Source organism: Heloderma suspectum, chromosome 6, assembly GCF_057233095.1.
Source record: "Heloderma suspectum isolate Gila_16-S chromosome 6, 16-S_ref, whole genome shotgun sequence".
Lineage (NCBI taxonomy): Eukaryota > Metazoa > Chordata > Lepidosauria > Squamata > Helodermatidae > Heloderma > Heloderma suspectum.
The window spans coordinates 106,341,221-106,402,168 of record NC_139463.1 but is presented as its reverse complement, the minus strand read 5'-3'; the positions used below and the strand labels follow the sequence as shown (position 1 = coordinate 106,402,168).

The window sequence follows — 60,948 nt, the reverse complement described above, 5'->3', positions numbered from 1 at the left end:
CAAAAGCAGGCTTTCTTCTCCAAAGTATCCAGCATTCCCTCCCCCTCCTCTACCACTGTCACTAATTGTAGACTGCTGGGTTATGTTCAGCCCTAATTTGGCAACTTGAGTTGCCATTCACCAAGGCTCCCTCCTCCCTCCTCCTCCTCCTCCTCTCTCCCTCCCTGATCTTTCTCAAACTGATACATTTTAGAGACAGGCTCTTTGGGCTTCAAATGGCATCAGAATAGCTCCTAATCTCCAAGGCAGACTGAGGCGCTTCGTTGGTGACCCGCTTCGCTTCAGAGTGCCTTGGTGCTGGTCTGATTTGCTTTGCATCACACTGAGGCACCCCCGAAGTGCCTCTATTCACTTCAGGATTTGGATTCAGCATTGAAGCAATGCATAGCCCTGTCCTAAATGTTATCAACCACAGATGAGAGAAAAGCCCATTAGGAGACCCAACTTCCAGAGCACAACCAAAAATGAAGATCCCAGCCTCTTCCTTGAGCACTGACAGAGGGGGAATCAGAGGTGAGGTGTTACAAGTCCTTGATCATTTTAGTTGCCAGTGAAACAATATAGAATCCAAGAATAATGATGTCAACGAGCTAGGCAATGATTCCATTGAAACATGAACAATTTTCTGGCATGACAGCAAGATGGAATTGATGCTCATCTTATCAATATCTACATCTCAGTTGATAAGAAGAGTGCTGCTGGGGCAAAAGCAATATTCCCTAACACTGTAGCCTGTCACTCTAATCCCCAGTGAGATGACTGTGATGGGTCCTGGGTTGAGGGAGAAACCCTTTGCACATGTTCAGATGCAGAAGTCCTCATTCCTTTGTTATCACTTTCTATATTCTGAGGCTGAGTGCTGGCATGGAAAAATGGGTACTGGAGCTTTTCCTTGGTGACCCTGCTCCTGTCACTGGGAGGAGCTATAGCTCAGTAATATAGGGCACTGGTGAAGTCCTGGAAACACTTCACTGCAGTAATATGTATTTCAATTGTCATCTTCCATCTCATTTCCTATAGAGCAGTTTTGAACATATGGAAGATCCAGGCTCCTGGAAATTCATGTTTGGTTGTACTGATACTTTGGAAACAGATATTTGAAGTCTAAGGGTGCTTCCAGATGAAGGGCTCCTACCACTGCCAATTACAGATGCTATCAAACTATTCCATGTTTCCTTATTTAACAGAGGGTACAAAATAGGTTGGGAAAAGCTGTGGGAAGACACGGGAGGGTTCCAAATGGAAGGCAACTTCGTCTGCATCCCCTGTAAAATTCTGTGAATGAGGCAGTATGATTGAATGACAAAAACATCCTCAGTAAGACCCCAAATGTCACAACTTGGCAAATTCCAAGGAAATACCATTAACCATTTTCGAAGTGACTGACCACCCAGGTACCTGGAAGGAGGACGGGTGGTTTAGAAATTCTTTGAATGAATAAATGAACAATGCATTGTAAACTTTTTTCTCTTCCAATCCAGCTTCACTCTTTTCTGAGAAGAATCCACTTTAATAACAGTGCTGGGGAAGAAATATTTTTGGATGACAATGGGGACCTGGCAGGTGGATATGAGCTCATAAACCTGGTCACCTTCCCCAATGAATCCTTCCAGAGAATCCAAGTTGGGAGGATGGAGCCTGAGGCTAATACACAGAATGGGTTCACTATTAATGGAAGCGCCATTGTGTGGAATCCTAAGTTTAATCAGGTGGGAATGACTCCATCCTTTATTTTTATTTTCACCATCATCATCTGTATTGTCAGCATTTTTAAAAGCACATTAGAGATACTGCTATCCAGGGTGGTTGATAATTGATCAGAATATGGTAGACATGCCCAGTTTTTATTTATTATTGCTTTAATTGATTGAATACCTGATAACTAAAACTAAGGTATTGTATAGAATATAATAAGACCAAAAATAAAAAAATAATTTCCCAATATAAACTGTCAATAATATATAAAATGAATAAATAAACCAACACAACATAAAATATGATATGAAGACTGAAAGTGAAATGACTGTCAGGTATAAAAGATGAAGCACATCGTAGGGACTAAGTGAGTGAAACTCACAGAGCAATCCTATGCTTCTTTGGAGAGTGTACCAAGGACTATTGGATAGGTTGGATCCCCCCTCCCACGGCCAAAGGAACTCTGAGGTCCTCAGCTGGAGGGATCTGACTTCGGATCCTTCCCCGTTCCTCACTCCTGACTCACTGTAGTTGCCACAGAAGGCACCACAGCATCTGTTTCTCCATGGTCACAACTGCAGAACTGCCCCCCTCATTCCCCCTCTGTGCCAGGATCTTGATGGCAGGCCTTTGGATAGAGAGAGGGATCTTAAACACATACAAAAACACAAAAAATATTTAAAAAGTCTCAGAGAACAGAAATGTCTATGCCAGCTGCTGAAGAGATAGCAATGTGGGTGCCCGGTGGACTTCCATTGGGAGAGCATTTTGGAGCTGGGGAACCATCCCCCAAAAAACACTTTCTCTTGCTGCCCCTCTCCAAGTGTCAGAATAAGGGGGCACTTGGAGAATGGGTCACTGTGGATGGTCTGAAAGTACAGGTAGGCATATATGGGCGGAGGTGTCCTGCCAGTTACCAAGGTTCCAAGTCATGGAGAGCCCTACAGGGCAAGCCCTGCACTGTGAATTGGGCCCACATGCACATTCGGAGCCAGTGCAGGCGAGAGAGGAACAGTGCAATATGATCATAATGCCTGGCAAAGTTACAATTCTCACAGCCCTATTTTGCACCAGCTGAAGTTTCCAGTCAATCTTCAAAGGCAGCCCCAAGTACAGATTGTTACAGTAATCCACACAGGAGCACATCAGGGCATAGATGATTGCAGCTAAGGTATCCAGATAGGATGGAGATCAATATACTGCATCTAGGCTAAATGCACTCCAGACATCTTGAAGAAAGTTCCTAGTAGGCCTTTTGCAATGGAGAAAAAAATAGACAGGTACACTGAGGGAGATAATCACTCAGAGAATGTAGGTGTTTAAGGTGACAATTAGGAAGAAGTCACTATCCCTAATCTCTGGCGTAGGATTTTTGAAATGCAAAATAACCCCCTTTCCCTAGTATTTTCCTATTCAGCTTCACACTGGCTGCCCTCCAGCTCTTCTCATAAACCTCTCTTTGGTTGAGTGCACGTTACCTGGGAAAAAAGTCACACTGAACTCAGAGGAGCATATAGGATTGTTCTTTCTCTACTCCCTGTGATTGTATAAACCTCTCCCCTCTCCATCATTGCTCCTGCTGTGCTAGGCTCTTGCTGGCAGGGCTTTGGACAGACAGAGCATCTTAGGCACTCAAAATTCAAAAAACATTTGGATAATCCAGAAGAAGAGAAATGTCTTAGCCTGGAGTTGAAGAGGTAACAATGTGGGTGCTTGGTGGACTTCCCTAGGAATGGCATTTTGGAGCTGGGGGACCAGCACCAAAATGCTGCTACTCGCCACTGCAGCTAAGGTATCCAGATACGATGGGGAGAAATTTACTGCAGCTGGGCTAAATGCAGTCTGGATGCCTTGAAGAAATTTTCTAGCATGGAGAAAAAAACTAGACAAGAATAACTGCTTCTTTCGTGATGCATTCCAGAGTGGTAGCATTCAAGCCCTGATAGTTTTTCCATCGCCTCTGCCCCACATTGGCCCTTTGTTCTTCCTATCCTTTCAGCTTGACTGAATTTACAGCTTAAGACCTATCTCTGTACCATTAGAAATAATGCTGGCCATGATTTGCCCCATTATTTTTCTCTTCTGCTGTTTTTGATTTTAACATTAAGAAAAGGCAGAATGAAATTATCTACAAAATACAAAATTCTACAGAACATCATATTCACTTCTGAGATGATATGAAGATATATTTAAATTAAATTAAACTATGAATAATGGGATACTGAAGCGTGGATAAAGAATGTATTAATTTTGACATGATACTTTGTCCTTCAGGAATCAATAAAAGTAGTCCACTTTGTAATCTTCATGTTGTTGCATGTATGTATAACAAATTTAGGCTTGATCAGAACATCATCCCTTAATTTCACCCAGTTTAACAATTATGCCAATTGACACACCTAGTTTATCCATTCGCTGTGCATAGACAGTTCTGAATTTTCCAATTCTTAGCAATGATCAGCTATGCTGCTGTTAATAGAGAAAAAATGGTTCATCCATTTTTTGATACACAAGAATAGAAGAGCTCTGAGAAGATTGCTTTCAAGGTTCAGCATAACTCAAATCCATCTATTCTGTGTCTATCTTTTGAAACATACCTCTGGATACTGCTTGGTCATGCTGATGTACTAAGACCTTAGTATCAAAGATGATGACAGTTGGTGCTAGTCTCAGGACCTTTGTATTTGTGACAAATATATATTTGCCCCAGAAGTCTTTGCAAGACTCTTGCAGCAACCTTCATAACTGGCTACCTTGTATTTCTCCTAGAAGGTTTTGGTCTCTGCCTTTCTCATAAGCTTATCTCTCACACAAATGTTTAATTTATCTTAAGTAACAACTGATATTTTAAAATGGAGTATCATATGAAGTCTGAATGATTCTAGCAAGGGATTCTAACAGAAGCTTTTGTTATTTCTCACTGACCTCTGGACTTGCAGACCAGGAAAAAACAAGCTAAAACCATTTCCCAACTAAGCTCAGGAAAGACAAGGTTTCCCCTTAACTCCAGGAAAAACGCATCAGATAAAAACATTGTGGAAAAGGATACTTGTTTACTGATTATTGTTCACATGTTTGGCTTGTGATGCACAAAACTGAACATAAAAAATTGTGGAAAGGACATAGAACTGCAAAACTGTTCAAGATGAAAATAGTCCAGTGCAGTAAACCTGGGTAGATGGTATCCTATTTGGGGAACATACAGAAACGTGTTCTCAGCAGAGCTGGAAAAAAAGATAGAAATAAATATATTACTTCCCCAAATCCCAGTTGGGATTTGGGAGGAAAATTATCAGTAATTGTAAAATAAATTCTGTTCTGGATAAAGGTATTACATAAGCTGTTTCTAAGGAATCATAGGAATAGGAGAGAGAGAAAAAGGAACTTCATGACAACACATAAGCCTCATTGACATCTCTGTTCCTTTTTCCTACTAGCTCAGAAATGTCATTGGGTAAAACACTTAATCTTTAGAAAGGCAATGCTCCCGAAATGATTCTTGGAAAGCTTTTTGAAATGACTTTTGATTTCAGTACTCCTGAAAGTAGACTTGAAAAAGCATTTGCAAATATGTCTTCCTTGCACTAACTTTGTATTTTGTATTCTGTGCTCTTATTTCAATTTTGAATAATGAAAAGACAGCTTCAGATTTTGAAGGAAAAGATGAAAATACATACCTGATCTCAGAGAACTTTATCTAAACAGTTTGTGATTGCATTCATTTGTATTCTTGGTGGTAGTTTGTGCTGGGGAAATGGCATGGGACATATTACGTGCCGATCCATGATCAAGGTCAATATAAATATAACTTAACACAATATCCCCAGACAAGACCAAATCTGTCCAAGTGTATACCTGTGTTGAAACTGCACATTATAGCAGAGAGTTAAAAGATCACCTTAAAGCCAAGAGTGAATATTTTAGGGATGTACGAAAATCACTTACCTCTCGGGGATTATGCTGATGGTGGGGGGGAGGCATTCCGTCCCTCCTCCCAGAATCCTCGCTGGGGGGGAGGCGCTCCGTTCCTCCCCCCCCCCGGGAATCCTGGCTGGCCGGCTGTGCTCCGCAGCGATTCTGTGGAGCTGCCGGCCAGCTCCACCAGCAGCCGGACATCTGGCCGCTGGCTAGCAGGGATGCAAATGGCAGCGGCCGTAGCTGCCGCCGTTTGCGTCCCTGCAGTCAGCTGTGATAGGCTACGTAAATGTTTATGTAGCCTATCATGGCTGATTTAAAAACAAAAACAAAAATGCGCAGACGCAAATGGCAGCGGCCATGGCTGCCGCCATTTGCGTACACGCGTGTTTTTTGTTTTTTTTTAAGTCAGCCGTAATAGGCTATGTAAACATTTACATAGCCTATCACGGTGTTTTTTTAAAATCTAGCTGTGATAGGCTACGTAAATCTTTACGTAGCCTATCACTTTTTTTTTTTTTTAACCTGGAAATGGCGGTGGCGGTAGCTGGTTGGAAGACCGGCTGCTGCCGCCGCACCGCCGCCGCACCGCCGGCACAGCCGCTGGCAGAGCCGCCGCCGCCAGGAAGATCCGCCCAAGGTAAGTCCCATCCCAGGAGGTGGCGGGGGGGTGGAGGGCTGTTCTGCCACCAATTTCAGGGGGCCGAATGCGCTGGAATTCGGACTCCGCGAGATCCGTGGCGGAACTTTCGTATATTCCTCGAATATTTACAAGAGGGTAGAAAGAAGCTGAGGCCATCTGGTGGTTGTTGTTGCTGAGATGGCTCTTTGGGTGACTCTAGCCAGGGGCTCTGGGCCCCCAGTGTCTTCAACAAAAAGCAAAGAACTAAAACAATTGAGGTTTCCTCCTTCAGAACTGCCATCTCCCCTTTGCTGAATGCCAGAGAATACCTCAGAAGCTTTATTACAGCCACTTCCAACAGACCTGTGCTTCCTTGTGGTTACTATTAGATGCTGCCCAGTTCCACCTGCGTCGAGAGCTGCCAGCCTGGACAGAGCACCTTCGTCCAGCAGGGGAAGCAAGTGTGTTGCTATGACTGCACTGAGTGCCCCCAAGGGAGGATTTCCATCTAGATGGGTAACTGAAGTGATCCAGAGTGACCTGGAAAATAATCTAGTAGGTTTAAATTCAGGTTTAACGCAAGTCCTGGCAGTTTTGTCTATAAGGAAGTATACAAATTCATTCTCTTACACAGATAACAACATGAGAGAGCACGGATGCTGAAAAAAGAGGGAGCTATGTAATGTTTTTGTTTGCAAAGTATTACATTCGAAAAAGCAACCCCTTGAGTGTATTTTGGAAATACTGAGGCCTTGCTTCTTACTTTCAGATGCAGAGCAATGTGAGATGTACCCTGAAGATCAGTATCCAAAGAAGAACCAGGACCAATGTATTCCCAAGGAAATAAGCTACCTATCCTAGAGGAGCCCTTGGGAATTGCTCTGGCATCCTTAGCTCTTCTCCTCTCCGTGATCACCGTTGCTGTGATTGGGAGCTTCAGTCTGCATTGGAACACCCCCATCATCAAAGCCAACAACTGGAACATCACCTGTAGTCTGCTCTCCTCTCTGCTGCTCTGCTTTCTCTGTTCCTTCTTATTCATTGGGTGGCCTGGGAGGGTGACCTGCCTGCTGAGGCAAACAGTGTTTGGCATCGTCTTCTCCATCTCCATTGCTTGGGTGTTGGCAAAGACCATCACTGTGGTTTTGGCCTTCATGGCCACAAAGCCTGGGAACAGGATGAGGAAATGGGTTGGGAAGAGACTGGCAGTATCAGTCATCTTTCCCTCTTCTCTGACGCAAACTGGCATCTGTGCTGTGTGGCTGGCAACTTCTCCCCCCTTCCCAGAGTTTGACATGCACTCCCAGGTTGACACCATCACAGTTCAATGCAATGAAGGCTCAGCTTTCATGTTCTACATTGTCCTGGGCTACATGGGGCTTTTGGCCACCATCAGCTTCTCAGTGGCTTTCTTTGCCAGGAAGTTGCCTGATACCTTTAATGAAGCCAAGCTGATCACTTTCAGCATGTTGGTGTTTTGCAGTGTTTGGGTGTCTTTTGTTGTAGGGATGGGGGAGAATTTCTCCCTGAAACTTCAGGGGGCTGAGCGCCAATGCATTCGGTCCTCCAAAGGTTGTTCGGGGAGAACCTCTCCGCCCCCCCGCCCCCTGCCCCCCCCGGGATGGGACTTACCTTTCACGAATGTCCCTCCCGGCGGCAGGTCCCGGCGGCGGTTTGGCAGGTCTTCGTCAGGGGCAGGGGCGGCAGCCGGTCTTTCGACCGGCTGCCGCCACCGCCATTACAAGAAAAGTTAAAAAAAAAACACGCCCCTGTGATAGGCTACGTAACGATTAACGTAGCCTATCACGGCTAGATTTGCAAAGTCAGCCGTGATAGGCTACGTTCATCGTCACATAGCCTATCATGGGTGACTTAAAAAAAAAAAAAAAGCATGTACGGCTAATGGCGGCCCCCATAGGGAGCTGCCATTCGCGTTCCTTATTTGGTCCCTGTAGTCTACGTAAAGATTTACGTAGACTACAGCGAAAATAAGGACAACGCAAATAGCGTTGCCCTTATTTTCGCCGTAGTCTATGTAAATCTTTACGTAGACTACAGGGACCAAATAAGGAACGCGAATGGCGGCTCCCTATGGGGGCCGCCATTTGCGTACGCACTTTTTTTTTTTCAAAGTCACCCGTGATAGGCTACGTGATGATTAACGTAGCCTATCATGGCTGACTTTGCAGATCTAGCTATGATAGGCTACGTTAATCATTACGTAGCCTATCACAGGGGCGGGTTGTGTTTTTTTTTTGCGGCCGGGGAGATGGGGCGCTTCTCCCCGGCCTGAATTTTGGGGGGAGCAGCGAAGCGCCTCCCCTCCACCGCAAAGCAAGCTGCGAGACCAGGTAAGTGACTTTCGTGCACCCCTAGTTCCAACCTACCTGAGCACCAAGGGGAAATTCATGGTGGCCGTAGAGGTCTTCTCCATCTTGGCCTCTAGTTCTGGCTTACTGGGTTGTATCTTTCTTCCCAAATGCTACATTATTTTGCTGAGGCCTCAGCTGAACATCAGAGAGCAATTAGTAAGGAAAAAGAATGGTTAGACTTGAGAGAGGAAGTGATGTCATTCCTAGGAATCGTAGTACATTAAAACTTTTGCCACTCTCATCTGGGAGAATGTGGTCTTTCAAACACTCTTATTCCAAACCATGTTGGGCTTTCTATATAATAAACAGGTCTTCGAATTGTGGACAGAAACAGACTGGTAGCCCATTCATCTGGTGTTCCAGGGGTCACATGCTCCTGATAAATTCTCCATTTATTTGTCTTACTGAAGTGTTTTTGGCCAGCTGAAGTTTCTGAACACGTTTCAAAGGCAGTCCACAATCGGCTGCATTCCACTCATCGAAGTGCGATTTTTCTAAGGCTCATGTCACCATAGGGAGATTTGGCATCTCCAGGAATAGGCACACTTGGCATTCTAGCTTTAGTTCTGCAAATGCACTACTGTCCAATCCTGAAACCCTGTCATCATGATTTAGGACTGAATTAGTAGTAGTAGTAGTAGTAGCAGCAGCAGCAGCAGCAGCAGCAGCAGCAGCACAAATATTTCTTAGCCGCCTTTCAGGGCAGAAGCCCTCCCAAGGTGGCTTACAGCAATCAAAAATGTAAAACCATTAAGATATTAACAATGGTAAAAACATAAACATCATTAAAAACCAACAATAAAAATCCTAATACAAACAGCAATACCAACCAACAATAAAACATTCTTCTTTAAACCATACAATGAGAGCTAAGAAAAACAGGTCCTGCGAATATTTTCTTACACATTTATATCAAGACTGAATGAAATGTTTCATTAGAAACCCGGTGTACATTTTCCTCTCCTTGCAAAACTTGTTGCAAACATTTGATCCCATCAAGCAGTCTGTCCTTTTGCAGAAGGGTGGTAGGGAGAGGGGATTGTGTGAGTGGTGGGGTGTGGGGGGGCCTGAGCCTTGGCTGAAATGTCAACATGAGAACAAATAAAAATATGGAAAAAGTTGTTACGAGCTTTCATGTGCACTCTTGCACAAGACAATTATACCGAACCTACTATTTTAGCAAAAAACAAAACAAGCAATAGGTAAAAGGTGTGTGTATGTGGGGAGGGGTGTTGGAGATCCCAATTAGCAAGTTAAGTTTAACTAGGGATGGGTGGATTCCCTACCTGCTGCTCCGGGGGGAATCTGCCAGCTGCGGGGAGGCGATCTGTTCCTCCCCTCAGAATCCTGGCAGCTGTCTCCGCTCTGCAATGATTCCGCGGAGCTGCCAGCCGGCTCTGAAATGCCAGCGATACGGCCGCCATGCTGTATCGCTGGCTGAGGGGTATTGACTGCGTATGGAAATGGCATCCAGTACACCATATGCAGCCGTAAAGGTCTTAGTTTAAGTTAAATGCAACCGTAAATGGCTGCATTTAGCTTAAACTAAGACCTTTATGGCTGCAAATGGCATAGTGGATGCCATTTGTGGCCTTGTTTTTTTTCACGCGATAGGCTACGCAAATATTTGGCGAACTCCACGGGATTGCCCATCACCTTGGTGAGCTGCCTTTTTAAGTAACAATGGGGGCTTGTTGTTCTGTGTAAAAGGTATTTCACGTAAATGGCGGTGTTAAAGATGCCATTTGTACAAGATGACAGGTGTGAAGGGTATAATTTGTGGTTGATTTTGCTGCCACTGTCAATTTCTCCAGCCACCCCTGCCTAGCATGGAGGCTGTACTGGTGAGGATTCTCTCCAAGGATAGCAAGCCTCATCCGCTGCTGCCACTTGCCAGCGACACAGAGCATCGCTGCTTCCCCTTCTGGTAGGATTCTGTTGGAGCAGCTCTCAGAAAGCCCTGTGAATGCTAGAGGCCAGAGAGTCTTTTAGGAGGTGCTGTGGTAGGCACTGGTTAGCTCTCTTCCATTTTGCTTCGAGACAACAACGAGATGCGACGAGCTGGTGGAGAACGCTTTGCATCTGTTCCAGGCCACAGGAATCTTTAGGATGGTGGAGAAGACGACTACGTAGGACAAAAGGATGAGCAAAACGGGTACCAGGAGAAAGAATTACAGTGTTACAGTGTTACAGTGGCAACTGCCACTTCATTCTTGAAAGTGTCTGTAGTGGCCAGTCTCAAAACGGGTAGAACGTCGTAGAAGAAATGGCTGATTGTATTAGGCCCATGGAAGGAAAGGGTAAATATTGAAACAGAATGCCCCAAAGCCACCAAAATACCACTGGCCCATGAGATGGCAGCCAACTGGGCACATTCCCTGGTGCTCATGATGCATGACTATTGCAGGGGTTTACATATGGCGACGTAGCGGTCGTCTGCCATGACACAAAGAAGACAACACTCTGTGATACCAAAGAGGATGAAGAAATACATCTGCACCCCACAGCCCCCAAAGGATATCGCGAGATTCTCTGTCAGTAAAAGCTCTAGCATCTGAGGGATGATGGATGAGGTGTAGCCATTTCCAAGAAGGACAAGTTCCGGAGGAAGAAGTACATCGGCCTGTGAAAGGTAGGATCAGCAATGGTGAGGATTGATATCACGCTGTTTCCAGCCAATGTCACCAAGTAGAACAGTAGTACCAGCCAAAAGAGAAGGGCCCGCATATTCTGGCAATCAGAGAAGCCTAAAACTATGATCTCAGTCAAGCAGGACCGGTTGCCCCTTTTCATTGTATCATCTGGATGGGTTCCTGGAGACATAACAGGAGCTTCAAACAAAGAAAGCCATCATAAATTCAAGTTAATGCAAGAGTGCTGAGTAGGGATGGACAAATTTCTCTGTTTCTATAATGTTCTCATTGTATTTCAAGCACAAGCTTATTCTGCCCCATTTCTCCAGTTCCCCTTAGAATATATATATATTTTTTGCAACTGCTTTCCTCTAATCGATGTTATGTTGCACTCTATTGTGCCTAATGGATACATTTTTCTATGTAAATTCCCTTAATTCACACAGGTGCATTGTACAAATGCATTGCAAAATGTAAAACTGAAAGGAGAATTGCATTCCCAGGGTACTCCACTGACTCTGCTTAGACACCAATTACCACTGTTAGACAGAGTCATACTTAGAGAAGACCCATTGCAATCAGTGTGACTTAATGCAGTCATGACTAACTCCAGTCCCGTTGACTTAAATGGGTGCGTTGTAAGAATGCTTATGTCTGTATCCAACCCAATGGCGAAACTCCAACTGTTGCCCAGCAGCAAGGGGCCCTCAGGCTGAAGCAGAGCAGAGGCAAGGGGAGCAGGCAGATTCCCTTGGCCATGCTGACGGACCCACTCCCTTGGGCTCCCTTTGGCTCTGAACATTTCCAATCACAACTGATCATGATAGGAAAGCTGTAGCTGTCAAGAATGATCCATGGGTTTGTTGTTTTTCCTCCTTCCTCCCCATCCTTTCCCCTTTTGAGTCATTTTTTGGATGCTGAGCCTGAGAAAAGGAAGTGTCTTGTTTATTTGGAAGATTTGTGAGCTGTCCTGGGAGCCTTATTGGCTGGAGAGCAGAATGATAATGTTCTCAATTAATACATCAATTCATAAATAAAATGCATGGGATCTCAGATGGCATGGCAGGGAGAGATCTGGGAGCATCCTTGCTAGTCAAAGTAGAGAGTACAGGGATAGAGGGCTCAATGGCCTGAATTCACAGAAGGCATCTTTCAAGGTACTTAACCAGGATTGGGATGTTGACCTGGCATCCACCATCCACTGGTCCTATGCCAATCCTCATCTATTCAGAAAGTGAGACCTACTCTCCAAGAGGCTGCTTTACCCCAATGTAGGGGTGGACGAAAGTCACTTACCTGTCCTCGAAGGACGTTCGCGGTGGGGGGGAGGCGCTTCGCTGGTCCCCCCGCGAAGTTCAGGCCGGGGTGGAGGCTTCCCGCCTCGGCCCGGCCGAAATTCAGGCCGGGGAGGAGGCTTCCTGCCTCGCCCGGCCGAAATTCAGGCCGGGGAGGAGGCTTCCCGCCTCGCCCGGCCGCGAACGCGAAAGTTAAAAAAAAAACAAAAACACCCCCTGATAGGCTACGTGACAATTCACGTAGCCTATCACGGCTAGATCTGCAAAGTCAGCCATGATAGGCTACGTCAATCATCACGTAGCCTATCACGGGTTACTTAAAAAAAAAAAAAGCGCGTACGCTAATGGCGGCCCCCATAGGGAGCCGCCATTCGCGTTCCTTATTTAGTCGCTGTAGTCTACGTAAATGTTTACGTAGACTATGGCGAAAATAAGGGCAACGCAAATAGCGTTGCCCTTATTTTTGCCATAGTCTACGTAAATCTTTATGTAGACTACAGCGACCAAATAAGGAACGGGAATGGCGGCTCCCTATGGGGGCCGCCATTATCCGTACACACTTTTTTTTTTTTTTAAGTCACCCGTGATAGGCTACGTGACGATTGACGTAGCCTATCACGGCTGACTTTGCAGATCTAGCTGTGATAGGCTACGTTAATCATCACGTAGCCTATCAGGGGGCGGTTTTTTTTTTCTTTCATTGCAATGGCGGCGGCGGCAGCCGGTCAAAAGACCGGCTGCCGCTCCCGCCTCGCTCAAACACCCGCCGAACTGCCGGCCGGACCAGCCACTGCGAGGGACATTCGGTGAAGGTAAGTCCCGTCCCGGGGGGGATGCGGGGGGCAGGGGGGGTTCGGAGGATTTCTCCCCGAAACTTGTTCGGGGGGCCGAACACGTTGGCGCTCGGCCCCCTGAAGTTTCGGGGAGAAATTCTCCGCCAACCCTACCCCAATGTGCTTTTCTATGAAGCTGTACTTTTTCCAGATGCCATAGAGTGGGATCTCAGAAACATACTTTCTCTTCTCCTTCTGAGACCTGTGGACTTTGCGAAAACAGATGACCTGCCCTAGAATTATTGATATTGCTGTAATCAGGAGTGCTATTTTCAGAAGCCCCATGGGGTATTGCAGGCCCTGTGCAAAGAATATACAAAAACGCAAAACAAAACATTTGAAGCATGATATTCAATGCTGAGTCTATAGGCTCCTGTCCAAACCAATTGTCCACTGCAGTCTGGGAGGCTGTTCTGAGGCAGGCACAGCTGTGTCAATCCATGTTTTTCTGTACCTTCTGCCAGAACTGATAGTGCTGATGGTGGCCACTAGTGATCACGAGGGGTCCAGTTTGTTCTTGATTCTAGCTTTGTCATCATTCCATCTGATTTTGCTTCTGCTCTTGTTGAACTGTGCTTCCAGCAAGAGTTTGAACTCCCCCATATGCAGATGGGGGACAGCAGTTCAGACTCATGCATATACTCCTTCAGACGAGGTTGTCATTGGTGAATTTGTATCTTTTCGCATCTCCAATTTCACTGTGCCGGAGTTTATGGAACACCCAGTTTCCGCTGCGGTAGGAGCTGGGTAAGTAATTCCTCTGATGGTTGGTCCCCCATCTCCTACCCACTCCTCCTTTCACAAGATCACCAATCATTTGGTGGTTTCCAAGCATTTGTGCAATATTTTCCCAAGTCTAAAAGGTTGAGTTGCTTCTCCTAAGGCTTAGTAACTGACACGAAAAGCTTGAAGCTAAAATATGCTGGTATTTTGGGTATTTCAACCAAGCCCCTCTTTCCTCTGGCCTTGCCCACCCCTGGAATACAACTGAAGTTGTACATTTCCAAAGTCTTCTACTTGTGCAGCATGCCTGTCTGAGGAGGGAGAACCCCCTGTATCTATGAAGGTTCCCCACGCCTTTCAGAACACTGTTTTTCCAATCTTTTCAATTGCACAGAGAGATTCCATCATTACAGGAAGCTCTCCTCTTCAGACCATCGCCCTCCATGAGTACAGGGTGACAAACAAGACAATGAACTGGGATGGGTTAAGGAAGAGATCGTGCCTTATGTAAGAACATATACAAGGCACACTCTTCATACTTATTCAGGAGTACATTCCACTGTATTCAACAGGGTTTATGCAAAAGTCAATGGGAACAGAATTGCATCTTGAGTTACCTTCTGAGGTGAAAAGGGATTTGGGTTGGGGTTTTCCTCATCCTGATCCAACACTTGAGCCACTGCACAGCATTTTCTGTACTACTTAAATTCTTCTAATCATGTTGTCTTATGACACAATCCTCATATCGTAACGTTGAGCAATATGTATGTATAGTATGTGCAGCAACATCCAATTTACATAGGCAGGAAAACCACAATACAAGCTGTAATGCAGTTGGAACTCTGATGTCATGATTTAAGATGGTATGGCAATCTCATTGCAGCACAATGCCAAAAAACTACCAGCATGTCCTGGCCTTTGTGTTTGCCATTCATGAGATCAACAAGGATGCTGACTTACTACCCAACACCACACTGAGATCCAAGATTTATGAGAATTCATTTAATTCAAGACAAGCCTGTGCAAACACTCTGAATCTTCTCTTTATGGGACAAGGGGATCCCCTCAATTACAAGTGTGTCTGGGAAGAGAAAGTAATGGCTGTTATTGGAGGTCTCACCTCCCCAAACTCCATCCAGATGACCAATGTGTTTAATACCTACAGGATACCACAGGTATGTGTTTAAAAGTACATGGAAGCAACCACAATGAGTGGCTCAATCTACTTGTGTCCCATGTTGAAAGTGTGACAGGCAAAAGTCTCTCCTCAGCCCACTGAGCACTTCATAGGCTCCACTACCTTTTTGCTACCTATGGTGATTCCTGGAAGCAAGAATGCCAGCCCTTAGTGTTTCATCCTATATATGTAGGATGTAGGATATCAAGGGCTACTAGTCTGGGTTGCTACCTGCTACCTCCAGTCTCAGAGGCAGTATGCACACCAGTTGCTCGGGAACATCTCCAGCAGCATGCTGTTGCACTCATGTCCTGCTTGTGGGTTTCCTTAGCAGCTGGTTGGCCAGTGTGTGAGCAGAATGCTCAACTAGATGGACCTCGTTCTGATCCATCATGACACTTCTCATGTTCTTATGTATACTCATAAGTAAGGTTAGTCTCATGCAAATTGCTATAGGATGGTAGCTGAAGAATCAAAACTGTGACTGGTGTATATCAGAAATGTAAACATCGAGAAAGCCTGTTTTTTCCACAATCGGTTTAGTATTGTGCTGTAACATGAATATTGACATTACCTGATAAGTTTACCTGGAAGAGTAAGACTGGAAATTTAGAGACCATATTTGTTAGAACATCCTATTCAATAAGATCAAGATGTTAACATTGACAGACATTTGGATAGAGTTAGTTCATGTCTGAGAAGAACCGGAGGGGTTTCTCGGATTTTAAAGAGAAATGGTATCTTTCGCATTAGCTCAGCTATGGCTCATTTGATCCAGTACTGAGGGACAAAACCCAGTTCCCTTCTTTCTACCGGATGGTCCCAAAGGAGGATTCTCAATATGTTGGGATTGTTCAGCTACTCAAACATTTTGGATGGAACTGGATTGGCCTGATTGTTTCTGATGATGAGAGTGGAGAAACCTTCCTTCGAACCCTGAGACCAAGGCTCTTGCCAAAGAATATCTGCATTGCTTGGACACACATTCTCCCAGTAGTCTCAACACTTTTACCAGATAAAATACTTCAAGAAAAATTGATCCCAATTCATTCTATTCTCTCACTAAATGAAATCAATGTGACACTTGTCTATGGAGACAACCTGTCACTAGTCGGTTTACAATTAGTGTTGTACTGCAATGAATTTGGATTAATGAATGCCATACAAAGGGTGTGGATCACGACAGCTGAATGGGATTACATTGCTGCACTGGGTACAGCCAAATTCTCCACAAAAACCTTCAACGGCACCTTGTCATTCACTCTCCATACAAATGTGGTGCCAGGATTTCAGCACTTTCTCGAGAGCATACATCCACATTGGTCAAATATTGATTACATTCATCCATTCTGGTCCACTGCATTTAAGTGTTCACTCCCACAATATGGACTTCACAAAGAAGGCAAGGAAATCTGCACTGGGGAGGAGAAGCTGGGAAGCCTTGCTGGATTCACCTTTGAAATGGGGCTATCTGGGCAAAGCTATAGTGTCTACAATGCTGTCTATGCTGTTGCACATGCTCTCCATGCCATGTATTTTTCAAGAGCCAAAGATATATCCAGAGGAGATGGAGACCAATGGAACCTCCATAATGTTCAGCCATGGCAGGTAGTTGCAGCCGTTCCTAAATAATAGAATATCGTAAGATACAATGGAATCATTCAAAATGAAAGACAGAAGAAAAGCATCATTATCATAAATGTATCCACCACAGATGGGAATAAAACCTGTTTGGGGACCCAACATCCAAAGCACAACTGAAAAGGAAGATTTCAGCCTCTTCCTGGAGCAGTGACAGAATCTTTGATGGGAAGCTCATGCACCCTTTTTGTCTTACCCCCTTTCAAAGCCATGTAATCCAGAGGTTATCACTATTGAACGATGCCTCCTGTAAAACTGGACTTCCATTCACCCATCCCAAATCTCCCATCACAGTATTTCATTCGGTGACTCTGAGTTCGGACATTATTACAGGCGGAGTCCTCTACCCCCACCTTTTAGCATTCATAATTTGATAAACCTCCATCCTGACCCATCTTGTTCACCTTGTTCTCATACTAAAAAGTCCCAACATATTCATTCACTCCTGAGACGTGAGGTGTTCCAAATTCTTGAACATTTTGGTTGCCAGTGAAACAACAAATACAATGGAACAAGAAAAATGATGGAAACCAGCTAGGCTGTGATTTCATTGAAACATGAGATAGCCATGTAATTTTCAGGGCATACCAGGAAGAAGGAATGGATGCTCATCACATCTGGGCAGACAATATAGAAGACTTAATTTATGAGAAAGGTCCTGGGGCAAAACCCACATTCCCTGACACGGACACATGTCTCTCTAATCCCCATGGGAGTGGACTGACTGTGATGGCTCCTTGGTTGAGGGGAAAACACTGGGCACATGTTCAGATGCTGAAGCCCTCATTTCTTTGTTATTGCTTCATTTGTTCTGAGGCTGAGCCCTGGCATGGGAAACGTGTAATGTGGCATTTCCTTAGTGCCCCCGCCCCCGCCCCGAGAGGAGCAATAGCTCCCCTGTGTCATATGGTGAAGCTCCCCAGACCAATCCCTGGATCATCCATTTTCAAGAGGGATCTCAGGTAGGGATGAGCGGATTCCCTACCTGCTGTTCTGGGGGGGAATCTGCCCACAGAGGGAGGCAATCCTCTTTGCCTGGCTCTGCTCTGCAGCAATTCCGTGGATCCAGCCACCAGCTCCGTATCATTGGCGATACGGCTGCCATTGGCATGCTGTATCACTGGCTGAGGGATCTCTGGACGCAAATGGTGTAGCGGACACCATTTGTGGCTGTAAAGCTCTTAGATTAACATAATTGCAGCCATTTCTGTTTTAAGTCTAAGGTTGCTTCCAGATGGAGCGCTCCTATCACTGCCAGTTAAGGACAGTGGAGTAATTCCATGTTTCCTTCCTTAACAGAGGGAAAGATGGAAGAAACAAGATGGGACAAGCGGTGGGAAGCCGTGGGGTGGTGGTGGTGGTGTAGAAATAGAAAGCAACTGTGTCTGCACCCCCTGAAACCTTCTGTGAATGAGGCAGTATGATTGTACGAGAAAAGCTGCCTTGAGAAGTATCTCAAAATTGACAAGTTGGCAACTTCCAAGGAAATAGCCTTAACCATTTCCCAAGAGGCTGACCAGCCTGGTACCTGTAAGGAGGGAGGGTAGGTCAAAGTTTCGTAATGAAGAAACAAACAATGACGTGTAAACCCTTTTCTCTGCCAATCCAGCTTCACTCTTTCCTGAGAAGAATCCGCTTTAATAATAGTGCTGGGGAAGAAATAGGTTTTGATGCTAAGGGGGACCTTGTCAGCGGATATGATCTCATAAACTTGGTCACCTTCCCCAATGAATCCTTCCAGAGAATCCAAGTTGGGAGGATGGAGCCTGAGGCGAAGTCAGATAATGGGTTCACCATTAATGGAAGCTCCATTGTATGGAATCATAAGTTTAATCAGGTGAGAATAGCATTTCCACTTTCATCACCAACTTCATCTGTATCGTCGTCAGCATTTTTTTTAAAAGCACATTGCAGATACTGCAATCCGGGGTAGTTGATAAGTGATCAGAATATGGTAGACATACCCTATTTTTATTTATTGTTTATTTAATGGATTAAAAACAGATAACCAAATTTCTCTACGCATTGTACAAAACATAATCAGCACCAAAATTATTAATCGTTTCCCAATAGAAAAAGTCAATAACATAAAACTAATAAATGCACCAACACATCATAACATATACTAGGAACACAGAAACTGAAATGACTGTAAGGTGTAAAAGAGAAACCCCATCATAGGGACTAAAGTAACAGAATGTACAGAGCAATCCCACGCTCCTTTGGAAAGTGTACCAAAGGCTATTGGATGGGCTGGACTCCCCCTCCCGAGGCCAAGGAGATGCCTATGACCTCAGGGGAAGAATCTGACTTCGGATCCTGCCGTCTTCACCTGTGTCGCATTGCAGTTGCCCAGAACCCACTGCAGCAGCTGATCCTCCATGCTCCAGCAAGATCACCTCCCCCATTGCTCCTGCTGTGCTAGGCTGTTGCTGGCGGGGCTTTGGACAGACAGAGGCATCTTAAACACTCGAAAAGCAAAAAGCATTTTGAAAGTCCAGAAGAATAGAAATGTCTTGGCCTGGAGTTGAAGAGGCAGCAATGTGGGTGCCGGTGGACTTCCCTTGGAATGGCGTTTTGGAGCTGGGGGACCCCCACCAACATGTTGCCACCCGCCACAGCAGCTCAGGTATCCAGATACAATGGAGAGAAATTTACTGCAGCTGGGCTAAATGTGCTCTGGATGCCTTGAAGAACCTTCCTAGCACAGTTTTTTTCTGCTGGAGAAAAGAAAATAGACAGGAATAACTGCTTCTTTCTCGATGCTTTCCAGAGTGGCAGCATTCAAGCCCTGATAGGCTTTCCTTCCCCTCTGTCCCACATTGGCCATTTTTCTTCCTACCCCCTCAGCTTGATTGAATTTGCAGCTTAAGACCAATATCTGTACCATTATAGATGATGCTGGCCATGAGTTGCCCCTTATTTTTCTCTTTTGCTATTTTTTATGTTAACATTAGGAAAAGGCAGAATGAAATTCTCCACAAAATACGAAATTCTACAGAATGTCATACTCACTTCTGAAAGGAAATGAAAATATTCTGAAGTCTAATGAAACAATGAATAATGGGATACTGAAGCATGGCTACAGAACGTATTACTTTTGACATGATACCTTGTCCTTCAGGAATCAATAAAGTACCCCACTTTTTAATCCTCATGTTGTTGCATGTATTTATAACAAATTTAGGCTTGATCGGAACACCATCCCTTAATTCCAGCATTTTTAACAATTATGCTAATTGACACACCTAGTTTATCCATTCTCCGTGCATAGACAGTTCTGAATTTTCCTATTCTTACCAATGAACAACTTTGCTGATGTTAATAAAGTAGAAAAAAATGGTTCATCCATTTGATGGGGAAATGGCATGGGATATATTACCTACTGATCCAGGATCAAGGCAAATATAGAAATCCCATATCACAAAATCCCCAGACAAGGACCAGATCTGTCCAACTGTATACCTGTTTTGAAACTGCACATTCTAGCAGAGAGTTAAAAGATCACCTTAAAGCCAAGAGTGAATATTTGCACGAGGGTAGAAAGAAGCTGAGGCCATCTGGTGGTGGTTGTTGCTGAGATGGCTCTTGAGTGACTCTAGCCAGGGGCTCTGGGCCCCATTGTCTTCCATAAAGAACAAAGAACTAAAACAGTTGGGGTTTCCTCCTTTGGAACTGCTATCTCCCCTTCGTTGAATGCCAGATAATACCTCAGAAACTTTACTATGGCCAATTCCATCAGACCTGTGCTTCCTTGTTTTTACTGTTAGATGCTGCCCAGTTCCACCTGTGTCAAGAGCTGCCACCCTGGCCAGAGCATGTCCATCCAGCAGGGGAAGCAAGTGTGTTGCTACGACTGCACTGAGTGCCCCCAAGGGAGGATTTCCATCCAGATGGGTAAGTGAAGGGACCCAGAATGACCTGGAAAAGAATCTAGAAGTTTTAAATTCAGGTTTAATGTAAGGCCTGGCACTCTTGTCTTTAAGCAAGTATGTGAATTCATTCCTTCACACAGATGACCAGACGAGACAGCATGGATGCTGAAAAAAGAGGAAGCTATATAGTATTTTTGTTTGCTACAACAAGGTATTAGATGAAAGCGACCACTTCAGTGTATTTTAGAAATACTGAGGCTTTGCTTCTTACTTTCAGATGCAGAGCAATGTGAGATGTGTCCTGAAGATCAGTATCCAAACCAGAACCAATGTATTCCCAAGGAAATAAGCTACCTATCTTATGAGGAGCCCTTGGGCATTGCTCTGGCATCCTTAGCTCTTCTCCTCTCCGTGATCACAGTTGCTGTGATTGGGAGCTTCAGTCTGCATTGGAACACCCCCATCGTCAAAGCCAACAACTGGAACATCACCTGCAGCCTGCTCTCCTCTCTGCTGCTCTGCTTTCTCTGTTCCTTCTTATTCATTGGGTGGCCTGGGAAGGTGACCTGCCTTCTGAGGCAAACAGTGTTTGGCATCGTCTTCTCCATCTCTGTTGCTTGTGTGTTGGCAAAGACCATCACTGTGGTTTTGGCCTTCATGGCCACCAAGCCTGGGAACAGGATGAGGAAATGGGTGGGGAAGAGACTGGCAGTATCAGTCATCTTTCTCTCTTCTCTGACACAAACTGGCATCTGTGCTGTGTGGCTGGCAACTTCTCCGCCCTTCCCAGAGTTTGACATGCACTCCCAGCTTGACACCATCACACTTCAATGCAATGAAGGCTCAGCCCTCATGTTCTACATTGTCCTGGGCTACATGGGCCTTTTGGCCACCATCAGCTTCTCAGTGGCTTTCTTTGCCAGGAAGTTGCCAGATAATTTTAATGAAGCCAAGCTCATCACTTTCAGCATGTTGGTGTTCTGCAGTGTCTGGGTGTCTTTTGTTCCAACCTACCTGAGCACCAAGGGGAAATTCATGGTGGCCGTAGAGGTCTTCTCCATCTTGGCCTCTACTTCTGGCTTATTGGGTTGTATCTTTCTTCCCAAATGCTACATTATTTTGCTGAGGCCTGAGCTGAACACCAGAGAGCAATTAATAAGGAAAAAGAATGTTTAGACTTGAGAGGGGAAGTGATGTCATTCCCAGGAATGGTAGTGCATTAAAACTCTTGCCATGCTCATCTGGGAGAATGTGGTCTTTCAAACCCTCCTATCCCTAAGCATGTAGGGCTTTCTAGGTAATAAACAGCTCTTTGAATTGTGGACAGAAAGAAACAGACTAGTTGCCCATTGAACTGCTGTTCCAGGAGTCACATGCTCCTGATAAATGCTCCACTTATTTGTCTGACTGCTGTGTTTTTGGCCAGTTGAAGTTTCTGAACACTTTTCAAAGGCAGTCCACAATCAGGTGCATTCCACGCATCGAAGTGCAATTTTTCTAAGGCACATGTCACCAAGCAGAGATTTGGCATCTCCAGGAATAGGCACACTTGGCACTCTAGCTTTAGTTCTGCAAATGCACTCCTGTCCACACCTGAAACCCTGTCATTATTAGGACTGAATTATTATTATTATTATTATTATTATTATTATTATTATTATTATTACTGTTATTATTATTAGGAGTAGTAGTATAAATCTTTCTTAGCTGCCTGTCAGGACAGAAGCTTCCCCATCATGGGAAGGCTTCTGCCCTGAAGAAGGCTTCATTAACTTTCACACATCTATAAACTATCTGGGCCCCAAAGTGCTTGAGTTTCCTTCCCAAAGCTTCAAAGTCTGACATGATCTCTTCGTAGCTCCGCTTGGTGGTATCATTTGTTCCCACATGGATGAGAAGAAAGGGATACCTGTCAGTGGGCTTTATGAGTGCAGGCAGCCCTTCTGTGATGTCTCTAATCTGTCCTCCTGGGAGACAGCATACCTGGCAAGTCCACGGGTCTTTGCAGTGTAAGCTGTGCAACTGCACTACTGTCCACTCCTGAAACCCTCCCTGACATCATGATTTAGATCATCGTCATAATCGTCATCAATTTCTTAGTCGCCTTTCAGGACACAAGCCCTCCCAACGTGGTCTACAGCAATAAAACACATAAAATCATTAAGATATTAAAAATGATAAAAACATAAACATCATAAAAAGCATTACAAACAAATAATAAAAAGAGTAATACAAACAGAAATACCAACCATCAAGCAGCAACAACAGCGATAAACAGCAACAACAGCAATCATATCAGGCAAAGGCCATGGGAAAATAGTAGGTTACCCTCAAACTGTGAATTGCAGCTTCCCACTTGTTATGGTGACAGCGGATATCTTCTGCACCTTGGTGTTTCTTGCTTGGCTGTTGAGTTGTGTTTCTTTCCCAAAGGCTACTCTGTCATACTGAGAGAAACCTGGAGACTGCGGTTAGCAAGAAATGGAATTGTATCACTTGACTCTTGCGATGTCATTTTTCTCTTCTGCCTTTCCCCTCCCTGGTGTAACTGTAGTGGAAGGACTACTTGAATTGTGTCCTCATTTGATTTTCATTGGCAGAGCATTCTTGGGAAATGAGAGTCATAAGCCTTCCACAAAGTGGGCCATCATGGAATTGCAGGGAATTCAGGGTGTATATGGAGACTTCTCTAGAAATCTGCTACACTATCATTGTTACAATTTTCCTTCTTTTCACTGCTCCGTGACCATCTTCCTAGTTCTCCAGGCTCACTGTCAGGGCAGCATGAGGTGTAGGCTGTCTCTGGGCAGCTCAAAGTAGAGGTAGTCCAGACTTGTCATCAAGGTTGACCCAGAAGCTTTTTAAGGCCTTAACGTGCAGTTTTGCATTGATCAATGCATCTCCTTCAGTTGTGTCCATCTTTTCTGAATGGCAAGGAACAGTGGTGGTGGAGGTGGTGGTGGTGGTGGTGGTGGTACCAGTGTCGCTGCAGCGAAGTCATTCGGAGCAGCTGCCCCATAACCATGACAGAGTCTGTGTTCTGGAAGTGTGAGGCCAACGGGTTGACTTCCAAGCCATGTCTGTTTAAAGGATCTCTGGTAGTTGAATCACAAGAGTGCCCTGTCTGAGAATCTCCCAAGAGTGAGAATAGACAGCACTGAACTGGAAGGACTGTTGTGAGGGATGTCTGAAAATATGGCTCTTTGGGGCCTGAGGCATCCCCACTCGACTTATGTTTGTGACCTGAGCCATGGTTTTTCCCGTAATGCAGGAACTTTTTATGGTTTTCTTCCTCTTCTCACCAGTAGAAAGTTGCACAAAATGCAGTCACAATTTGCAGAATTTGTACACAATACAGCTGCAATTGTTTGGTTTGCATAAATTACATCCATAACTTGCTCAAATTAAGTGGATTGGGGATGGAATTTGCACAAATTATGCTAATTACATTCACAATATTCACAACTTTCTATTGACAAGAAAAAAACACCAGAAAAACCACAAACTGGCCTGACGCGATGCTGATCAAGGCAGACCAGCTCACAGGGAAGCCAGCTGAAATCCATGTGTTAGAGCTTCTGAAAGCTCAGCAAACTCCCCCACCCCCGGATTCCTCCGGGTTCCTCCGACATCCCTAACCATTGTTCACACTCATTATATCATCAAAGCAGCTTCTACAATCCTTCTACAATTGTGCTGTTGGTAGTGGATGATATCAGTACTACTCCCATTACCTTGTTAAGGGTGCAAATGCATCCATAGGTAATGTAGGGAATGTAGTAATAAATTTCAGCATCTATTTGGCCCCCTTATGAATATACAGTGGAAGTGATGAATAGATTTTTAGAATAGATTTAAGGGATTAGACCTGATAGACAGAGTGCCTGAGGAACTATGGACGGAGGTCCGTAACATTGTTCAGGAGGCAGCAACTCAATCCATCCCAAAGAAAAAGAAATGCAAGAAAGCAAAGTGGCTGTCTGAGGAGGCTTTACAAGTAGCTGAGGAAAGAAAGGAAGCGAAAAGGAAGGGAGAAAGGGGAAGATATATCCAACTGAATGCAGAGTTCCAGAGAATAGCAAGGAGAGACAAGAAGGCCTTCTTAAATGAACAATGCAAAGAAATCGAGGGAAACAATAGAATGGGAAAGACTAGAGATCTTTTCAAGAAAATCAGAGATATCAAGGGAATGTTTTGTGCAAAGATGGGCATGATAAAGGACAAAGAAGGCAGGGACCTAACAGAAGCAGATGAGATTAAGAAGAGGTGGAAAGAATACACAGAAGAACTATACAGGAAAGATCTGAATGTCCCTGATAGCCGTAATAGTGCGGTCACTGAACTTGAGCCGGACATCCTCGAGAGTGAAGTCAAGTGGGCCTTAGGAAGCATTAGTAACAACAAAGCTAGCGGAGATGACAATATTCCAGCTGAGCTATTTAAAATCCTAAAGGATGATGCTGTGAAAGTGCTGCACTCAATATGCCAACACATTTGGAACATTCAGCAGTGGCCACAAGACTGGAAAAGGCCAGTTTACATTCCAATTCCAAAGAAGAGCAATGCCAAAGATTGTTCAAACTACCGCACCATTGCGCTCATTTCACATGCCAGCAAGGTGATGCTCCAAATCCTGCAAGCTTGGCTTCAGCAGCATGTGAACTGAGAACTACCGGAAGTACAAGCTGGGTTTCGAAGAGGCAGAGGAACTAGAGATCAAATCACCAACATTCGCTGGATCATGGAGAAAGCAAGAGAATTCCAGAAAAACGTCTATTTCTGCTTCATTGACTATGCTAAAGCCTTTGATTGTGTGGATCACAACAAACTGTGGCAAATTCTGAAAGAGATGGGGGTACCAGACCACCTTACCTCTCTCCTGAGAAACCTGTATGAGGGTCAAGAAGCAACAGTAAGAACCAGAGATGGAACAACCGACTGGTTCAAAATTGGGAAAGGAATACGACAAGGCTGTATATTGTCACCCTGCTTATTTAATTTATATGCAGAGTACATCATGAGAAATGCCAGGTTGGATGAATCACAGGTCGGAATTAAGATTGCCGGGAGAATTATCAACAACCTCAGATATGCAGACGATACCACCCTAATGGCAGAAAGTGAAGAGGATCTCAAGAGCCTCTTGTTGAGGGTGAAAGAGGAGAGTGCAAAAGCTGGTTTGAAACTCAACATTAAAAAAACTAAGATCATGGCATCTGGCCCTATCACTTCCTGGCATATAGAAGGGGAAGATATGGAAGCAGTGACAGATTTTACTTTCTTGGGCTCCAAGATCACCGCGGATGGTGACTGTAGCCATGAAATTAAAAGATGCTTGCTCCTTGGGAGGAAAGCTATGGCAAACCTAGACAGCATAGTAAGAAGCAGAGACATCACCTTGCCGACAAAGGTCCGTCTAATCAAAGCTATGGTTTTCCCAGTAGTAATGTATGGCTGTGAGAGCTGGACTATAAGGAAGGCTGAGCGCCGAAGAATTGATGCTTTCGAACTGTGGTGCTGGAGAAGACTCTTACGAGTGCCCTGGACTGCAAGGAGGTCCAATCAGTCCATCCTAAAGGAAATCAACCCTGACTGCTCATTGGAAGGACAGATAATGAAGCTGAAGCTCAACTATTTTGGCCACCTAATGCGAAGAGAAAAGTCACTGGAAAAGACCCTGGGAAAGATTGAAGGCAAAAGGAGAAGGGGACGGCAAAAGATGAGATGGCTAGATAGCATCACTGATGCAATGAACATGAACTTGAGCACACTCCGGGAGAGAGTGGAGGACAGGAAGGCCTGGCGTGCTATGGTCCATGGGGTCACAAAGAGTCGGACACGACTTAAAGACTGAACAACAACAACTGCATTTCCTTCAAGAAACCGTTCCATGGGGACATGCCAGAGATAGTAGGGCCCTCTGCTTTAGGTGGGTGGGGAGAAAGCACATGTGGGTGGGGCCACCAACAGTCTCTCATACAGAGACGTACATTCATTAACATCCATGCATAAGACACACCACGTCATATGTGCCAACACCCTTTTTCTGCTTAAAGCCTCCATTCACACCCATAACACACTCAGTCACACACTTCCACGTGCTTGTGGAATGAGCTCCCTAGGGAGGTTCTCCTGGCACCTGCGTTGGACCCATTCCAGAACCAGGTGAAGACCTGTTTCGTTTCCCAAGAATGTTCGCCTTGTAGTATTCTAGTCTCTTAGCTCCGCTGTTTTAAATTTGTTTCTGTATTTTAAAGCTCTGCATTGCTGCGAGTTTTTGTTTTACCTTGTACTGTAGTTTTAAGCTTTTGTATTTTATATTGTTTTTATGCCGCACTTGTGGTTTTCATGTTTGTGAACCTCCCAGAAAGCTTCTGCTATTGGATGGTCTAGAAATGTAATCTATCAGTCAATACAGAAACAAATACACTAACGTTCTCAAAATTAATACACACAAAATAATACACTGTAAAGAAACTGTATTTATCTGAATAGAATTTAAATATATTAGGGTACATGGCAGGCTGGGGCATGGTGGAAGGTGGAGGACTTTTTTCTGTCAAAACATGCATAACATTTTGCTCTTAATGTGTCGTGGCATGAACAGGGACTGTTAGATGGATTCCATAATTAACTGTGGGATGAAGTGTGTGTAGGGGTGGGTGGGAGCCTGTGTCTTTCTTTGACTCCTGACTAAGGCCAGGGAAGGGACTCAATGTGTAAACGTTGGACTGGGAGTTGGCCAATTGACAGCTAAACTACCACTGTTGCTAATACCTACTGATGAGATGCCAGGGTCTCAAGAAGACGTTTGGAATTGTTTAAGAGATGCCTGAAGAGAACCTAGAGTGAAAGTCACTTGAGGCAAGAGCTGGAGAAGGTCTGACAGCAAGGAGTAGAAGATTCCAGAGTGACAGTCTTCAGGAAGATGCTGAGGCCAGAGTGACAGTAGGTTGCAGAGGATATGAGACAACTGTGGCTAGGGATGTACGAAAGTCACTTACCTTTCCGCGGATTATGTTGATGGTGGGGGGAGGCGTTCCGTCCCTCCCCCTGGAATCCTCGACGGGGGGGAGGCAATCCGTTCCTCCCCCCCGGAATCCTCCACGGCCGGCTGTGCTCCGCGGCAGCTCCGCGGAGCAGATGGCCAGGCCCAGCCAGGCCAGAGCCGTCCACAGCCGGATTTCTGGCCGTGGAGGGCTCTGGGGAAAAAAAAAATGCGTACGCAAATGGTGGCGGCTACAGCCGCCGCCATTTGCGTTCCTTATTTTTGGCTGTCTTGGTCTACATAAATATTTACATAGACTATGACAGTGAAAATAAAGGGGAACGCAAATAGCGTAGCGGGCGCAATTTGCGTCCCTTTTTGATTCACCGTTTTAGCCTACGTAAATATTTACGTAGGCTAAAATGGCGAATCAAAAAGGGACACAAATAGCGCCCGCTATGCTATTTGCGTTCCCCTTTGTTTTCGCCATCATAGTCTATGTAAATATTTACGCAGACTAAGATGGCCAAAAATAAGGAACGCAAATGGCAGCGGCCGTAGCCGCCGCCATTTCCGTATGCGTTTAAAAAAAACAAAAAACAAAACCCCAGCCATGATAGGCTACGTAAATCTTTACATAGCCTATCACGTCGTTTTTTTTTTTTACAAGGCTGCAAATGGCGGCGGTGGCCTCTGGTCGGAAGACCAGCCGCCACAGCTGCCACCGCCAAGCGCCGCCAGAGCCGCCACTGCCCGAAAGATCTGCCCCAGGTAAGTCTCATCCTGGGGGGGGGGATCCGCGAGGGGGGCAGGCCGTTCCGCCACAGAGTTCAGGGGGCCGAATGCACTGGCAGTCGGCCTCACCGAGATCCGTGGCAGAATTCTCTGCCATCCCTAACTGTGGCTGCTGGTCCCCCAAACTGGAACTTTGCAAAAGGCACTGAAACAGCTCAATAAACTGTGGAAGGGCTCTGACCATTCTACTTAGGGATGTCAGAGAATTCCACCTGAATTTTAAATGGGATCGAATTCTGACAAATCCGGTCCACGGAATCGTCCTTGGAATGGGGTGGCCCGGTCGACCTGGACCAGACCTCATGCGGACCCTTTTTTTTTTGTCTGCCGAATGGCGGATCTTATGAAAATAATTACGAAAAGAAATCCGTAAATCGGAAATGGAGGAAGAACGCGAACGGCTTTTCCCTTTTTATGAGGCATTTTCCCTGTGACCCGAGGCTTTCTTTTGCTGGGGCTGAGTCTTGAAGTCCACGGAAATTCCCCATCTTTTCTGTTTATTGTCTGTGGAGGTGAGGTGAGGTCAGGTCAGGTCTGGTGAGGTCAGGTCAGGACAGGTCCGGTTAGGTCAGGTGACCGGAAGTTACTTGGGGAATCCCCGCGAAGGGCTTTACCCTTTTTACAAAAATAAATAGGCTTATGGAGACTGACGGCGGGCACGTGAAAAGGATTTTTCAGTGGTACTTATGGAATTATTTACGTAAGTTCAGGGAACCAAAAAATAAATGGGGGAATCCGGGGCATGCGGACGGCGGAATGGGGCAGCCCTTGGCTCTGCGGAATCCTCACGGAGCAGAGCCGCTCCACCCCTGCATATGCACCAAGCGTCCAGCAAGACCCCATCCCCCACTCTCTCGCTGCCAGGGTCACTATCTCTTTCAGGAATGCAGGCGGGAGGAATCTCTCCCTGCCGCTGTGCCTGTGAGTGATGAGCGAGCTCCTCTCCCATGGATTGTTGCTCTTCCTCAGAATCAGAACTGCTCTGGGGTTCTATGGGCTCAGTTTCCATCCTGACAGTAGAGATGATGAGGATGTAGGACAAGAGGATGAGCAAAAAGGGTACCAGGAGAAAGAATACTGTTACAGTGGGAACTGCCACTTCATTCTTGGAGGTGTCTGTAGTGGCCAGTCTCAAAATGGGTTGAACATCGCAGAAGAAATGGCTGATGGTATTAGACCCACAGAAGGGAAGGGTAAATATTGAAAGAGACTGCCCCAAAGCCATCAAAATACCCATGGCTCATGAGATGGCAGCCAACTGGGCACATTCCCTGGGGCTCATGATGCATGACTATTGCAGGGGTTTACATATGGTGACGTAATGGTTGTCTGCCATGACACAAAGAAGGCGACACTCTGTGATGTCAAAGAGGATGAAGAAATACATCTGAACACCACAGCCCACAAAGAATATTGTGAGATTCTCGGACAGTAAATGCTCTAGTATCTGAAGGATGATGGATGAGGTGTAGCCAATTTCCAAGAAGGACAAATTCCAGAGGAAGAAGTACATCAGCGTGTGAGGGGTCGGCTCAGCAATGGTGAGGATCAATATCATGCTGTCCCCTTCCAATGTTACCAAATAGAATAGCGGTACCAGCCAAAACAGAAAGGTCCACACATTCTGGAAATCAGAGAAGTCCCCTCACCCCACGCCCGGCTTGCCTGGCCGTGGGGGGGGATGTTGCGGGTGGGGGGGGAAGGGCGGGACAAGATCGAGGGCCATTCGCCCTCCCTCCTGACGTCCAGGTGGGGTGGGGGCTGAGCTGGCCGATATTTAGGCCTCCCCGCCCCCTTTCCTCATTCATTCTGGCTCTTCTGGCTAAGGAGAGCGGAGCGAAGAGCGCATGCGCCTCAGGATGGGGGCGAGGAGAGTGAGGGCTGACTTCACGCGCGCGGGCCCTTGGCTCGCCTTCCGTGCTGCTCTGTCTAGACTCTTCTCTGTCCGTGTGCTGCCGCCACTTATTAGCGCGCGAGGGAGCGCGAGCACGAGGGCCGGCCGGCCAGGATTCATTCTCGCAGCAGCAGCAGCAGCAGCGTCGAGGAGGAGGCGGTGAGCGTTGTGGAGGAAGCGACGGCGCTCGGCAGCGAGGGCTCCAGCGAGCCATAGGAGGGTGCCAGCCACTCTTAGGGCGGGCTGTGTTTGTTTGTTTGTTTGTTTGTGTTTGTTTGTTTTTCCCTGGACCTCGTGGGGCCATCACTCTCGAGTGGGGGGAGGGAGTAGTTCCCTGAATCCCCCCTGCTTGCCCCTAGGGCCGCTGACTGCAGGCCCTCGCCATGCCTATTGAGGGGGGGGGAGTTTCCCATGCCCCGTAAGGCCCGGATTCTGCTGCGCTTTGCAGCGGGCGGCTGCAGCGCTGCCTTGCCGGCCCAGCAGTGGGATTTTCACAAGCTTGCTCCCTCCAGGCTTCCTGCGCCTTCTGTGGAGCCCCATTTTGCCCAACGAGGGAGTTTTCCCTCGCCCCGAGCAGCCTGGAATTGCCACCTTTCTCGGTGGCAGCGACGGCCTCCCGCTCCAACTGGAGGAGGGGGGAGTTTTCTCCCTCCTCGCCTGAATTGCCACCTTTTCGCGGGCTTTTTCCTGCGCCTCAGAGCAGCCCATTTGCCGCTGACTGAGGCCCCTGTATTGCTGCCTTTCTTGGGGGAATTTCCCCCCCCCGCACCCTGGAGTGGCTGCAGCCAACGGGGGTTCATTCCCTGAAGGTTCTTCCCATTTTGCGGGTAGTGTGGCCTGTTTGGGCAATATAGCAGGTCGGCCTACCAGCTAGCAATCACCCCTGAGGAGCATGGCCTTGCTGCGCTACGGGCGCTTCCTGCACCTCCAGTGAGGCCCTTAGGGCTGGGATTTCAGTGGGCAGCAGCTAAGTGGCCTTGCCGCCCCTGCCGAGGGAAGGGGAGTTTTCAGTGCTACGAAGCAGCCTGAATTGCCTTTGCTGTGGGTAGCAGCAGAGAGGCCTTGCCAGCCCAGAGAGGGGTGGGGGGGTTCGCCCATGCCTCCTGAACGGCCTGCAGTGCAATAATAATAATAATAATAATAATAATAATAATAATAATAATAATAAGCATGCAGCGGAGTTCTTTCCCCACACTTCCAAGCAATCAGTCAAAGGGCTGGATGTGCCCCATCTTTCCTGATCTCAGAAGCTAAGTGGGGTCAGCCCAGGTTTGTACTTGGCTGGGTGACCGCATGGGAATCAGGCTTCCCACATTTAGCAGGGGGCTGGTCCCAATGGTCTTGTAGGCCCCTTCCAACCCTATGATTCTATGATTTTTGGTGGCCTTATTTTCTGCATGGGAAGTCCACGTATTTTGTTTGTTATTAGTCTCTCCCTCTCTTCCAGAGAGATCTTTTAGACGATCTCTGGAAGAAGAGATAAGGGCTTTCTTTTATTTGGCCAAATGAATACATAGCATCAGGGCTATGCACTGTGAGCAGATTTCTTCCTTCTCACCCTCATAGGAAGGAATGGGGACATGTGCATGTGGCCCCATTGCTGCAGGGGAAGTTGTGTTTGGGTGGGGAGGTGAAGACATAGATCCCCCTCTACAATTCAAAGGGTTGTTTCCATCCATTCCCACCCCACATAGAAGGTCTCCTTTCCGCAGGGAGGCAGCTTCGAATTGTGGTCTTAATTTGCAAGTTGGAGTGCAAGGTCCATAGACAGGGAGGAAAAGGGACAAAAGGAAATGAGAAGAAAAGTGAGCAGGGGGGAAGGGGGAAGGCCCTCCGCCTTGTCTAAGTTTCAGACTCGGGCCTTTGAGCATATCACAGAGTCCCCTTATTTTTAACAAAGTCTGGGGCTTGATACCCAGCTTCCCTGGGTAGGGCGTGGTGAGAATCTTGACTCACGCCCCTGGTAGAGCCATTGCCAACCCCCGCGAGGGGAGACTGGTAGCTATGTGGGTTTGGGGTTCTCCTGTTTTCACTCCTCCCTGGCAGCTTAGAGTACCAGCTTGGTGCAGTGGTTAAAGTGCCATAATGGGACTTGGAGATATGGGTTCTAGTCCCCAATTGGCCGTAAAGCTCACTGTGTGACTTAGGCCAATCCCTGGCTCTCTGTGTAACCCGCCTCACTGGGGTGATGATTGTAAGGGTTGTTCTTTGTTCATCTTGCAAGGCAGCAGCTTTAGCATTCACTCCAAGGGCATGCTCGGGAGGAACAGGTAGCTTCTGCTTTGCTGAAGCTAAACAAGGTTGCCCCCCCACCTTTTTTGTTTACTCCACAGTCAGTGGCAGGAGTCTGTGCCAATTCAGCTAACTGGTTAAATTTATTAAGGTTACAACTGTGCAGTAACACGGGAGGTATGAAACACTACCCTGTTAGGGTCAATGTATAGGATCATCTGGTGCGTAGTGACACACCCAAGGGCTGCCCTATGATCTCTTGCAATCCCATTTTTCAAAATTCTCTTATACACAGCATTGCCCATGCAGGCTGATTCAAGGCTTTACATCCATTCTTAAATTCCTTGTGTGTGAGGGGCAGGCCTCCATTCAGGTTATTAAACCACAGTCCTCCCGCAATCCGATCCTTATGGATCGGGTAGTAGTATTGAATTTGCAACACACCTCCTGCGTAACGCCTGTTTTTCTCATGAGGCATACAAACGGCAGGCTGAGCACCAGTGCCAATGTTTCATCTAATACCCGGACGCTGGAAATTCCAGAAACCACGCTAAGAGGCTCTCGTTGAGTGTTGTGTATTTAAGTAGTGTAAGCCATGCTGCGCTTCATGTCTCACAGGACATGGGCCTTCTGTACCTGGGTTGACAGGGAGCCCTGGGGTGTTGCTCTCTCATTCAGCTGCAACAGTTGTAGCCCTCCCGGTAGTTTACAGTTATGGTCTTGTGTCCATTCCTAAAGTGTGGACTTTACTGCTCGGCATCTCTTTTCTTGTCCTTACAGGTATTTATTTATTTATTTATTTATTTATTTATTTTCTTTGATCAATGTATTGGACATCAACCCGTGCGCACACATTCTCATGTCCGGACACAGCTTGTTGTTTTGAGCTGGTCGTAGCGCATATATGTCAAGCTGCAGCTCCCGGAGCAGCCTGTTCCACGGTGCATGTGTTCGCGGATTGACCGGCGCAGCTTGTAGCGAGAGTGCTTTCTTCCCACTCCGTTCCATTATGGGTTGGTGCGTGTTCCCCTGCAGGTTCCAGTGCTGCATCTAGGAGGGAACAACCTGTGTGGGTGGGAAAGGCAAGGACCTTTCCCAGATCATGCGGCACAATTTGCCAGCTATAATGATCATCGGTCCAGCTTGCTTCCTCAACTTTACTGGAGGAATGCGCTTGGTTAGATGGTCGGAGTGTTTGTGAACCGGTGCGGGTGTTCGACTGTGAGCGCAGCATGGTTTTCTGTGCCCGTCGGAGGGCCTCCTCAAGCAGTGGATCCCAGCTTGGGCTTAGCTGGTATGCCACCATTCAGTGATTGGCAGATGCGGCATGCGTTTGGAGCACCTCCTAGAAGGTAATGGGCTGCTAACCCAACTTATATCATTGCCAGCTTCGGAGGGTGTGGTTAGCAGAATTTGCCTCACTGGTTGCTGACCAGGGGCAATGGGTTGGAACAATCACAGGCCCCTCAGTCCACCTTCAAGGTGGACAGGCCAGGAAAAGCTCAGAACACCAACTTGGTGTGCCAGTGTTGAAGCCAGGGTGGCATCACCTCGAGGGTGGCAAAAGCTGATGTCTTCCAGTTTTAGCTGTACCCAGCAGCTAATTCCTGTTGTTAATTTTTCCCCTGATCTTTGAATTGGATATTTATAAGCCCGTGTGTTAATCAGAAAATAAAAGTCAACCAGCTTCTTTTAAAAACTTAGAGGTTTGCTTAGGGATGGCGGAGAATTTCTCCCCGAAACTTCGGGGGGCCGAGCGCCAACGTGTTCGGCCCCCCGAACAAGTTTCGGGGAGAAATCCTCCACACACACCCCGCCCCCACACCCCCCCCCCGGGACGGGACTTACCTTCCCTGAATGTCCCTCCCGGCGGCGGGTCCGGCTGGCGGTTCGGCGGGTGTTCGAGCGGGGCGGGAGCGGCAGCCGGTCTTTCGACCGGCTGCCACCGCCACCATTGCAATAAAAGAAAAAGAAAAAAAAAGTCCCCTGATAGGCTACGTGACGATTCACGTAGCCTATCACGGCTAGATTTGCAAAGTAGACTACAAAGTAGACTAAAATTTACGTAGACTACAGCCACCAAATAAGGAACGGGAATGGCGGCTCCCTATGGGGGCCGCCATTCGCGTACGCGCTTTTTTTTTTTTTTTAAGTCACCCGTGATAGGCTACGTGACGATTCACGTAGCTTATCACGGCTGACTTTGCAGATCTAGCCGTGATAGGCTACGTGAATCGTCACGTAGCCTATCAGGGGAAGTTGTTTTTTTTTTTCTTTCATTACAATTGCGGCGGCGGCGGCCGGTCGAAAGACCGACTGCCGCTCCCGCCTCGCTCGAAAACCCGCCGAACCGCCGGCCGGACCAGCCACCGGGAGGGACATTCGCAAAAGGTAAGTCCCGTCCCGGGGGGGGGTGCGGGGGGCAGGGGGTGCGGAGGATTTCTCCCCGAAACTTGTTCGGGGGGCCGAACACGTTGGTGCTCGGCCCCCCGAAGTTTCGGGGAGAAATTCTCCGCCATCCCTACAATAGCCGAAGCTCTCTGGGCGGTTCACAAAAACTAAAACCAAACAACACACAATAAAACAATTTAAAATATATAGAACATTAAAACCACAATATAACAATACAATCACAATAAAACCTAGCAGCAGTGCAGGAGTTTAAAATACAGATTTAAAACAGCAAAGATAAAAATTTAGAAAGCTAAAATGCCTGGGAAAATAAAAAGGTCTTCACCTGGTGCCGAAAAGAGTACAATGTAGGCGCCAGGCGAACCTCACTAGGGAGCTCATTCCAGAGCCGGGGTGCCACAACAGAAAAAGCCCTCCTCCTAGTAGCCACCCGCCTCACTTCCTTTGGCAGGGGCTCACGGAGAAGGGCCGCTGATGATGATCTTAAGGTCCGGACAGGCACATATCTGAGGAGGCGATCCTTCAAGTAACCTGGCCCCAAGCCGTTAAGAGCTTTGAATGTTAACACCAGCACTTTGAATCGGGTCCGGAAATGGACTGGCAGCCAGTGCAGCTGGAAAAGTACTGGCGTAATATGAGCTCGCAGGCCAGTCCCTGTTAACAATCTTGCTGCCCTATTTTGGACCAGCTGAAGTTTCCGGACCATTTTCAAAGGCAGCCCCACGTATAACGCATTGCAGTAATCCAGACGAGATGTTATCAGAGCATGGATAACTGTAGCTAGGCTATCTCTGTCCAGATAAGGGTGTAGTTGGTATACCAGCCTAAGCTGATAAAAAGTGCTCCGTGCCACTGAGTTCACCTGTGCCTCAAGTGACAGTTCTGGATCCAAGAGCACCCCCAAACTACGAACCTGATCCTTTAGGGGGAGTGCAACCCCCTCCAGAACAGGTTGAATATCACCTAGCCGGGCAGACGAACCACCCACTAACAGTACCTCCGTCTTGTCTGGATTGAGTTTCAGTTTATTAGCCCTCATCCAGTCCATTACCGTGCCCAGGCACTGGTTCAGAACAGCCACTGCCTCACCTGGTTTTGATGAGAAAGAGAGGTAGAGCTGGGTGTCATCCGCATATTGATGGCACGTCAGCCCACACCTCCGGATAACCTCCCCCAGCGGTTTCATGTAGATGTTAAACAGCATGGGGGATAAAATAGAGCCCTGTGGAACCCCATGGCACAATTGCCATGGCACAGAGCAATAATCCCCCAGCACCACCTTCTGGAATTGGCCATCCAAGTAGGAGTGGAACCACTGTAGTGCAGTGCCTCCAACTCCCAACCCAGACAACCTATCCAGAAGGATACCATGGTCGATGGTATCGAAAGCCGCTGAGAGGTCCAGGAGAATCAACAGGGTTGCACTCCCCCTGTCCCTCTCCCGGCAGAGGTCATCCCACAGGGCGACCAAGGCAGTTTCCGTTCCAAAACCAGGCCTGAAGCCCGATTGAAATGGATCTAGATAATCCGTTTCATTCAAGAGTGCGTGGAGCTGTCCTACAACCACCCGCTCAAGCACCTTGCCCAGGAAGGGGATGTTGGCCACTGGCCTATAATTGTTAACATCCTCTGGGTCCAGGTTAGGCTTTTTCAGGAGTGGTCTAATTACTGCCTCTTTTAAAGCAGCAGGCACCACTCCCTCTCTCAAGGAGGAATTTACAAGCTCCTGGACCCAGCCGGACAACCCCTCCTTGTTTGATTTAATAAGCCATGAAGGGCAAGGGTCAAGCACACAAGTGGTCGATCAGACTTGGCCAAGCACCTTGTCTGCATCCTCAGGCCTCAGTAACTGAAACTCATCCAATAAAACTGGACCAGACGGTGCTCTGAATGCCTCTACCAATGGAACTGCATTAATGGTGGTGTCCAATTCATGACGAATCTGAGTGACTTTATCCTCAAAGTGCCGCGCAAACCCGTCACAGCGTGCTACCGAGGGTTCCACCGTCTCTCTCCCTGGCCCAGAATGTAACAGGCCGTGAACCACTCGGAAAAGCTCCGCCGGACGACACTGAGAAGATGCAGTGCTGGTGGAAAAGAACTGCCTCTTTGCCACCCTCACCGCCACAGAGTAGGCTCGATAGTGGGCTCTTACCTGTGTTCGGTCAGACTCAGCACAAGTTTTCCTCCACCTGCGTTCTAGCCATCTCCCCTCTTGCTTCATTGCCCTCAGCTCAGGTGTATACCAAGGAGCTGGCCGGGCTCTGCTCAGAGGGAGAGGGCGCTTGGGTGCGATCGTGTCAACCGCCCGAGTCATCTCTGCATTCCACAGAGCGACCTGGGCTTCGACAGGAGCACCAGCCATACCAGCAGGAAAATCTCCCAGAGCCCTCTGGAATCCATCGGAATCCATTAATCTCCGGGGGTGGACCATTTTAATAGGTCCCCCACCCTTGCAGAGGGGAAAGGCCGCCAGAAGTCTAAAGCTCAGCAGGAAGTGATCTGACCATGACAAAGGGACAGATGTTAATTCCTCCACTTTCAGATCACCATCCTCCTGCCCAGTCGAGAAAATCAGATCAAGCGTGTGTCCTTTTATATGTGTTGGGCCGATGACATGTTGGGACAGCCCCATGGTTGTCATGGCGGCCATGAAGTCCTGAGCCGCCACGGATACAGCGGCCTCGGCATGGAAGTTGAGAACCCCCAGGACTATCATCCTAGGGGTCCTCAACACCAAGTCCGAGACCACCTCCGTCAGCTCAGGCCGGGAGTCCGATGGGCAGCGGGGTGGGCGGTACACCAACAGAATCCCTAATCTGTCCCGGGTACCCAACACAAGGTACAGACACTCAAGATCTGCACTCGAATGAGCAGGAAGCCTGGAGAGGGAGATTGAATTCCTATAGACCACGGCAACCCCCCCTCCCCTCCCCTCAAGTCGGTGTTGGTGCTGCACCGAGTACCCAGGAGGGCACAGCTGGGAGAGAGTGACCCCTCCCAGTTCCCCCACCCAGGTCTCAGTAATACATGCCAGGTCAGCCCCCTCATCCACAATCAAATCATGGATGAGGGAGGTCTTATTTTGGGCCGACCTGGCATTCAGCAGCAGCACCACCAGACCCGAGGGCAGACTGGTAAGGCTGCCAGGAACCATCAGGTTGGGGGAAGAACCAGAAGAGGGGACAGCTGTAAGGTGTCTAGCCCCTCTTCTCCTCAGCTGCATACTAGTTTTGGGTCAGCATCTTTCTGCCCAAGCAGTGCCTATCCCGACCAGCAATCCTGTGAGGTGAAAGAAACCATAGGACCTGGTTTCCTACATACAGTAGTAGAGAAAGATGCAGGAGAGGAGAGGAGAGGAGAGGAGAGGAGAGGAGAGGAGAGGAGAGGAGAGGAGAGGAGAGGAGAGGAGAGGAGAGGAGAGGAGAAGCAGGGCCATTCCACTAGCCCAGCTGACAGTCTCTTTATTTTTTTCATCTTTCCTCCCCATCCATTTTTCCTTATGTGTTCTGTCTTTCTAGATTATAGCGGCTTTTCTACATGAGAATTTTAACGCCCAGCTTTGCCAAGGCTTCTGCTTCTGGATTCTTTGCAGGATGAAGATCGGCCCCTTTACACGTGCTGTTTTCCAGGGTTTCCTTCTCTGCCTTTCTATATGTTCCATTGCACAACCACTAGGTGGCACTGTGGTATAGCGGAATTGCACAAATATGCAAGGCTTCTATAATATCATTGAGAAAAATACCAGGGTTTGGGACTTCGGGTCAGAGCCATGTCATCCTGGCAGTGACGTGCGGAGCTCCGCAGGTTGCTTATCTCAAACAGCTATGAAAAGGTTGAGAAACCTTTTTAGCTTCCCCTGAAATTAAAAGGGGAAGCTTACAGTACCATCCGGATGAAATCTTGGAAGAACAGCTGCCTCTGCGGAGGACCAGGGGGGCTGGAATCTAAGGTTAGTCACTGGAGTATCATCTACCGAATGCTGTTTGAAACTCCTAAGCAATTAGGAGACACAAGGACAGACGAGCTCCAATTAGTATTGAATTAGTGAATTTAAACTACCAGCAATAGCTGAGGACTTGCAATTAAATTTGCTGAAGTGTTTGTTTTTCTGTTTCTACAATCATATTTGCTTGTTGTGCTTTTGAAAGTGGAGGATGGCAGTACTAAAGGGGAAAAAAGAAAGGCTTGGGAACGCCACCTACCACCCCCCCCAATTGCTTCCCCGGCAAAGATTTCTAGAAATACCAGAGATGAAGAGGAGTCGCTTGCTTTTATAGAAGCAATGTCTTCTCAGCTATCAGTGCAGTCAAAGAAGCTTGAAACAATTCAGGACTCAATCATTGCCCTTCAAGGGGCTGTGGACTTAATTAATATCTGTTTTCAAAAGATGGAATCGAAGGTTAATGCTCTTGAAGATGCTCATGAAACTGCCATGGAAGCTTCTCATAATATTTTGTCTGCTCAAATTTCTCAACTGGAGGCCCTCATTTGGAGGATTCTGGGGGGAGGGACAGAGCACCTCCCCCCCCCATGGATGCATTTGCATGGCTGCCTTTTGCCATGATAGGCTACATAAATACTTACGTAGCCTATTACGGCAAAGAGCAGGGGCACAAATGGCATAGCGGCCGCCAATTGCGCCCCTGCCTTTTGCCGTGATAGGCTTTGTAAATACTTACATAGCCTATCACAGCTTCCTGCAAGGATGCAAATGGCGGCCGCTACAATGGCTGCCATTTGCGGCCGCAGCAGCCCAGCAGCGGCCAGGAGACCAGCTGGAGGATCTGCCGTCGCTGCATCCACCGCCAGGTAAGCTCCATCCTGGGGGGATTCCGCAGGGTGGCGGGAGGGAGGCCGTTCCACCACAGATTCCAGGGGGCCAGATTCTAAAGAATCCAGCCTCACTGGAGTCTGTGGCAGAATTCTCTGACATCCCTACTGAAAGATAAGGTTCACTGTTTATGGTGCGGCGGATTGAAGATTTAATAATACCTGCAATGTTTGGAAGAGTGCTGTATAGGTATAATCTGCAATTGGATTTATATTTGGATATTTGGTTTGCCTTTATTGAAGTTTAGATATAATTCTTTTCTCTCTCTCTAGTTTTCTCTTTTTTCCTTCTTTTGCTATCCTCCCTTTTTCTTCCTCAGAGTGCTGTAATGTTGGAAACTGAAGATTTTGATTATGTTGTTGGTATTGTTTATTTCATTTATAAAAGTAAAATAAAAATAGATTCAAAAAAGAGAGAAAAATACCAGGCTTTCTTTGTTGGGGGGGGGGGATGCAATAATGGTTGGAAAGCACAGAAGAGGCTGTGGAGGATGACAACATTGTGTAAAGGACCAGCAAACTACCCTGAATGATGAATTACAAGAGCACAACAAAAGCTTCCTGTTGAAAGGTTCTCAGCCTGCAGGCAGGGACCATCATTCTTGCTGACTGACTGTAAGCCACTCAGGGAGCCTTTGGGGGCTGAAGGGTGGGATGAACTTACTTATTTGTTTAAATAAATAATATTGTAGGAATAGCCCTCTCAAAATGGAATGGAATTCAATAAACAAAAAAAAAAAAATCAATCAATTTAACATGTGTAAAGGGCTTTCCATGTTTACACAATCTCCAAAATGCTGGGAAATTATGTCTGTTAAGGGCCACAGCATTGACAGATGTGTTATTTAGGCAATATGCCTATGGTATGGTACCTATGCTGTGCTTTGTTCCAGGTTCACCACTGCCTTGGACTTGTATGGCCATCACTGGCAGAATGGTGGACCTAAGTCCCAGATTTCTCCAGTCACATGGAGTCTATGCAACTGAAGGTATCATGCAACTGCAGCTACTGTTCCGCATTAAAGGCATCCAACTGGCAACCAACAGCATCCACATAGAATGATAGAGATGGAAGGGACCTTGCAGGTCATCTAGTCTTAACCTGCTCAGTGTAGGGATGGCAGAGAATTCTGCCACGGATTCCAGTGAGGCCAGATTCTTTCGAATCAGGCCCCCGGAATCCATGGCGGGATGGCCTCCTGTCCCCCACCCCCGCAGAATCCCCCCGGGACGGAACTTACCTGGGGCAGATGCAGCAGATACGGCGGCGGTGGCAGCTCCGGCGGCTCCGGCAGCTAGTCTCCTGGCTGGCCACGGCCAGGCTGCTTGATATTTTGCATACATTGCAAATACATTGGCAGCTGTGATAGGCTATGTATGTATTTACGTAACCTACCACGGCTAACCCCTCAAAAAAAAAACCCAGCATATGCAAGTGGCAGCGGCTATAGTGGCCGCCATTTGCATTCCCTATTTTTCACCGTTCTAGCCTACATAAATATCCATGGCGGTTCCATGGAGCAGCTGGCCAGGGCCGTCCGCAGCCAGATTTCCGGCCGCGGAAGGGCTGCTGTGGATGCAAATGGCGGCCGCCGTAGCCACCGCCATTTGCGTACGCCTTTTTTGGGGGGGTTGCCATGATAGGCTATGTAAATGCTTACGTAGCCTATCACGGCAGCCTGGCTGGATGCAAATGGCAGCTGCTAAGGCGGCCACCATTTGCGTCCGCCGCAGCCTGTCCGCGGCCAGAAATCCCACTGCAGACGGCCCTGGGCAGCTGCTCTGTGGAACCGCCACGGAGCGAAGCCAGCCGGGCAGGATTCCAGGGGGGAGGACTGGATCACCTCCCCCCCATTGAGGATTCCGGGGGGAGGGATGGAGCACCTCCCCCACGCTGCGAAAAATTCCGTGAAAAGCTAAGTGACTTTCATGCATCCCTAGCTCAGTGCAGGTTAAGCCACAAGTAAAGCTTTCTTCCTTACTCCTCTGGTATACAACTTTGGTTCCTTGGGTAATCCTGAAATCAATACCCACCATAATAGGCCAATATTTCCTCATGGTGCAGAATGAGCAAAAGAACTGAGAGAGGGTGAAAGGGGGGAGAGAGAAAAGCTTACTCTTAAGGACTTTGCGGGGTTATGGCTGCCAAGTTTGTTTCTTTCACAGGTTACTGAAATGCATCATATAATTAACTGGTCAAATGTAGGATCCTGTGGGAAGATCCTGTATACATGTGTAGCTATTTTGAAGTTTACCCCCTGTGGGTTACTTATTATCCCACCCATTATATAGAGCATGTGTCTGTTCTTCTAACAGCTTCACTGGCTACCAGTCTGTTTCCAGCCACAATTCAAAGTGCTCTCAATGATATATCAAGCCCTGCATGATTTGTAACTAGACTATTTGAAAGACCACAAACGCCAGATGAACTTTGCCAAGTTATAATAGACTGAAATCCCTAAGGATGACATTACTTCCCTTCAGAATTCTAACCATTTGTTTTCCTTACTAACTGCTCTCTGGTATTCAGCTCGGGCCTCAGCATAATAATGTAGCATTTAGGAAGAAAGATACAACCCAATAAGCCAGAACTAGAGGCCAGGATGGAGAAGAGCTCCACAGCCACCATGTATTTCCCCTTGGTGCTCAGATAGGTTGGAACAAAAGACACCCAGACACTGCAGAAGACCAGCATGCTGAAAGTGATCAGCTTGGCTTCATTGAATGTATCCGGCAACTTCCTGGCAAAGAAAGCCACAGTGAAGCTGATGATGGCCAAAATCCCCATGTAGCCCAGGACAATGTAGAACATGAGGGCTGAGCCTTCATTGCATTGAACTGTGATGGTGTCAAGCTGGGAGTGCGTGTCAAACTCTGGGAAGGGGGGAGAAGTTGCCAGCCACACAGCACAGATGCCAGTTTGAGTCAGAGAACAGAGAAAGATGACTGATACTGCAAGTCTCTTCCCAACCCATTTCCTCATCCTGTTTCCAGGCTTGGTGGCCATGAAGGCCAAAACCACAGTGATGGTCTTTGCTAACACACAAGCAACAGAGATGGAGAAGATGATGCCAAACACTGTTTGTCTCAGGAAGCAGGTCACCTTCCCAGGCCACCCAATGAATAAGAAAGAGCAGAGAAAGCAGAGCAGGAGAGAGGAGAGCAGGCTACAGGTGATGTTCCAGTTGTTGGCTTTGACGATGGGAGTGTTCCAGTGCAGACCGAAGCTCCCAATCACAATAACAGTGAGAACAGAAAGAAAAAGAGCCAAGGATGCCAGAACAGCTCCCAGGGGCTCCTCATAAGAAAGGTAGATTATTTCTTTGGGAATACATTGAATCTGGTTCTTGTTTGGATATTGATGTTCTGGGCATACTTCACAGTGGTCTGCATCTGAAAGTAAGAAGCAAACTCTCAATATTTCCAGAATACAAAAATACTTTAACTTCCATCAAATCTAATCTTGCAGCAAACCAACTATATTATGCAACATCCTGTTGTTGTTGTTGTTGTTGTTGTTTTCAGCACTTGTGTAAGGAAATGCCTTCATACCCTGGGACCCATCAGGGGAAAAAGCTGATACGAATTACATTACACCTGAATTTAAAACTTCTGGATTATTTTCCAAGTCACTCTGGATTCTTGCACTTACCCATCTGGACTGAAATCCTCCCTTGGGGACACTCAGTGCAATCGTAGCAACACATTTGCTTCCCCTGCTGGACAGACATGCTCTGGCCAGGGTGGCAGCTCTCAACACAGGTGGAAGTGGGCATCATCTAATGGAAAGTGCAGAGAAGGACATGTCCGTTGGAAAGGGCCTAATAAAACTTCTGAGGTGTTCTCTGGATTTCAGCAAAGGACAGATAGCACTTCCCAGGAAGGAAACCCAAATAGTTGGAGGGAGCAATCCTATGGCTGCTTGTCAGCAGCTAGACGGCCATAGGATATCTGGTTTTCTGGGAAATGACCTTTCCCCACTTCCACGTGCCTGCGAGGCAGCACAGAAAAGCTCCATGCTCTGCACTCGGAAGAGGAGCATGGAGTGGCCAAAATGGGGCATTCCCAGGGGGCATTCCAGGCAGGGGAGGGCAGAAATGCCTGTACCACACATCTAATGTGTCGTACAGCAGCCTCCTGCCCTACTCAGCCCTTCCACAGCTAGACAGCCGCAATCAGCTGTCTAGCTGAAAATGGAGGGCAGGAGAAGTGCAGACCCCTTCATGGATCACTGCCTTGTTGTGGCGAAGGGGCTTGCGTAACTCAATGAAGCCATAAGCTATGCCGTGCAGGGCCACCCAAGACGGACAGGTCATGGCAGAGAGTTCTGACAAAATGTGGTCCACTGGAGAAGGAAATGGCAACCCACTCCAGTATTCTTGCCAAGAAAACCCCATGGAACGTATCACAAGGCTAAAAGAGATGACGCCAGAAGATGAGCCCCTCAGGTCGGAAGGTGTCCAATATGCTACTGGGGAAGAGCAGAGGGTATTTCCAAGTAGTGCCAGAAAGAGTGAAGCGGCTGGGCCAAAGCCGAAAGGACACTCAGCTGTGGATGTGTCTGGTGGTGAAAAGAAAATCCGATGCTGTAAAGAACAATATTGTTTAGGAACCTGGAATGTCAGATCAATGAATCAAGGTAAGCTGGAGGTGGTCAAACATGAGATGGCAAGACTGAACATCGACATCTTGGGAATCAGCGAACTCAAATGGACAGGCATGGGCGAATTTAATTCAGGTGACTATCATATCTACTATTGTGGGCAAGAATCCCTTAGAAGAAATGGAGTAGCACTCATAGTCAACAAAAGGGTGGGAAAAGCAGTACAGGGGTACAATCTTAAAAACGACAGAATGATCTCAGTACGACTCCAAGGCAAACCATTCAACATCACAGTAATTCAAGTCTATGCCCCAACCACTGAGGCCGAAGAAGCTGAGGTTGATCGGTTCTATGAAGACCTACAACACCTTCTAGAATTAACACCAAAAAAAGATGTCCTCTTCATCATAGGGGATTGGAATGCTAAAGTAGGAAGTCAAGAAATAAGTGGGATAACAGGCAGGCATGGCCTTGGTGTACAAAATGAAGCAGGACAAAAGCTAATAGAGTTTTGCCAAGAGAACATGCTGATCATAGCAAACACTCTTTTCCAACAGCACAAGAGGCGACTCTACACATGGACATCACCAGATGGTTAATATAGAAATCAGATTGATTATGTCCTTTGCAGCCAAAGATGGAGAAGCTCCATACAGTCAGTAAAAACAAGACCTGGAGCTGACTGTGGCTGCTTCAGATCATGAGCTGCTTCTTGCAAAATTTCGGCTTAAATTGAAGAACGTCGGGAAAACCACTAAACCGTTCAGATATGACCTAAATCATATCCCTGATGAATATACAGTGGAGGTGAGGAATAGATTTCAGGGATTAGACCTGATAGACAGAGTGCCTGAGGAACTATGGACGGAGGTCCGTAACATTGTTCAGGAGGCAGCAACTCAATCCATCCCAAAGAAAAAGAAATGCAAGAAAGCCAAGTGGCTGTCTGATGAGGCTTTACAAGTAGCTGAGGAAAGAAGGGAAGCGAAAAGCAAGGGAGAAAGGGGAAGATATACCCAACTGAATGCAGAGTTCCAGAGAATAGCAAGGAGAGACAAGAAGGCCTTCTTAAATGAACAATGCAAAGAAATCGAGGAAAACAACAGAATGGGAAAGACTAGAGATCTCTTCAAGAAAATTGGAGATCTCAAGGGAACGTTTTGTGCAAAGACGGGCATGATAAAGGACAAAGAAGGCAGGGACCTAACAGAAGCAGATGAGATTAAGAAGAGGTGGCAAGAATACACAGAAGAACTATACAGGAAAGATCTGAATGTCCCTGATAGCCATGATAGTGCGGTCACTGAACTTGAGCCGGACATCCTCGAGAGTGAAGTCAAGTGGGCCTTAGGAAGCATTAGTAACAACAAAGCTAGCGGAGATGACAGTATTCCAGCCGAGCTATTTAAAATCCTAAAAGATGATGCTGTTAAAGTGCTGCATTCAATATGCCAACAAATCTGGAACACTCAACAGTGGCCACAAGACTGGAAAAGGCCAGTTTACATTCCAATTCCAAAGAAGGGCAGCGCCAAAGAGTGTTCAAACTACCGCACAATTGCGCTCATTTCACATGCCAGCAAGGTGATGCTCCAAATCCTACAAGCTAGGCTTCAGCAGTATGCGAACCGAGAACTACCGGAAGTACAAGCTGGGTTTCGAAGAGGGAGAGGAACTAGAGATCAAATCGCCAACATTCGCTGGATCATGGAGAAAGCAAGAGAATTCCAGAAAAACGTCTATTTCTGCTTCATTGACTACGCTAAAGCCTTTGATTGTGTGGATCAAAACAAACTGTGGCAAATTCTTAAAGTGATGGGAGTACCAGACCACCTTACCTGTCTCCTGAGAAACCTGTACGAGGGTCAAGAAGCAACAGTAAGAACCAGACATGGAACAACCGATTGGTTCAAAATTGGGAAAGGAGTACGACAAGGCTGCATATTGTCACCCTGCTTATTTAACTTATATGCAGAGTACATCATGAGAAATGCCGGGTTGCATGAATCAGAGGTCGGAATTAAGATTGCTGGGAGAATTATCAACAACCTCCGATATGCAGACGATACCACCCTAATGGCAGAAAGCGAAGAGGATCTCAAGAGCCTCTTGTTGAGGGTGAAAGAGGAGAGTGCAAAAGCTGGTTTGAAACTCAACATTAAAAAAACTAAGATCATGGCATCTGGCCCCATCACTTCCTGGCATATAGAAGGGGAAGAAATGGAAGCAGTGACAGATTTTACTTGCTTGGGCTCCAAGATCACCGCAGACGGTGACTGTAGCCATGAAATTAAAAGACGCTTGCTCCTGGGGAGGAAAGCTATGGCCAACCTAGACAGCATAGTAAGAAGCAGAGACATTACCTTGCCGACAAAGGTCCGTCTAATCAAAGCTATGGTTTTCCCAGTAGTAATGTATGGCTGTGAGAGCTGGACTATAAGGAAGGCTGAGCGCCGAAGAATTGATGCTTTCGAACTGTGGTGCTGGAGAAGACTCTTACGAGTGCCCTGGACTGCAAGGAGGTCAAATCAGTCCATCCTAAAGGAAATCAACCCTGAGTGCTCATTGGAAGGACAGATAATGAAGCTGAAGCTCCAATATTTTGGCCACCTAATGCGAAGAGAAAACTCCCTGGAAAAGACCCTGATGCTGGGAAAGACTGAAGGCAAAAGGAGAAGGGGACGGCAAAAGATGAGATGGCTAGATAGCATCACGGATGCAAAGAATATGAACTTGAGCACGCTCCGGGAGAGAGCACAGGACAGGAAGGCCTGGCATGCTATGGTCCATGGGGTCACGAAGAGTCGGACACGACTGAACGACTGAACAACAACAACAGAAGTGCAGAGAGAAGGATCCCATCTGTGCTTCTCCTGCTCTGCATTGGATTGGCGGTCGCGTTTGAGTTCGGAGGCGGCAACCTATCTGCATAGGATTCTGCCCTCATATATTCTTTATTAATGACTATGGGGGCCAAGGGTCACTAACTACAATCACACAAGCAACCACATCAACCATATCAGCAGCAACAACCAGAAGGCCTCAGCTTCAGCCTCTCTTCCAAATACTCACTCTTGGCTCACCGTAGTACTGTAGGAATATGATCTTGACTATAGAAATAAGGTAGTTTCCTACACGCACACACACACACACTGCTGCATTTCTCAGCTTTTCCATAGGAATATAGGAAGGTCTTGTGACCACCATCAAAGGGCAATCTCATTAAGGTACTAGTCCCTTAATGCCTCAGCATGACCCAACACTAACTAGTGATATGTTAAAAGAGATATAAGCAAAATGAATGGATTTTACCTATCCTTTACTTTGAAAACAATGGTGGAGTTTTTTTACTGATGTGTTTTCCCAGTAGTAATGTATGGCTGTGAGAGCTGGACTATAAGGAAGGCTGAGCGCCGAAGAATTGATGCTTTCGAACTGTGGTGCTGGAGAAGACTCTTACGAGTCCCCTGGACTGCAAGGAGGTCAAATCAGTCCATCCTAAAGGAAATCAACCCTGAGTGCTCATTGGAAGGACAGATAATGAAGCTGAAGCTCCAATATTTTGGCCACCTAATGCGAAGAGAAAACTCCCTGGAAAAGACCCTGATGCTGGGAAAGACTGAAGGCAAAAGGAGAAGGGGACGGCAGAGGATGAGATGGCTAGATAGCATCACGGATGCAATGAATATGAACTTGAGCACGCTCCGGGAGAGAGTGCAGGACAGGAAGGCCTGGCGTGCTATGGTCCATGGGGTCACGAAGAGTCGGACACAACTGAACGACTGAACAACAACAACAACAATCAAAAATACATGAACTATTGTTTTCTAGTTTATTAACAGTCACGAAGTTGACTATCATCAAGAACTTGGAAAATGCAGACATAATTATGCATAAAGAATGGATAAGGCTTGAAACTTAGCACAATTCTTTAAAAAAAATATCAGTGTAATTAAGAGTTGATAGCCATTAGTTTCCAAAATTTATACCAACAACAACAACAGGTGGAGTAATTTTATGGATTAGTGAAGTACAAAGTATGATGTGGAAATTAAAATGCATTCATGTCTCACTATCTCATAATTAATGCTTAGGTTTAACAATACTTTTGAACAACTTCAGAAGTGAATAATATATTGTGCTGTTGTGTAGATTTGTGTATTTTCAAGATATATGTATTCTGCATTTTCTTAATGCTAATTTAGAAGGAAAAGAAAAGTAGAGAGAACATATCACCCAAATCCTGCACAGCAAATCTCTAGTGCTACAGATCCTGGTCTCAAGCTGTATGTTCAGTCAAGCCAAGGGCTGAGCAGGCCAGTGAGCCAATGTGGGGCAGAGGGGCTGGATTCTAATGTTCATCAGCCAAATGCTTTGGGTGTCCTGATGGATCCCAGAGGCCAAGTCTTAGCTTTTGTTCTGCCAATGGGGCCCAGAGGCTGCCACGCTGCAATTCGTAAAATAAAGAAGCAAACTTCTTTCTCCACAATGCAAAAAGCCATCCCCCTACTCCAGAGCTGGGACACCTCTGGCCCTCCAGATGTTTTGGCCTACAACTCCCATTGTCCCTCACCACTGGCTCTGCTGTTAAGGGCTGATACAGGGATGTCACAAGCACCCGGCTTGGTCAGGGAGGCCAGCAAACTCCCCCGTGCCCGGACTCTGCTCACTGAACCATGGGGCACTGACAGACCCAGTTGCCGAGAGCCCTGGGGCTCGGTGAGCAGTTGTCAGCCCTTGTGCACCCAACTGCTCTCATTTTCTCCCCCAAGGAGGAGATGGCAAGAGCAGTGGGCATGGTGCCAAGGACTCGTCCTGTGTCCTGCCTCCGGCAGCTGTCGAGCAAGCCCTGAACAGTGGGCGGGGCCAGGCAAGGCCACAATGCCCCAAGCGCTCTCTTAGTCTTCTCTGCCTTGCAAGGAGGAGATGGCTAGAGCGGTTGGGTTGTGCACAGCGCTGAAGCCCTTGAGCGCACAAGGGGACTGCCGGAGTCCTTCGCGCATGAGGAGGGGCGGCTCATGCAGCTCGGCGGCTGGGGCCAGGGCAAGCAGGGACGCTCGCCAAGTGGGTCCGGGCTTCCCAAAGTGAGTCCACCCATCCCTAGGCTGATACAAGTTGTAGGTCAAAACATCTAGAGGGCCAGAGGTGGGCCATCCTTGTCCTACACTCTACTAGCACATTTCTGGAAGACATCTGATGACTCCATTAAACAAAGAAGGAAAGATAAATGAGGAATAACAGTGCAATTTGAGCATGTTTTCTCTATGGGATCTGGATAGCCTCGCTTCAGTGATCTGGCCAAGCTTCAGCGAATGTATCCCCATCGTACCTGGGTAGCCTAGCTGCTGTAATCCAGCCCCTGGTAACTTCTGGATTTCCGTAGCGTGTGGTATGTAGGGCTGCCTTTGAAAATAGTCTGGAAACTTCAGCTTGTGCAAAATATGCTAGGCCTCTCTCACCTGAACTAGGTCCGGATTTGTTTCAAAGTGCTACTTCTAACTGATGAATCACTACATGGCTGGGGAGCTCAGTACCTGACGGAGCATCTCCTCCCATACACCTACCCAAACATTAAAATCATCCGCGGAAGCCCTTGTTGAAGTACCTCCTCATCCTGGTGCCTTGAGGGTGGCAACAAGACAGGGGGCCTTTGAGGTGGTACCCCTCCAGCTCTGGGATGCTCTCCCAAGGGAAGCTCACCAGGTGGCCACATTGCCATCATTTCAGCACCAGCCTAAGACTTACTTGTTCTCCGGGGCTTTTCAAGTATTGACAGGCACAGTCCTACGGACTCTGCTGTCACTACCCGGAAGCCCCAGAGCTCAGAAGCTTGTGGGATTCCTATGCCCTTGCTGACACCAGCAGGGCAGGAGGGGAGGCAGTGATTGTTGTCTTCCCACCCTCTGATCTCCTCTATTTTTGCTAGAAGGCCTTTTTGGAGGGGCAGGGAAGGTGGCTGGAGGAGGCTCAGGATAGCTCATCTCCTGACCTCTCTGGTCTCCTCTCCTCTCTGCCCACTGGAACGCCCCCTTTCCTCATCCTCCAAGGTCACTTTTCTGACCTTGAAGAAGCAGCCAGCATGGTTCTTTCTGCTCTGGCCGGAAGGGGAAGGGGTCTGGGGTCGGAACTCCAGATCCCCTTTCCAGGGCCAGAGCACTGTCTCCAACCTTGGAGGAGTTTCCTAAGCATCCTATGGTCCCTGGGATGCTTGTCGAGGGACCATACAATTGCTCACTTAGTATTTTTAGTGTAAAATTCCAATTATTTTCATCTCCACAATGTGGTTTTTCCTTTTATATCAGTATGTGATTTTAGTTTTTGTGGGGGGGGGGGGTTGTATTTCTATCCATTGGCATTTTTCTTGATTTTATGTTGTTGATTTTTTACTGGAATTTTATTTGTATATTTTGTGTTGTTATTATTTTTTACAAAGCCCTATTTATCATTCCCCTTCATGGATCACTGCCTTGTTGTGGCGAAGGGGCTTGCATAACTCAGCGAAGCCATAAGCTATGCCGTGCAGGGCCACCCAAGACGGACAGGTCATGGCAGAGAGTTCTGACAAAATGTGGTCCACTGGAGAAGGAAATGGCAACCCACTCCAGTATCCTTGCCAAGAAAACCCCATGGAACGTATCACAAGGCTAAAAGAGATGACGCCAGAAGATGAGCCTCTCAGGTCGGAAGGTGTCCAATATACTACTGGGGAAGAGCAGAGGGTATTTCCAAGTAGCGCCAGAAAGAGTGAAGCGGCTAGGCCAAAGCTGAAAGGATACTCAGCTGTGGATGTGTCTGGTGGTGAAAAGAAAGTCTGATGCTGTAAAGAACAATATTGTTTAGGAACCTGGAATGTAAGACCAATGAATCAAGGTAAGCTGGAGGTGGTCAAACATGAGATGGCAAGATTGAACATTGACACCTTGGGAATCAGCGAACTAAAATGGACAGGCATGGGCGAATTTAATTCAGGTGACCATCATATCTACTACTTTGGGCAAGAATCCCTTAGAAGAAATGGAGTAGTACTCATAGTCAACAAAAGGGTGGGAAAAGCAGTATTGGGGTACAATCTCAAAAACGATAGAATGATCTCAGTACGACTCCAAGGCAAACCATTCAACATCACAGTAATTCAAGTCTATGCCCCAACCACTGAGGCCGAAGAAGCTGAGGTTGATCGGTTCTATGAAGACCTACAACACCTTCTAGAACTAACACCAAAAAAAGATGTCCTCTTCATCATAGGGGATTGGAATGCTAAAGTAGGAAGTCAAGAAATAAGTGGGATAACAGGCAAGCATGGCCTTGGTGTACAAAATGAAGCAGGACAAAGGCTAATAGAGTTTTGCCAAGAGAACATGCTGATCACAGCAAACACCCTTTTCCAACAGCACAAGAGGCGACTCTACACATGGACATCACCAGATGGTCAATATCGAAATCAGATTGATTATGTCCTTTGCAGCCAAAGATGGAGAAGCTCTATACAGTCAGTAAAAACAAGACCTGGAGCTGACTGTGGCTCAGATCATGAGTTTCTTGTCGCACAATTTCGACTGAAATTGAAGAATGTAGGGAAAACCACTAAACAGTTCAGGTATGACCTAAATCCTATCCCTTATGAATATACAGTGGAGGTGACAAATAGATTGAAGGGATTAGACCTGATAGACAGAGTGCCTGAGGAACTCTGGATGGAGGTCTGTAACATTGTTCAGGAGGCAGCAACGAAATCCATCCCAAAGAAAAAGAAATGCAAGAAAGCCAAGTGGCTGTCTGATGAGGCTTTACAAGTAGCTGAGGAAAGAAGGGAAGCGAAAAGCAAGGGAGAAAGGGGAAGATATATCCAACTGAATGCAGAGTTCCAGAGAATAGCAAGGAGAGACAAGAAGGCCTTCTTAAATGAACAATGCAAAGAAATCGAGGAAAACAACAGAATGGGAAAGACTAGAGATCTTTTCAATAAAATCAGAGATCTCAAGGGTATGTTTTGTGCAAAGACGGGCATGATAAAGGACAAAGAAGGCAGGGACCTAACAGAAGCAGATGAGATTAAGACAAGGTGGCAAGAATACACAGAAGAACTATACAGGAAAGATCTTAATGTCCCTGATAGCCATGATAGTGCGGTCACTGAACTTGAGCCGGACATCCTAGAGAGTAAAGTCAAATTGGCCTTAGGAAGCATTAGTAACAACAAAGCTAGTGGAGATTACAGTATTACAGCTGAGCTATTTAAAATCCTAAAAGATGATGCTGTTAAAGTGCTGCACTCAATATGCCAACAAACTGAGGCAATTTCTGAAAGATATGGGAGTACCAGACCACCTTACCTGTCTCCTGAGAAACCTGTACGAGGGTCAAGAAGCAACAGTAAGAACCAGACATGGAACAACTGATTGGTTCAATATTGGGAAAGGAGTACGACAAGGCTGCATATTGTCACCCTGCTTATTTAACTTATATGCAGAGTACATCATGAGAAACGCCGGGTTGGATGAATCACAGGTCAGAATTAAGATTGCCGGGAGAATTATCAACAACCTCAGATACACAGATGATACCACCCTAATGGCAGAAAGCGAAGAGGATCTAAAGAGCCTCTTGTTGAGGGTGAAAGAGGAGAGTGCAAAAGCTGGTTTGAAACTCAACATTAAAAAAACGAAGATCATGGCATCTGGCCCCATCACTTCCTGGCATATAGAAGGGGAAGAAATGGAAGCAGTGACAAATTTTATTTTCTTGTGCTCCAAGATCACCGCAGACGGTGACTGTAGCCATGAAATTAAAAGACGCTTGCTCCTTAGGAGGAAAGCTATGGCAAACCTAGACAGCATAGTTAGAAGCAGAGACATCACCTTGCCGGCAAAGGTCCGTCTAATCAAAGCTATGGTTTTCCCAGTAGTAATGTATGGCTGTGAGAGCTGGACTATAAGGAAGGCTGAGCGCTGAAGCATTGATGCTTTCAAACTTTGGTGCTGGAGAAGACTCTTACTAGTCCCCTGCACTGCAAGGAGGTCCAATCAGTCCATCCTAAAGGAAATCAACCCTGAGTGCTCACTGGAAGGACAGATCCTGAAGCTGAAGCTCAACTATTTTGGCCACCTAATGCGAAGAGAAAACTCTCTGGAAAAGACCCTGATGCTGGGAAAGACTGAAGGCAAAAGGAGAAGGGGACAGCAGAGGATGAGATGGCTAGATAGCATCTCTGATGCAATGAATATGGACTTGAGCACGCTCCGGGAGAGAGCGCAGGACAGGAAGGCCTGGCGTGCTATGGTCCATGGGGTCACGAGGAGTCGGACACGACTGAACGACTGAACAACAACAACAACAAGTTGTCATTCTTTTAGTGATAAAACAATGATGATAAAAATTGGGCATGTCCTGCATATTCTGATAAAGTATCAGCCATCAACCATTCCAGCATCTGGAATGTGCTTATAAAACAATGAGAATGATAGATAAATAAACATGAACATTTTGACCTGATTAAATTTGTGATTCCACACAACGGCACTTCCATTAACGCTGAACCCCTTCTCTGGAGGAGCCTCAGGGTCCATCCTTCCAACTTGGACTCTCTGGAAGGATCCATTGGGGAAGGTGACCAAGTTGATGAGATCGTATCCACCTGCCAGGTCCCCGTTGTCATCAAAAAATATTTCTTCCCCAGCAGTATTATTAAAACGGGTGCTTCTCAGAAAGGAGTGAAGCTGGATTGGAGGAGAAAAACATTCAGAATGTATTGTTCATTTTTTACTAAATTCATTTAAAAACCACATTTCATCCTTACAGGTACCACGATGCCCAGGCATTCAGAAATGGGTAATGGTATTTCAAAGAGATTTTCCACATTGTGGCATTTGGGGTGCTTCCAGATGAAGCTATTCTCATGAAATCAGCCTGCGTCATTCACAGAATTTTACAGGAGGTCAAGATGATATTGCCTTTGATTTGGAACACTCCCTGTTTCCCCACTACTTTGTCTATTGTTTTTCTTACCATCTTTCCCTCTGTTAATGAGAGAAAGATGGAATGGCCACAGAGTGTCTTTGACTGGTCGTTCTTGGAGCCCTCCATCAGAAAGCACCCTTAGACTTCCAGTATCTATTTCTTGAAGTATCAATACCACTGAACATGAATTTGCAAGTACTTATACTTGCCAAAATGTTCAAAACTGCTTCATACAAGGTGAGACAGAAGACGACAAATTAAATAAATATTCCGGTGGCGAATATCATGAAGCTTCCATATGCTGAGTTAGACCACTGGCTCCATAATTCTTCTCCCCAAGGCCAGGACCAGCCCAACGTATCTTGCTTGCTCTCTTGCTTGGCCTGCCAGCCCAGCTGGTCACTCACTCCTGCCCACCTGTCCATTCCCTCTTCATGCACCAGCCATGGAGACCCTGTGAGATGTTGGTTGAACTATCGTCAGAGGTCTGCTGAAGTCCTGAGAGATGTAGGGATGCTGGAGAAATTTGAGATGGACTAAAATGGGCCCAGATTTCTAAGAATCCAACCTGTGAAATCCACTGTGGACCAACCTCCTCAGGCTGCAGGGAGTCATAGAATCATAGAATAGTAGGGTTGGAAAGGTTCTACAAGGCCATCTAGTCCAACCCACTGCTCACTGCAGGAATCCAAGTCAGAGCATCCAAGTCAGATAGCTATCCAGCCTCGTCTTGAATGCCTCCAGTGTGGGAGAGCCCACCACCTCCCTAGGGAATTGGTTCCATTGTCGTATTGCTCTAACAGTAGGGATGTACAAAACTCACCTTTTGCGGAATCTTTCACGGGGGGGGAGGCGCTCCGTCCCTCCCCCCAGAATCCTTGACAGTGGGGAGGCAATCCAGTCCTCCCCCCTGGAATCCTCGACAGCCGGCGGATTCGGCAGCAGCGGTTGTGGCGGCGGCTCCAGTGGCGGCAGCAGCGGCTCCAGCAGCTGGTCTTCTGGCCGGCCGCAGCCAGGCTGCTGCTGCCGCCACTGCCATCCTTGTAGCCAGCTGTGATAGGTTACGTAAGAATTTACGTAGCCTATCACGGCAGGGTAAAAAAAATCTTATTTACGTAAGATAAAACAGCAGAAAAAAAGGGAACGCAAATAGCATAGTGGGCACTATTTGTGTTCCGCTTTCTTTCACCATTTTATCTTACGTAAATATTTAAGTAAGATAAATCGGCGAAAAATACGGAACGCAAATGGTGACCGCCATAGCCACCACCATTTGCGTACATTGGATTTTTTTTTTTTTTTTACCCAGCCGTGATAAGCTAAGTAAATTCTTTCATAGCCTATCATGGCTGGCTGCAAGGACGGCAATGGCAGCGGCAGCAGCCTGGCCGCGGCCGGCCAGGAGACCAGCTGCCGCTGCCGCCTGAACTGCCGCTGCCGAATCCGTCACATCCGCCCCAGGTAAGTACCGTCCCGGAGGTATTCCGCAGGGGTGCGGGGGGGCAGGAGGCTGTTCTGCGACAGATTCCGGGGGGGCGGATTCTAAAGAATCCGGCCTCCCTGGCATCCGTGGCGGAATTCTCTGCCATCCCTATTTAACAGTCAGGAAGTTTTTCCTGATGTTCAGCCGGAATCTGGCTTCCTGTCACTTGAGCCCATTATTCCATGTCCTGCACTCTGGGATGATCGAGGAGAGATCCTGGCCTTCCTCTCTGTGACAACCTTTCAAGGATTTGAAGAGTGCTATCATATCTCCCCTCAGTCTTCTCTTCTCAAGGTTGAACATGCCCAGTTCTTTCAGTCTCTCTTCATAGGGCTTTGTTTCCAGTCCCCTGATCATCTTTGTTGCCCTCCTCTGAACCCTCTCCAGTTTGTCTGCATCTTTCTTCAAGTGTGGTGCCCAGAACTGGACACAGTACTCCAGATGAGGCCTAACTAGTGCTGAGGAGAGGGGAACTAGTACTTCCCGGGATTTGGAAGCTATGCTTCTATTAATGCAGCCCAAAATAGCATTTGCCTTTTCTGCAGCCACATCACATTGTTGACTCATATTCAGCTTGTGATGGACAACAATTCCAAGATCCTTCTCGCTTGTAGTGTTGTTGAGCCATGTATCCCCAGTCTTGTAACTCTGCATTTGGTTTCTTTTTCCTAGGTGCAGAACATGGCATTGATCCCTATTAAATGTCATTCTGTTGTTTTCTGCCCAGCATTCCAGTCTATCCAGATCACTTTGAATTTTGTTTCTGTCTTCCAAAGTATTAGCTATCCTGCCCAATTTTGTGTCATCTGAAAATCTGATTAGTATTCCCTGCACCTCCTCCTCCAAGTCCTTAATAAAAATGTTGAAGAGCACTGGGCCCAGGACTGAGCCCTGCGGTACCCCACTCGTTACCTCTCCCCAGTTGGAGAAGATCCCATTGATAAGCACTCTTTGAGTCCGATTCTGTAGCCAACTGTGGATCCACCGGATCGTTGTTTCATCTAGCCCACTTTGAGCTAGTTTGCTCATCAGGATATCATGGGGCACTTTGTCGAAAGCTCTGCTGAAGTCGAGGTATATGATGTCTACAGCATTCCCACGGTCCACAAGGGAGGTGACTTGATCAAAAGATGAGATCAGATTCGTCTGGCAGAACTTGTTCTTGACAAATCCATGTTGGCTTCGAGTAATCACGGCATTGTTGTCAAGGTGCTTCCAGATGGATTGCTTTATCATCTGCTCCAGAATTTCCCCAGGGATTGATGTCAGACTGACTGGTCTGTAGTTCCCAGGTTCCTCCTTTTTACCCTTTTTGAAGATAGGGACAACATTAGCCCTCCTCCAGTCATCTGGCACTTCACCCGTCCTCCATGATTTCTCAAAGAGAATAGACAGCGGTTCTGACAGTTAAGTCCATGGACTTTTGGATCTTTTTTTTTAATTTTCCTGAAATGTACACCTATTTATTCATAGGAAAATATGCAAGTTTCTGCTGAGAAAAACGTGAATGGAATGGGGGACAATACGCGAAATGTTATGTACTAAGGTAAATTATGTGAATTGTTGTGAACCCTCTTACAGAATTATTTATCTATTTTTCCACATAATGCCCCAAAAATCAAATCCGTCTGTGAATTGATGATGGAACAAAAGGTGCCCAGCAATCTGCGAAACACAGATTGAGCAGATTCTACATGACCGGCACATCCTTAGTGAGGAGTTGGTCAAACTCTGGCAAGAGGTCAGCCAACATCTCGCAATAGCTGACCTCTGTGGGAGTCCTCAGCTGGGGCATTAGGTGGGAACAGCTGCCCATGGTGAGGAGCAGTGGCAGCCAGCAGCGCGGCCAGCTGGTGAGAGCCCTGCCAGTTGCTGTCTTGCTGCAGCACATGCCACGGATGCTCTCCAGAGCACCCACAGGAGACGGCAGGGAGGCAGCAGTGGGCCCTCCTGGTGGGGGCTGGGGGGAGAGCAGTGCAATTTGCCACTCTTCCCACTTGGCTACCAGATGTGGCCTCATCAGCCTGCATGCTGGCAGGCCAGCTCTACATTGGGCAAAGCCCTGTACCTAGGGATGGGAGTGCCAGGGAGGGCCAAAAAGCTTGCTGAAATTCTCTGAGCTTTGCTTCAAAGCTTGGTTCAGCATGCTCCTGTTCTTCTGTGCAACCTGCTTCTTGGTTCATTCGAATGAGGACAGTTGTGCATTGTGAACAGGGCATTTGAGTGATTTGCAAACTGAAACATGGTTCTCATACTTATCCTACTTGTACGCTGCCCTGCTACCAGGGACTCCTCTTTTAACTGGATGAGACTTGGGATCTTCACCATGCAGTGCACGTGATCTATTACTGAGCTATAGCTCTTCTTGGTGGCAGGGGCTGGATCACCAGGGAAAAGCCCCATTATCTGTTTTCCATGCCAGGGCTCAGGCTCAAAACATACAAAGCAATACTAAAGAAACTGGGACTTCTGCATCTGAACATGTACAGAGAGTTGCAGCCTCAACCAAGGAGTTATCACAGTCATCCCACTCTCATTTGGGCATTTGAGAGAAAGGCTTCAGTGTCAAGGAATGTTGGTTTTGCCCTGACACCTCTCTTCTTATTCATTTAGATTTGTATATTGTCTGCCCAGATGTGAAGAGCATCAAATCTGGCTCTCTGTCATGCCCTGAAAATTACACAGCTATTCCATGTTTCAATGAAATCACAGCGTGTCTTTAAAAGCTATAGGTCCTCTTGCTGGCAGGGGGAAGATGAATTAGTTCACGTCATGCCCATCAAGGTCTCCTCCTCTGTCACTGTCCTGGGAAGAGGGAAAGACCTTCCTTACAATAATGCTTTGGAAGTTTGGTCAGGCTTCCCCCCCCCCCCCGGTTGATTTATTTATGATTTTGCTTCTCTTCTACTTTTCATTTTTCATAGTTCTATGCTAACATGATGTTCTATGATTTGTCCATAGCTGTGACTACCTGCCATGGTTGAACTTTCTGGAGTTTCCATCTGTCCCCATCTCCTCTTGATTTCTGTTTGGTTTTTGCTAAATCCATGGCATGGAGAGCATGTGCAACGGTATAGACAGCATTGTAAATATTGTAGCTCTGGCCAGACAGTCCCGTTTCAAAGGCAGATCCAGGAAGACTTCCCAGCTTCTCCTCCCCAGTGCAGTTTTCCTTTCTTGGCACATAAAGGTTAAACATTGGGAGTGAACAGATAAATACCGAAACCCAGAACTGCTGGGTGAAATAAATATTTGACTGATGTGGATTTATGCTGTCAAGAAAATCCAGAAATCCGGGCACCACATTTCTATGGAGAGTGAACGACAAGGTGCCATTGAAGGATTTTGTGGTGAATTTATCTCCGGCCACTACAGAAGTGTAATCCCATTCAGCAGTTGTGATCCACACCCGCTCTACAGGGTTCCTATAAGCAACTTCACTGACAAACATGAATAATCGTAAACCCTCCAAAGACTGATTGTCTCCAGAGACAAGAATCACCTTGATTTCACTCAGTAAAATAGTCAATTGAACTGGTCCCAATTTCTTCTGAAGTATTTCTTTAGGTAAAAAGCGGGTCACTATTGGAATCACCAGTGTCCAAGCAATGCAAATCTTACTCTGCAAAAGCCTTGGTCTCAGGGTTCGAAGGAAGGTTTCTCCACCATCATCATCTGCAACAATAAGGCCAATCCAGTTCCATCCAAAATGCTTGAGGAGCTGAACAATCCCAGCATACTGCTGATCTTCATTTGGGACCATCCGGTAGAAAGAAGGGAACTGAATTTTGTCCCTCAGGACTGGATCGAAGGAGCCATAGCTGAGCTAATGGGAAAGATATCATGCTTGAGTTTTAACACAAGGAAATCATGCCTTCCTTCTCAAACATAAACTGACTGTATACAAAGCTCTGTCAATGTTGAAATCTGGACCTCATTGAATAGGACCTTATGGCAGATGCTGTGGTTTCTAGCAGTCCATCCAACACTTCTTAGTAAGATATCTGGTACTATCAATATTCATGTTATAGTACAATGCCAAGCAGGATGTGAAAGAAATTGCCTTCCACAAGTACTTTACATTTCCAGCATACACTGTTCACAGCTTGGATTCTTAAGCTGCATTTCTGTACCAACTTACACAAAAGTAAGCCTCACTGAACTAACTGGGGCTTACTGCTGAGTATACATATATAGGATGGCACTCTTAGGTGTTGTAGGTTCTTGTTTCCGTTAATCACCACAGATTCCGAAACAGCAATGCACCAATTGAGAGTTCAGCGGTCTTTGCCCTTAGCAGCTTTGATGTGGGACACAAGGAGATACATCCACTCTCTGTATAGTTGCATCTATCGATTTCTGTACACATACCTGTGGAATCTTGTAGGTATTAATGACATTGGCCATCTGGATCGAGTTTTGGGAGGTGAGACCACCAATAACAGCCATGGATTTATATCTCCTGACACAATTGTAATTGGGAGGACCTCCTTGCCCCGGAAAGAGAAGATCCAGAGTGTTCACACAGGCTTTCCTTGTATAAAAAGCATTCTCATAAACCTTGGATCCCAGCGTTGTGTTGGGTAGCAATTCAGCATCCTTGTTGATCTCATGAATAGCAAAAGCAAAGGCAAGGACATGCTGGTAGTTTTTACGGACCATGCTGCAATGACATCGGCACATCATCTTAAATCTTGATATGACAGATCCAGTTGCATTACAGCCTGCATTTTATTTGCCCATCTGAGTAAGCTGGATGTTGCCACACATGCTATAGAAAAATTGATATGATATGTAAATGATATGAGGACTATCTCCTAAAACAGTATTGGGATTGTGGAAACCCCACACCAAATCCCTGTTCACCTTGAAGCTCACTCAGCCTGCATTTCTGCTTCCACTTATCTAGGTGTAGACCCTGTTGAATACAGAGGAACCTGTTCAGAGTAAACACAGGCAGGATGCCCTGT

General features: G+C 46.7%; 2 protein-coding genes and 2 pseudogenes across 2 annotated transcripts; 1 reads left to right on the top strand and 3 right to left on the bottom strand.

The window, feature by feature from the left end:
* Nucleotides 1-10,592: 10,592 nt before the first annotated feature.
* On the bottom strand, nucleotides 10,593-11,397 carry LOC146342312 (olfactory receptor 10C1-like; annotated as a pseudogene).
* A 7,115-nt stretch (nucleotides 11,398-18,512) lies between these two features.
* Nucleotides 18,513-22,020, top strand: LOC146342311 (vomeronasal type-2 receptor 26-like). Its single transcript, XM_084806094.1, has 3 exons — nucleotides 18,513-18,743; nucleotides 20,677-20,803; nucleotides 21,059-22,020. Exons 1-3 carry the CDS (start codon nucleotides 18,666-18,668, stop codon nucleotides 21,955-21,957), a joined length of 1,104 nt encoding a protein of 367 aa, XP_084662220.1. The 5' UTR covers nucleotides 18,513-18,665; the 3' UTR covers nucleotides 21,958-22,020.
* A 1,091-nt stretch (nucleotides 22,021-23,111) lies between these two features.
* On the bottom strand, nucleotides 23,112-30,578 carry LOC146342310 (olfactory receptor 10A4-like; annotated as a pseudogene).
* An 11,845-nt stretch (nucleotides 30,579-42,423) lies between these two features.
* Nucleotides 42,424-60,640, bottom strand: LOC146342309 (vomeronasal type-2 receptor 26-like). The gene is made up of 6 exons (XM_084806091.1): nucleotides 60,350-60,640; nucleotides 58,947-59,804; nucleotides 57,868-57,879; nucleotides 54,027-54,254; nucleotides 43,588-43,714; nucleotides 42,424-43,328 (listed from the first exon to the last, which is right to left on the bottom strand). Exons 1-6 carry the CDS (start codon nucleotides 60,638-60,640, stop codon nucleotides 42,424-42,426), a joined length of 2,421 nt encoding a protein of 806 aa, XP_084662217.1.
* Nucleotides 60,641-60,948: the final 308 nt, after the last annotated feature.

Bases quoted from the DNA above. Each gene is read 5' to 3' on its own strand.
- LOC146342311 (XM_084806094.1), top strand. From the start codon at position 18,666: ATGGAGCCTGAGGCGAAGTCAGATAATGGGTTCACCATTAATGGAAGC. The intron at 18,744-20,676 runs GTGAGAATAGCA...TTTTACTGTTAG, and splicing joins GGAATCATAAGTTTAATCAG to ATGCTGCCCAGTTCCACCTG. The intron at 20,804-21,058 runs GTAAGTGAAGGG...TCTTACTTTCAG, and splicing joins GAGGATTTCCATCCAGATGG to ATGCAGAGCAATGTGAGATG.
- LOC146342309 (XM_084806091.1), bottom strand. From the start codon at position 60,640: ATGGTCCGTAAAAACTACCAGCATGTCCTTGCCTTTGCTTTTGCTATT. The intron at 59,805-60,349 runs GTATGTGTACAG...CTTTCCCATTAG, and splicing joins ATACCTACAAGATTCCACAG to CTCAGCTATGGCTCCTTCGA. The intron at 43,715-54,026 runs GTCAAAATGTTC...ACTTTCCATTAG, and splicing joins GGAATCACAAATTTAATCAG to ATGATGCCCACTTCCACCTG.